Below are 72,089 nucleotides of genomic sequence, written 5' to 3'. Positions count from 1 at the left end.
TTATTGACATTTCTCCCAGTAATTTTGATTCCAGCTTGTGCTTCATCCAGCTCGCCATTTCTCATGCTGTACTCTGCATATAAGTTAAATAAGCAAGGTGACAATATACAGCCTTGACATAATCCTTTCCCAATTTGGAACCAGTGTATTGTTCTGTGTCTGATTCTAACAGTTGCTTCTTGACCTGCATACAGATTTCTCAGGAGACAGGTAAGGTGTCTGTTATTCCCATCTCTTTAAGAATTTTCCACAGTTTGTTGTAATCCACACAGTCAAAGGCTTTGGTGTAGTCACTGAAGCAGAAGAAGATGTTTTATTTTCTGGAATTCTCTTACTTTTTCTATGATCCAATGGATGTTGGCAATTTGATCTCTGGTTCCTCTGCCTTTTCTAAATCCAGCTTGAACATCTGGAAGTTCTCGGTTCACATACTGTTCAAGCCTTGCTTGGGGAATTTTGAGCATTACTTTGCTAGTGTGTGAGATGAGTGCAATTGTTCAGTAGTTTGAACATTCTTTGGCTTTGCCTTTCTTTGGGAATGAAATGAAAACTGACCTTTTCCATTCCTGTGGCCACTGCTGAGTTTTCCAAATTTGCTTGCATGTTGAGTGCAGCACTTTACAACATCATCTTTTAGGATTTGAAATAGCTCAGCTGGAATTCCATTGCTGCCCTCCAAATAGGTTCAACAGTACCATCTTTCTGGATTCCATACATATGTGTTAATATATGATATTTATTTTCTCTTTGACCTCACTGTTTATAATAGGCTCTCAGTTCATCCACCTCATTAGAACTGACTCAAATGTATTCCTTTCATGGCTGAGTAGTATTCCACTGTATATATGTACCACAGCTTCTTTATCCATTCATCTGTTGATGGACATGTGGGTTGCTTCCATGCCCTACCTATTGTAAATAGTGCTGCGATGAACTTTGATGTTCATGTGTCTTTTTCAATTTGCTTTTCTTAGGGCATATGCCTCGAAGTGGTATTGCTGGGTCATATGATAGTTTTATTTCTAGTTTTGTTTTTTTTTTTTTTTAAGGAATCTCCATGCTATCTTCCATAGTGGCTATATCAATTTATGTTCCCACCAACATTGCAAGAGAGTTCCCTTTTCTTTGGAGATCATTTTTAAGGTACATATGCATTGGCTACTGTGTTAATTACAAATGTCTCTCTTCATCTCCTTAATTAATTATAATGTCTCATTAATAAATGCCCCTATTCATTTTGGTTTAAAAAAAAATGGAAGCCACAATTTGAGTATCTCCCTATGCTAAAAACTCATAGCTATGTAACCAAAACTTAAAACTGTCCTGATTTCTCTAAAATGCTGACTCTGACCTTAAACAAAACTTAAGGTTTCTTTATGTTAATAAGACCTTGAATCTTCCTAGCCAATAAGCTACAAACAAGTAACTTTATGCATTGCTACCATCCTAAAAGGAATGTAAGTTTCTAGTAATGTAAACTCCTCTCCCCATGGGATTTTCCAAGCAATAATACTGGAGGAGGTTGCCATTTCCTACTCCAGGGATCTTCCTAACCCAAGGATCAAATATGCATCTCTTGCATCTCCTGCATTGGCAGGGGGATTCTTTACCACTGGAGCAACCTGGGACACCCTCAATTTTTTAGTAACCAAACAGAATAGAAAACAATCATTCATGCTCTATAAACTGCACTGTAACTACTGAAGCTGAGCTTCTTAAACTCTTTTAGTTTTGGAGTCTCTCTGTTCAGTTTGTTTCTCACTCAATTACATATTCATATAAAGTCCAGTTGTCTGAATTGTCTTTTCAAAAAAATATTTTGTCTGATATTCATACAGTGACCCAAACTGACTTATGTTTGTTATTTGCATAGTGTATCTTTTTCTATTATCTTGCTTTCAAATTACTTGTATTTTTGAATATGTGGCTCTTGTAGAGAATTTATATTTATATCTCAATTTTTATCTATTTGATAATCTCTTTTGGAGTTTTAGTCTATTTACTTTTTTGTTGGAGTATAATTGCTTTAAAACGTTGTATTAGTTTCTGCTGTACAGTGAAGTGATTCAGCTATATGTATCCATATATCCCCTCCCACTTTGACCTCCCTTTCACCCCCCTGCACACTCAACCCTCATCACAGAGACTGAGCTGAGCTCCCTATGCTATACAACTGCTTCCCACTTGCTATCTGTTTTACATATGGTAGTAAATGCAGGTCAATTCCATTCCTAATTCATCCCACCCTCCGCTTCCCCAACCTTCCTCCTTACCCCCACCCTGTGTCCATACATCCATTCTTTATCCCTGTGTTTTTATTCCTGTGTTTCTATTCTTGCCCTGCAAATAGGTTCATCTGTACCATATATACAAGTTGGTTCCTTTGACATGCCCCGCCCTCTTGTGTTCCAAACACTTCCTAACTTCCTGAAACTGTGAGATGGTCCAGGCTCATCTTGTATTTTCCCTACCTCAGCCCTTGAATTAGTCATTTCTCCAAAGAGCCCTGGTTTCTTTTATTGGAAAATGGCATTTATAAACTGTGTTATGCACATTTCTGAAGTTTCATTGTATTTCTAGACACTCTTAGTAGACAGAGCTAGGACATATATGTGGACTAACTCATGTATACAAACACATTGCTAAATCTAACTACCTATGTCTCTTTGTTTATTTACCTATGTATGTATGTATGTATTCACTTATACATACAAGAAAATACACATGGGTTCCACTGATATTGCAGGCTCTAACAGTATCACACATTCATTTTAACTTTTCCTGCTTGTTAGTAGATTCTTTAGCTGAGAATGAGAAATTAAGCCTGCATTATCCACAATATGTTTACTTATTTGTGTGACTGTAGAAACATAATTGTTCACCCATATCCTTTGAGAAACAGCTTTACCAAGTAAAGTACAAGATTTATGTACAGTTGCTTTTAAAAATTTAGCCTTACAGTATTCAATCACAGCACTGTTTTGCAAGGATATTTTGGTCAGCTCCTTTTCCCCACTCATTTCAGTGAGGCTGTATCATATATTTCCAGAGAGACTCATGTGCCACAGTCTACATTTCATCCTGTTTTCCTCTTGACATCCTAGTTGATTTTTTAAAATTTGCATGCATCAAAGATTATTCTTTGTGGTACATATGTCTGGAGTTTAATACATGAACACAGTCATGTATTCACTGCTACCACATCATACATAATGTTGCTTTGTAACATTTGTCTGCTAATCCTCACTGCTGGACAGTTTTTGTTGATGGCTTCATTTTCTGAACTTGTATCACACTTTTCTGTTTCTTTACATGTCAAGAATTTTTTTTGTTAAAAACTGGCAATTTTAGATCATATTTTGTAATGACACTGGAATCTGTTCAACTGAAGATTACTGTTTATTTACTATTGTTGCTATTGTTCAGTTGCTCTGTCATGTCTGACTCTTTGTGATGCCACGGACTGCAGCCCACCAGAGTTTCCTATCCTATGCTATCTCCTGGAGTTGGCTCAAACTCCTGTTCATTGAGTGGATGGTGCCTGCCATCAACCCTTCTCATCCTCTGTTGCCTCTGCCTCCTCCTCATCATCATTGAGTCACTCAGTCATGTCCATGACATGAGTGACTTTATGACCCCATGGACTATAGCATGCCAGGCTCCCCTGTACATCACCATCTTCTGGGACTTGCTCAGACTCATGTCCATGAGTTGGCGACGCCATAGAACCATCTCATCCTCTGTTGTCCCCTTCGTCTCCTGCCTTCAATCTTTCCCACCATCAAGGTCTTTTCTAATGAGTTGGCTCTTCACATCAAGTGGCCAAAATATTGGAACTTCAGCATCAGTCTTTCCAATGAATATTCAGGGCTGGTTTCCTTTAGGATTGGTTTGATCTCCTTGCTGTCCAAGGGACTCTCAAGAGTCTTCTCCAACACCGAAGTTCAAAAACATCAATTCTTCGGCACTCAGCCTTCTTTATGGTCCAACTCTCACATCCATGTATGACTACTGGAAAAACCATAGCTTTGACCATACAGACCTTTGTTGGCAAGGTGATGTCTCTGCTTGTTAATATGCTGTCTAGATTTGTCATAGCTTTTCTTCCAAGGAGCATGTGCCTTTTAATTTCATGGCTGCCGTCACAGTCCACAGTGATTTTGGAGCCCCAAAAGATGAAATCAGTCACTGTTTCTGTTTATTCCCCAACTATCTGCCATGCATTCATGGGCCTGGATGCCATGACCTTGGTTTTTGAATGTTGGGTTTAAAGCCAGCTTTTTCTTTCTGCTCTTTCACTTTCATAAAGAGGCTCTTTAGTTTCCTCTTTGCTTTCTTCCATTAGGGTGGTATCACCTACATATATGAGGTTGTTGACATTTCTCCCAGCAATCTTGATTCCAGCTTCTGCTTCAACCAGCCCGGCATTTCTCATGTATGCTGTATATTGTCACCATGCTTATTTAACTTATATGCAGAGTACATCATGAGAAACACTGGGCTGGATGAAACACAACCTGGGATCAAGATTGCCAGGAGAAATATCAATAAGCTCAGATATGCAGATGACACCACCCTTATGGCAGAAAGTGAAGAAGAACTAAAGAGCTCCTTGATGAAAGTGAAAGAGGAGAGTGAAAAAGTTGGCTTAAAGCTCAACATTCAGAAAACTAAGATCATGGCCTCCAGTCCCATCACTTCATGGCAAATAGATGGAGAAACAGTGGAAACAGTGGATGACTTTATTTTCTTGGGCTCCAAAATCACTGCAGATGGTGACTGCAGCCATGAAATTAAAAGACACTTACTCCTTGGAAGAAAAGTCATGACCAACCCAGATAGCATATTAAAAAGCAGAGACATTACTTTGCTAACAAAGGTCCGTCTAATCAAAGCTATGATTTTTCCAGTAGTCATGTATGGATGTGAAAGTTGGACTATAAAGAAAGCTGAGCGCCGAAGAATTGAATCTTTTGAACTGTGGTGATAGAGAAGACCTTTGAGAGTCCCTTGGACTACAAGGAGATCCAACCAGTCCATCCTAAAGAAAATCAGTCCTAAATTTTCATTGGAAGAACTGATGTTAAAGCTGAATCTCCAATACTTTGGCCATCTGTTGTGAAGAACTGACTCACAGAAAAAGACCCTGATGCTGGGAAAGATTGAAGGTGGGAGGAGAAGGGGACAACAGAGGATAAGATGGTTGTATGGCATCACCGACTCAATGGACATGAGTTTGAGTAAACTCCGGGAGTTGGTGATGGACAGGGAGGCCTGGCATGCTGCACTCAATGGGGACGCAAAGAGTCAGACATGACTGAACGATTGAACTGAACTGAACTCTGCATATAAGTTAAATAAGCAGGGTGATAATATAAAGCCTTGATGTACTCCTTTCCCAATTTGGAACCAGTCTGTTTTTCCATGTCCAGTTCTAACTGTTGCTTCTTCCCCTGCATACAGTTTTCTCAGGAGGCAGGTTAGGTGGTCTGGTATTCCCATCTCTTTCAGAATTTTCCACAATTTGTTGTGATCTACTCAGTCAAAGGCTTTAGCATAGTTAATGAAGCAGAACTAGGTATTTTTCTGGAATTCTCTTGGTTTTTCTATTATCCAAGGGATGTTGGCAATTTGATCTCTGGTTCCCCTGCCTTTTCTAAATCCAGCTTGTACATCTGGAAGTTCTCAGTTCATGTACTGTTGAAGCCTAGCTTAATGGATTTTGAGACTAACTTTGCTAGCATGTGAAATGAGCACAATTATGCAGTAATTTTAAATTTCTCTGGCACTGCCTTTCTTTGGGATTGGAATGAAACCTCATTTTTTTCCAGCCCTGTGGCCACTGCTGCATTTTCTAATTTTGCTGGTACATTGAGTGCAGCACTTTACAGTATCATCCTTTAGTATTTTAAATAGTTCAAATGGAATTCTATCACCTCCTCTAGGTTTGTTTGTAGAATGCTTTCTAAGGCCCACTTGACTTCACACTCCAGGATGTCTGGCTCTAGGCAAGTGACCACACCTTAGCAGTTATCCAGTTCATTAAGATCTTTTTGTGTGTGTGTGTGGATAAAAAATTGGGCAGAATTATTCCAAGATACAAATGTGTTCCTTTGCTTCTAAAGCCCTTACCCCTCCACATATTTTCAGTGGTTCGTCTAGTCTTGATTTTTCCCTTCTGACATCTTGAAGTCAGTAAGGCCTCCAATTTATATCACCCAATCTTTGTGTATGTGTGTGTGTTAGAGTACGTAATCTGTCAAAATCACAACAAACTCCCAAATCTGATCAGAAGGGGTTCTGTGTTTCAAGAGTAGTTCACACCCTCTAGATTTTGCCTGATTCTTTGACAGGCTTCCTGGGGTTGCCCACATATCTGTGGGTACAGTTTAAAGATCAGCCCAGAGATAATGGCAAAATTATACTTTCATTTTGGATCTCAGCCTGCTAATAGCTTTCTCCCTCTTTTCACCTTAAATTTCTAGCTGCTTTGCAGCTTTGAGTTCTGTAATCTGCTACTTCTTGCTAGTTACTGAGTTTTACCAGTGCCAGGGATTGAGAATTGGACAGAACTTCTAGGAAGACAAGACAGCCAGAGATTTGCTCAGTCGTGTCAAACTCTTTGCAACCCCACAGACTGTAGCTCGCCAGGCTCCTCTGTCCATGGAATTCTCCAGGCAAGAATACTGGAGTGGGTTGGCATTCCCTTCTCCAGGGGATAGTCCCAACTCAGGGATCAAACCTGGGTCTCCCACACTGCAGGCAAATTCTTTACCATCTGAGCCACCAGGGCTCATTTCCTTATGCAGTAGCAGTCTTTCATGTGTAAATACTTTGGGAGTTTCTACCTTCTTGTGCTCTTCCTTCAGTGTTTTCAAATAATCCTTTCAAATAACTTTTGGCCAGTTATTACAACTATTGTGAGGAATGACATGACTGTTTATCCTGCCTTTATTAGAATTTTCCTTTTTGAATCTTAAAATATTAAACAAAATATGCTATTGTATTTTCATACATACTTGCCTTTTTCTAATATGCCTTCACATACAAATTTAAGATTTTTATTCTAGTTCTGTGAAAAATCCCCTTGGTAATTTGAAAGGGATCACATTAAATCTGTGAGAGATTATAAGAAGAGGTGGAAACAATACACAGAAAAACTATACAAAAAAGATCTTTATGACCCAGATAACCAGGATGGTGTAGTCACTCACCTAGAGCCAGACATCCTGGACTGTGCAGTCAAGTGGGTCTTAGGAAGCATCACTACAAACAAAGCTAGTGGAGGAGATAGAATTCCAATTGCGGTATTTCAAATCCTAACAGATGGTGCTGTGAAAGTGCTGCACTCAACATGCCAGCAAATTTGGAAACCTCAGCAGTGGCCACAGGACTGGAAAAGGTCAGTTTTCATTCCTATCTCAAAGAAAGGCAATGTTAAAGAATGTTCAAACTACCACATAATTGCCCTCATCTCACACACTAGCAAAGTAATGCTCAAAATTCTCCAAGCCAGGCTTCAACAGTACATGAACCGTGAACTTCCAGATGTTCAATCTGGATTTAGAAAAGGCAGAGGAACCAGAGATCAAATTGCCAACATCTGTTGGATCATCAAAAAAGCACGAGAGTTCCAGAAACATCTACTTCTGCTTTATTGACTACGCCGAATCCTTTGACTGTGTGGATCACAACAAACTGTAGAAAATTCTTGAAGAGATGGGAATACCAGACCACCTGACCTGTCTCCTGAGAAATCTGTATGCAGGTCAAAAAGCAACAGTTAGAACTGGACATGGAACAACAGACTGGTTCCAATTCCGGAAAGGAGTACGTCAAGGCTGTATATTGTCACCCTGCTTATTTAACTTATATGCAGAGTACATCATGAGAAATGCTGGGGTGGAGGAAGCATAAGCTGGAATCAAGATTGCTGGGAGAAATATCAGTAGCCTCAGATATGCAGATGACACCACTCTTATGGCAGAAAGTGAAGAAGAACTAAAGAGCCTCCTAAAGAAAGTGAAAGAGGAGAGTGAAAAAGTTGGCTTAAAACTCAACATTCAGAAAATTAAGATCATGGCATCTGGTCCCATCACTTCATGGCAAATAGATGGGGAAAGAATGGAAACTGTGACAGACTTTATTTTGGGGAGCTCCAAAATCACTGCAAATGGTGACTGCAGCCATGAAATTAAAAGACGGTTGCTTCTTGGAAGAAAAGTTGTGACCAACTTAGACAGCATATTAAAAAGCAGAGACATTACTTTACTGACAGAGTCCATCTAGTCAAAGTTATGTTTTTTTCAGTAGTCATGTATGGATGTGAGATTTGGACTATAAGGAAAGCTGAGCGCTGAAGCATTGATGCTTTTGAACTGTGGTATTGGAGGACTCTTGAGAGTCCCTTGGACTACAAGGAGATCCAACCAGTCCCTCCTAAAGGAAATCAGTCCTGAATATTCATTGGAAGGACTGATGCTGAAGCTGAAACTCCGATACTTAGGCCATCTAATGTGAAACACTGACTCACTGGAAAAGACCCTGATGCTAGAAAAGATTGAGGGCAGAAGGAGAAGAAGACAACAGAGGATGAGATGGTTAGATAGCATCACCGGCTTGATGGACATGAGTTTTAGTAGGCTCTGGGAGTTGGTGATGGACAGAGAAGCCTGGCGTGCTGCAGTCCATGGGCTCAAAAAGAATCAGACACAGTTGAGCGAGTGAACTGAACTGCATTAAATTTGTAGATTACCTGGGGTAGTACAGTCATTTTGACAGTACTGATTCTTGCAATCCAAGAACATGATATATCTTTCTTCTGTTTGTGTCATCTTTGATTACTTTCATCAGTGTGATATAGTTTTCGAGTAAAAGTCTTTTGCCTTCTTAGGTAGGTATATTCTTAGGTATATAAAGTATAGGCAAATTCTTAAAAACAGGAAGCAGATTAATAGTAGCCAGGAACTGGGGCAATGGGGAAATGGAGATGGGCAAGCTCCTTAATGGACAGTGGTTTCCTTTTTGTGTGATAAAAATGTTCTGAAAGTATACAGTGGTTATAGTTGTATAACATTGTGAATTTGGTAAATGCCATTGAACTATACAACTTAAAATGGTTTAAATGGTTAAATGTTGTTACATGTATTTTGCCACAATTATAAAACTCAAAGCAAGGAAAAGTAGGTCTGATTTTCTGGTGTTCTTTAAATATTCTTTTCCTGAGCTCCTGTTTGCTTTTGTTGGTAGGATTAGTCCTATATCAGGTAACTGTGACATTGCTGAAAATGGAACATGACCAATGCCATTGGAATCTGTGTCAGTACCCTTTGTATATGCTTAGATTTCAAGTACTAGTTCTTTCTTTTGTTGAGACACATTTCTTGGTTTTTGGTAGATTCCTTCACTGGAGCTCTTATGACAGTTTTTAGTTATGAACAATATATTTCCTCATTGACTCCTTATGAGCACTTTTCATCCAGGTCCTAGTGTCTGACACAGTATCTAATATGGGGATTACCAATGATGCTGGCAGTTCTCTTGGGCAGAATCCATTTGAGGACAACCTAGTTTTGTTTTATTCCCAGAAGACCCATAACTGTTCCATGGTAAATATATACCTTTACCCCATCATTGGTGGAAGTGAAGCTCACTCTGATCACATTCTCCATGTCTCTCTTTCCTCTGCATCTAGGAGCTTGTCAAGTCAAAACTTGCATGCCATTAGTCTTTTTTCACAAATGACGTTTTCAGCATAACTTACACAACTTGGCGATAGGTGCTTTCCATTGCCAGGCCACTGTTACAAACATCTTAGGATTTTACAATACTTTGGCGTATTTTGGCCTACTGTCTTACTTAAGCATATCAGATTACTTGACCCCTATGCCATTGTTGTCCTAACTTTTAAATCTTTGCTGAAACTGAGTCCATAGGACAAGTCATTTGTAACAACTTGTTTTGTTGATAAAAAATGTCCCCTTGATATTTTTCTTGGCAAATACTGTTTTATTTTTGTTCTACATATAAGTTTACCTTTTGTTCAGCTTCTGTTGAATTTTCACAATCATCGTTCTGCTTAGCAAACTAAGGAACTTCCTTAAGATCTACCTTTCAGAAAGAATTGTAAACAACAGTTTTCCCTTATTTAATCCCCCACCCCTCGACAATTCTCTCTCTGTGCTTTTTTGTTTGTTTGTTTCTGTGAACTATATTGACCCTTGCATGATACAGACTCTGTGCTTAAGAACACACCTTGCAGCACTCACCACATGAAGCTTTAAAATATGATTTTAATTTTTTCCCCCATGAAGTGTTCTCATCTTACATTAATCGGAATTGTGCCCTGTCAGTCCCGTGCCAGCTGTACAGTCCTTCCAGTAGGATTTTCTGTTGAACCTTGTAGTTAAACCTGTACATCGTCTTTCCCACCTAAACATGTCTGAATGCTACCACAAATAAATTTTATAGCAGGACTTTGTGTGCTTTTATTTTATTAGAAAATAATAGCTTTTGGAGAAAGTGTAACTAGAGGGCTTTTCCTTTAGAAAAAATATTCCCATTTTCTCCGGTGATTGGCTATTTCTATTTTATAAATACTTATCTGATAAATAAGAAAAATTGATGCATGATTATGTATACTATATAATAACTGTAGCCTTTTCACAAACTGTTGCCATTTCAGGAGTGAAGTGTGTTTTTAATATTCAGAGTCTTTATCTCTCTTCTGTCCTAATATCACCTTATACCAAATTACTGTAAAAAGCTCCATAAGCACTGCTGTTTGCTTTTTGCTTTGGAGAATGAGTCAGGGTGAGAACTGACACTGTGATTTAATTCATGCTGCACAGAAAATTCACTACCAGAGCCAACATGGAGTGTTCTGTTATTCCCAGTAATTGCCATTTTCCAAGCTAGGCTGTGTTACCTGTGAAGTTTGAATATGAACAAAACATTGTGAGTACTTAGAAACTATTTTCTAACTCTACAAAAAGGAAGAGGTTTTTTTTTTTTTTTTTTAATTCAGTCTTTCTTATTTCCTTTGGGCCAAGTTATCATCAGTTCAGTTCAGTTCAGTTCAGTCGCTCAGTTGTGTCCAACTCTTTGCAACCCCATGAATCACAGCACGCCAGGCCTCCCTGTCCATCACCAACTCCTGGAGTCTACCCAAACCCATGTCCATCGAGTCGGTGATGCCATCCAGACATCTCATCCTCTGTCATCCCTTTCTCCTCCTGCCCCCAATCCTTCCCAGCATTGGGGTCTTTTCCAATGAGTCAACTCTTCGCATGAGGTGGCCAAAGTACTGGAGTTTCGGCTTCAGCATCAGTCCTTCCAATGAACACCCAGGACTGATCTCATTTAGGATGGACTGGTTGGATCTCCTTGCAGTCCAAGGGACTCTCAAGAGTCTTCTCCAACACCACAGTTCAAAAGCATCAATTCTTCATTATCATAGTCAACCTCATGATATACTTTGCTCTTCTGAAATGTGATTTCTATACTTCGTGCCTATTGAAAAAAATTTATTAACTTGGTTAAAAAAAAAGAAAATTCTGCTAAATGACTAATTTATATAATTATGCACACTGCTGCTGCTGCTAAGTCACTTCAGTTGTGTCCGACTCTGTGCGACCCCATAGACGGCAGTCCACCAGGCTCCGCCGTCCCTGGGATTCTCCACACTATTACAATGTATAATGTAATGAGTAGACAAAGCTATAACATTAAATATCCGATACTATATATTCCCATATTTATTAAAAATGATAAAATTTATGGAGGGTGATAGCAAATCTGTCTTTCACCACACAAACACTTAGGCCAAGTAAAAGAGAGGAAGAAAGCAGCAGCAATTTCACATGTTCAAGTAACTGAGACTGCCTTAAGCATTTTGCTGATCTTTAAATATACTGTCAGTCAAATAAATCTTTAAACTACATGACTAGACTCTATAATAAGCTTTTGTTTTATTTGAAGGTTTTTCTCAGACTCCTTCCACCACCTGTGAATAGTTATGTTACCTACCTACAACACATTTCAGAGAGAGAACACATTTCAGAGAATCATAGAGAATTGATATTGCTTAACCTGGAGGATTTGAGATCATCTTTTCTAATGATTCACATATGCCACTGCACCACCAGTATTATCTAAGGCTGTTTTTAATATATACATCCTTGGTAAAGGATTAATTTTGGCCAGGGTGGACAGAGGGGGTTAGGTGAGGACATTACTGCTTTAGTATAAACTATTTTGTTTTTTATTGAAGTTTCAAGTGTACAACATCATAATTCAATGTTCTTATTGATTATACTCCATTTAAAATTATTATAAACCAATGCCTATATATCCCCATGCTGTACAATTATCCCTGTTTCTTATTATTTTATACATAGTAGTCTGTACCTCTTAATCCCCTACATCTGTCTTGCCTCTCTCTCCTTCCCCCTCTCCACTGGTAACCACTAGTTTGTTCTCCACATCTGTGAATCTGTTTCTGTTTTTGTTATATACATTTGTTTAGTTTTTAGATTCCACAAATGAGTGATAAGAGAGTATTTGTCTTTCTCTGTCTTATTTCAGAAAGTACACCACCTTCTAGGTCCAACCACATTATTGTAAGTGGCAGAATTTCATTCTTTTTTATGCTGAGTAGTATTCCATTGCAGATATAGACCACATTTCTTTATCCTGTTGGTCGACACTTAGGCTGCTTCCATATCTTGGCTATTGTAAATAATGCTGCTATGAACATTGGGGTGCATGTATCTTTTTGAATTAGAGTTTTAGTTGTCTTCAGATACATACCCAGGAGTGGTATTGGTGGATCACATGGCAGCTGAATTTTTAAGGAACTTCCATAATATTTCCAAGTGGCTGCATTAATTTACATTCCCACCAAATGTATAGAAGGCTTCCATTTTCTCCACATCCTGGCTGACATTTGTTATTTGTAGACATTTTGATAAGAGCCATTATGATAGATATGAGGTGATAACTCACTGTGGTTTTGATCTGCATTTCTCTGATGGTTAGTAATGCTGAGCATCCTTGGAACAATGTCTATTTGGATCTTCTGCCCATTTTCTATCTGGGTTGTTTGTTTTTTGATATTGAGTTTTACAACTGTTTATTTACTTTGGATATCAATCCCTTATTTGCCATATCATTTGCTAATTTTTTCTCCCATTCTGTAGATTGTCTTATTCATTGTGTTGATGGTGTCCTTTGCTGAGCAAGAGCTTTTAAGTTTAATTAGGTCCCTTTTGTTTCTTTTGCCTTAGGAGATAGATTTTTTTTAAAAAAATATTGTTATGATTTATGTCAAAGAGTATTCTGCCTATATTCTCTTCTAGGAGTTTTATGATTTCAGGTCTCATATTTAAGCCTTTAATCCATGTTGAGTTTATTTTACTATATGGTATGAGAAAATGTTCTAATTTCATTCTTTTATAAGTAACTCTCTAGTTTTCCTGACACCACCAATTGAAGAGACTGTCTTTTCTCCATTTTATAGTCTTGCCTCCTTTGCTGTAGATTGACTATAGATGTGGGGGGTTATTTCTGGGCCCTCTATTTTATACATCTATATGTCTATTTTTCTGCAAATATCATGCTGTTTGATTACTGTAGCACTGTCGTATGGTATGAAGTCAGGGAGCATGATATCTCCAGTTTTGTTATTTTTTCTAAAGATTGCTTTGGCAAATCAGGGTCTTTTCTGTTCCATCTGGGGCTTCCCTGATGTCTCAGACAGTAAAAAAAAAAAAAATCTGCCTGCAATGCGGGAGACATGGGTTCAATCTCTGGGTAGTAAAGATCCCCTGGAGTAGGAAATGACAATTTCCTACTGGAATTTCCAATTCTCCAGTGTTCTTGCCTGGAGAATTCAATGGACAGAGGCTAGTCCATGGGGCTGCAAAGAGTTGGACATGACTAAGTAACTAACACTTTTGTTCAATATAAGTTTTAGGATTATTCATTCTAGCTCTGTAAAAAAATGACATGAGTAGTTTGATAAAGATTACATTAAATCTGTAGATTGCTTTGGATAGCATGGGCATTTTAGCAATATCAATTCTTTCAATCCATGTACAAGGGACATCTTTCCTTTTCTTTGCATCACCTTTAATTATTTTCATCACTGTTTCATAATTTTCAAAGTATGAGAATTTCACTTCCTTGGTTAAGTTTATTCCAGGGTATTTCATCTTTAATGAACTTTAATTTGGATTTTTCTTGCTTTATCTTCCCAATAGCTCATTTCTAATGTATAGAAAAGTGACAGATTTCTGGGTATCAAACTTGTATCCTGCAACATTATTCAGTTCATTTATTAATAGTTTTTTAGTGGAGACCTAGGTTTTTCTATATAAAGTATTATATCATCTGCAAATAGTGACAGGTTTACTTCTTCCCTTCCAATTTCAATGTGTTTTATTTATTTTTTCTTATCTGATTGGTGTGACTAAGACATCCAATACTGTGTTAAATAAAAGTGATGAGAGTGGGAATCCTTATTTTGTTTCTGAACTTAGAGAAAAGGCTTTCAGCTATTGACCATTGAGTATGACGTTAGCTGTGGGTTTGTCATAAATGGTTTTTATTGTATCGAGATATGTTCCCCTTATACTCACATTGGTGAGGGAGATTTTATCATAAATGGATGTTGAATTTTGTCAAATGCTTCTTCTGCAGCTATCGAGACAGTCATGTGATTTTTACCTTTCCTTTGTTAATATAGTTTTTTCACATTGATTGATTTGTGAATACTGAAGCATATGTCTTTCCTTGGAATAAATTCCAATTGATCATGGTATATGATCCTTTTTGTATATTGTTGTGTGTGGTTTGCAAATACTTTGCTGAGGATTATTGCATTTATATTCATCAGATGTTTGCCTGTAATTTTCTCTCTCTCTCTCTCTTTTTTTTTTTTTTTTTTTTTTTGTAGTGTCTTGATTTGGTTTTGGTGTCAGGGTAATTGTAGCTTTGTAGGATGAATTTGGAAGTGTTCGATTCTTTTCAATTTTTTGAATTTTGAGAATGGTAGGTATTAGCTCTTCTTTATACATTTGGTAGAATTCCTCTGTGAAGCTGTCCAGTTCTGGACCTTGGTTTGCTGGGAGTATTTTCTTACAAATTCAATTTCATGCTAGTGATTGATTTGTTCAGATTGTCTATTTCTTCCTGATTCAGTCTTAGAAGGGTGTATATTTCTAGAAGTTTGTGCATTTCTTCTAGAGTGTCTAATTAGTATAACTGTTTGTAGTATTCCCTTATGGAATTTTTGTATTTCTGTGATATTGGTTGTTATTTTGTTTCATTGGGTTCTCTCTCTCTCTCTTTTTTTTTTTCCTTGATGAGTCTGACAAAAATTTTGTAAATTTTATCTTTTCAGAAAATCAGCTCTTATTGCCATAGATCTTTTATATTGTTTGTTTTTGATCTTTATTTATATGTGTTCTGATCTTAATTATTTCCTTCCTCCCGCTGACTTTGGGCTTTGTTTGCTCTTATTTTTCTAATTCCTTTAGATGGAATGTTAGGTTGTTTATTTTAGATTTTCCTTGTTTCTTGATGTAGGCCTATATCAGTATAAACTTCCCTCTTAGGACTGCTATTGTTGCATCACATAAATTTTGGAATGGTGTGTTTCCATTTTTCTTGAGATATTTTATGATTTTATCTTTAATTTCTTCATTGACCTATTAGTGATTTAATAGCGTGTTGTTTGGTCTCCATGTGTTTGTGCTTTCCCTCAAACTCTTTGTTTTAGACGTGATAAAACAGACCTGGGGAGGGGAGGTTGTATAGCAAAGGTTATACTAGTGAATAGTAGTGATAACACTCCTGATTACAATTCTTGAACCTGTGTTTCCTAATTTTTTCATATCATGTTCTTCTCTGAAAAAAATTTAGAAAGTAAAACTATCATTCAGTAAAAATTGATATTTTGAAAATAAATAAAATACTATGAAAACTAATCCCTATGACTATAATTTTCAATAAAAATTGATATTAAAAATATTTATTTTCCCTTGAAAATATAATATAAATGGTCAGTTTAGGCTGTTTTCTTTCCACAAGATTCACTATCCTAGGTGATGTGGAAGGTTACTTTAGAGACAAATCCTGCTACTGCACATTTCTCTCTCCTGACAAAAAGTACAGAGGATGAATTAATTATACTCCTCAGTTTATGATACATATTCATCATAGGTCCAATCAAAGCCTTTTCATCTTTAATTTTGAATTAATCAACTTAAAAATGTGATTCCTTATAATTTTAAGTTTTGATTATATATTTATAAAGACCTCACCTGGTTCTATGTCACAAAAATATTCTTTAAGATATTTTCTCCATTAAATACACAGTTAACTTTGTTGCTCAGTCACTCAGTCATGTCAGACTCTGCAATTCCATGGACTGCAGCACACTAGGCTTCCTTATCCTTATCCTTCACCATCTCCTGGAGATTGCTCAGACCCATGTCCATCGAGTCTGTGATGCCATCCAACCATCTCATTTTTTGGTGTCCCCTTCTCCTCCTGCCTTCAATCTTCCCCAGCATCAGGGTCTTTTCCAATGTGTTGGCTCTTCACATCAGGTGGCCAAAGTACTGTAGCTTCAGCTTCAGCATCAGTCCTTCCAATGAATATTCAGGACTGACTTCCTTTAGGATTGACTGGTTTGATCTCCTTGCTGTCCAAGGGACTCTCAAGAATCTTTTCCAGCACTACAGTTTGAAAGCATCAATTCTTTGGTGCTCAGACTTCTTTATGGTCCTACTCTCCTATCCATATTGACTACTGGAAAAACCATAGCTTTAACTAAACACACCTTTGTCAGCAAAGTGATACATCTGCTTTTTAATACGCTGTCTAGGTTTGTCACAGCTTTCCTTCTAAGGAGCAAGTATTTTTTAATTTCATGGCTGCAGTCACTATCTGCAGTGATTTTGGAGCCCAGGAAGATAAAATCTGTCACTGTTTTCACTTTTTCCCCATTTACTTGCCATGAAGTTATGGGACTAGTTTCTGTGGTCTTAGTTTTTTGAATGTTGAGTTTTAAGCCAGCTTTTTCACTCTGCTTTTTCACCTTCATCAAGAGGCTCTTTACTTTTGCTTTGCTTTCTTCCTTTAGGGTGGTATCACCTACATATCTGAGGCTGATACTTCTCCCAGCAATCTTGATTTCAGCTTGTGCATCATCCAGCCCAGCATTTCACATGATGTATTCTGCATAGAAGTTAAATAAACAGGGTGACAATATACAGCCTTGACGTGCTCCTTTCCTGCTTTGGAACCGTGTTCAGTTCCAAACTGAATGAACATGAACATGTCTGTTCCATGTTCAGTTCTAACTGTTGCTTCCTGACCTGCATACAGATTTCTCAAGAGGTAGGTTAGGTGGTGTGGTATCCCCATCTCTTTCAGAATTTTCCACAGTTTGTTGTGATCCACACAAAGACTTGAGCATAGTCAATGAAGCAGAAGTAGATTTTTTTTTAAATTCCCTTGCTTTTTCTATGATCCAGCAGACATTGGCAATTTAATCTCTGATTCCTCCACCTTTTCTAAATCCAGCTTGTACATCTGGTAGTTTTTGGTTCATGTACTGCTGAAGCCTAGCTTGAAGGACCTTGTGCTAGCTAAAGACAAATAACATATTATATCACTTATTACTTATATGTGGGAACTAAAAATGTGACACAAATGAATTTATTTACAAAACAGAAACTGAGTCACAGAAAACAAACTTACAGTTACCAGGGTAAAGGTGAGAGGAAGATAAATTGGGAATTGGGGATTAAAATATACAACTATATATAAAATAGTTGGCTGACCAAAAGGTTCACTTGTTTTTTTTCCTATAAGATGGCTCTAGGTGTGCTTAGATGTTTTTAAGTTTATTTGAAACAACTATGTTACATTGTTTTGTGACTGCTGTCATATCAGCATGCATTTAAGAAAAAAAAATTCTCAAAAATTGGTGAATTTTTGTGCAGCCATTTTAATACTGATGATGGAAGAAAAAAGCAACCTTTTTTTGGATATTATGCTTTATTTCAAGAAAGGTAAAAATGCAACTGAAACACAAAAACAAAAAAAAATTGTTTAGTGTATGGAGAAAGTCCTGTGACTGACTGAACATGTCAAAAGTGGCATGTGAATATATGGCAAAAATCACCACAATATCACAAAGTAATTAGCCTCCAAATAAAATAATTTTTTAAAAGGGGGGAAATAAAATAAACCCAAAGATAGATCTCAATGTCAATCAACAACTAATAAAGATAATTTTACTTTATCTTTTTTTTTTCATTTATTTTTATTAGTTGGAGGGTAAGTACTTTACAATATTGTAGTGATTTTTGCCATACATTGACATGAATCAGCCATGGATTTACATGTGTTCCCCATACATATCCCCCCTCCTGCCTCCCTCCCCATCCCATCCCTCTGGGTCTTCCCAGTGCACCAGCCCTGAGCACTTGTCTCATGCCTCCAACCTAGGCTGGTGATCTGTTTCACCCTTGATAGTATACTTGTTTCAATGCTATTCTCTCAGAACATCCCACCCTCGTCTTCTTCCATAGAGTCCCAAAGTCTGTTCTGTACATCTGTGTCTCTTTTTCTGTTTTGCATATAGGGTTATCATTACCATCTTTTTAAATTCCATTTATATGCGTTAGTGTACTGTATTGGTCTTTATCTTTCCAGCTTACTTCACTCTGTGTAATGGGCTCCAGTTTCATCCTTCTCATTAGAACTGATTGAAATGAATTCTTTGTAATGGCTAAGCAATATTCCATTGTGTATATGTACCATTGCTTCCTTATCCACTCGTCTGCTGATGGGCATCTAGGTTGCTTCCATGTCCTGGCTATTATAAACAGTGCTGCGATGAACACTGGGGTGCACGTGTCTCTTTCAGATCTAGTTTCCTCAGTGTGTATGCCCAGGAGTGGGATTGCTGGGTCATATGGCAGTTCTATTTCCATGTTTTTAAGGAATCTCCACACTATTCTCCATAGTGGCTGTACTAGTTTGCATTCCCACCAACAGTGTAGGAGGGTTCCCGTTTCTCCACACCCTCTCCAGCATTTAATGCTTGTAGACTTTTGGATAGCAGCAATCCTTGCTGTTGTGTAATGGTACCTCATTGTGGTTTTGATTTGCATTTCTCTGATAATGAGTGATGTTGAGCATCTTTTCATGTGTTTGTTAGCCATCTGTATGTCTTCTTTGGAGAAATGTCTGTTTAGTTCTTTGGCCCATTTTTTCACTGGGTCATTTATTTTTCTGGAGTTGAGCTGCAGGATTTGCTTTTATATTTTTGAGATTGATTCTGTGTCTATTGCTTCATTTGCTATTATTTTCTCCCATTCTGAAGGCTGTTTTTTCACCTTGCTTATAGTTTCCTTTGTTGTGCAAAAGCTTTTTTAAGTTTAATTAGGTCCCATTTGTTTATTCTTGCTTTTATTGCCAATATTCTGGGAGGTGGGTCACAGAGGATCCTGCTGTGATTTATGTCAGAGAGTGTTTTGCCTGTGTTCTCCTCTAGGAGTTTTATAGTTTCTGGTCTTACATTTAGATCTTTAATCCATTGAGTTTATTTTTGTGGATGGTATTAGAAAGTGTTCTAGTTTCATTCTTTTACAAGTGGTTGACCAGTTTTCCCAGCACCACTTGTTAAAGAGATTGTCTTCTTTCCATTGTATATCCTTGCCTCCTTTGTCTAAGATAAGGTGTCCATAGTTTCATGGATTTATCTCTGGGCTTTCTATTTTGTTCCACTGATCTATATTTCTGTCTTTGTGCCAGTACCATACTGTCTGGATGACTGTGGCTTTGTAGTAGAGCCTGAAGTCAGGCACCATGATTCCTCCAGTTCCATTTTTCTTTCTCAAGATTGCTTTGGCTATTCAAGGTTTTTTGTATTTCCATACAGATTGTGAAATTATTTGTTCTAGTTCTGTGAAAAATACCGTTGGTAACTTGATAGGGATTGCATTGAATCTATAGATTGCTTTGGGTAGTATACTCATTTTCACTATATTGATTCCTCCAATCCATGAACACTGTATATTTCTCCATCTATTCGTGTCCTCTTTGATTTCTCTCATCAGTGTTTTATAGTTTTCTATGTATAGGTCTTTTGTTTCTTCAGGTATATATACTCCTAAGTATTTTATTCTTTTTGTTGCAATGGTGAATGGTATTGTTTCCTTAATTTCTCTTTCTGTTTTCTCATTGTTAGCATATAGGAATGCAAGGGATTTCTGTGTGTTAATTTTATATCCTGCAACATTACTGTATTCATTGAATAGCTGTAGTGATTTTCTGGTAGAATCTTTAGTGTTTTCTATGTAGAGGATCATGTTGTCTGCAAACAGTGAGAATTTTACTTCTTTTCCTTTCTGGATTCCTTTTATTTCTTTTTCTCCTCTGATTGCTCTGGCCAACACTTCCAAAAACTGTCTTGAATGGTAGTGGTGAGAACTGACAAACCGTTAGCCAGACTCATCAAGAAACAAAGGGAGAAGAACCAAATCAAAAAAATTAGAAATGAAAATGGAGAGATCACAACAGACAACTCTGAAATGCAAAGGATCATAAGAGACTACTACCAGCAGCTCTATGCCAATAACATGGACAACTTGGAAGAAATGGACAAATTCTTAGTAAACTACAACTTTCCAAAACTGAACCAGGAAGAAATAGAAGATCTTAACAAACCCATCACAACAACAGAAATTGAAACTTTAATCAGAAATCTTCCAGCTAACAAAAGCCCAGGACCAGATGGCTTCACAGCTAAATTCTACCAAAAATTTAGAGAAGAGCTAACACCTATTTTACTCAAAGTCTTCCAGAAAATTGCAGAAGAAGGCAAACTTCCAAACTCATTCTATGAGTCCACCATCACCCTAATACCAAAACCAGACAAGGATGCCACAATAAAGGAAAACTACAGGCAATATCACTGATGAACCTATATGCAAAAATCCTTAACAAAATTCTAGCAAACAGAATCCAACAACATATTTAAAAGGTCATACATCCTGACCAAGTGGGCTTTATCCCAGGAATGCAAAGGTTCTTTAATATCTGCAAATCAATCAATATAATACACCATATTAACAAATTGAAAGGTAAAAACCATGTGATTATCTCAGTAGATGCAGAAAAAGCCTTTGACAAAATTCAACATCCATTTATGATAAAAACTCTCCAGAAAGCAGGCATAGAAGGAACATATCTCAACATAATAAAAGCTATAAATGACAAACCCACAGCAAACATTATCCTCAATGGTGAAAAAATGAAAGCATTTCCCTTAAAGTCAGGAACAAGACAAGGGTGTCCACTCTCACCACTACTACTTTATCTTGTTAAAAAAAAAAAAAAAAAAAGGCGGCTTGTGAAGTTTTGTGCTGGAGATTTCTCATTGTACAGTGTCCAATGTTCAGGTAGATCTATTGGAGTTGATAGTGATCAAATCAAGACATTAATTTAGAACAGCCAGCCACATGGGATATAGCTGACATACTCAAAATACCCAAATCAAGCATTGAAAATCATTTGTACCAGTTTGGTTATGTTAATTGCTTTGAGGTTTGGGTTCCACAAAAGTAAAAAAAAAACCTTTACTGTATTTCTGCATGTGATTCCCTACTGAAATGTAATGAAAACGTTCCATTTTAAAAACAAATTGTGACAGATTATGAAAAGTGGATACTGTAAAATAATGTGCAACAGAAGAGATTGTGGGCAAGTATTGCTCCCAATTAGACCAACTGAAGCAATACTCAATGAAAAGCTTTTGGAATTAGTCAACAGAAAGTGAATAATCTTCCAGCAGTATAACACAAGACCATATGTTTCTTTGATGACCAGGCAAATACTGTTAAAATTTGGCTGGGAAGTTCTGATTGAACCACTATTTTCACTACATATTGCACCTTTGGATTTCCATTATTTTGGTCTTTAAAATTTTTTTCTGAATGGAAAAAAGTTTCAATTCATTGGAAGATGGTAAAAAGCACTTGGAACAGTTCTTTGTTAAAAACATAAAAAAAATTGGGAAGGAGGAATTCTGAAGTTGCCTGAAAGATGGCAGAAGGTAATGGAACAAAACAGTGAATACATTGTTCAACAAAGTTCTTGGTGAAAATGAAAAATGTCTTTTATTTTTACTTAAAAATCAAAGGAACTTTTGGGCCAACTCAATATCTAATCAACAAGGATCTATGACATAGCACAAGGAACTCTGCTCAATATTCTTTAATGACCTGAATGGGAACAGAATCTGAAAAAGAATAGAGATATGTATAACTGAATCATTTTTTTTTATTAATACAATATTTAAAATCAAATATAGTCCAATATAAAATAAAAATTAAAGAAAGTATATTTTAAGGATTATGCTGCTTTGCCTAGGCCCATATGATAAAATGATGTAACAAGAAAGAAATATTTTTATAGCTTACAACAAAGCAAATGTATACAAAATGTTTCCTGGATTAGTTAATTCACTAGTATATCAGCTTCAGTATATTATTTTCTCACAATTTTGTTTCTAAATTTACAGTATGGATGAAACTCACACAGTATTGTCCAAAGGCAGAGAGTTTCTCCATAATGAGTGGAAGAAAATCATTTGAGAAGCTCTCTTGGAGTCACTGCCCTATGTCTCATTGGCTAGTGTTGGATCACATGCTTATTCACAGAATGACCAACCATGGAATGACCATTATTATCTTAGACTAAGGAGACTTCAATCTCTGGGGCTGGGAGGGAGGAGGGTCATCTTATCTGAGCACAAAAATCAGAATTCTATCAGCAATAAAGAACGGAAGTGAGGATAAATTTGGAGCAGACAACGAATAGCGTCTGCTGTAATGTATGACTAAAAAGACACTTTGTTGTCTGACTCAAGCTTATTCTGGTATCCTCATCTTCTCTGCTCCCCCATCTATATTGTTATTCACTGTGTTCAACTCGAGTCTTTAGTCTTCCTGCTTCCTTTGCCTATGATATGGAGGAAAATTGTTGTATGTAATCAACATTGTCTGCCAAAACCCATTTCATGTCCGTTACTTTAGCATCCAAGTAAGTCAACTGAGTTAGGAATCAGAAACTCAACTATATTTTGATCTTCCTAAAGCTTTTCACTTTAATAATCTTGCTCATAATCTCTCACATGATCACCTATTTTGTATTTCATGATCACCTATTTTATATTGATCCATTATTTGGTGCGTCTCTGTGCCTTCTCATACAGTATCTTAGTTGGTTTTTATGCAAGATATGAGTTAGGCAGAGGATACCAGAGAGGTCAAGTGACTTATCCAGAGTCATCCAAATGACTCTTGGATCAAAAATTTCTACACACAATTGTGACTCCTTAGGCACTGCTCTATTAATTCTTTCAATTTATTTCATTCACTGTTAACTGTGAGCATACTCTCATTTCTTTGATTTGAGAAACACTGTACTAGATAATCAGAGAAGGCAATGACACCCCACTCCAGTACTCTTGCCTGGAAAATCCCATGCATGGAGGATCCTGGTGGGCTGCAGTCCATGGGGTCGCTACGAGTTGGACACGACTGAGCATCTTCACTTTTTTCACTTTCATGCATTGGAGGAGGAAATGGCAACCTACTCCAGTATTCTTGCCTGGAGAATCCCAGGGACGTGGGAGCCTTGTGGGCTGCCGTCTATGGGGTTGCACAGAGTCAGGCACGACTGAAGTGATTTAGCAGCAGCAGCAGTACTATATAATAGGCTTCCCCAGTGTCTCAGATGGTAAAGAATCTGCCTGAAATACAGGAGATCCAGGTTCGATCCCTGAGTCGGGAAAATCCTCTGTAGAAGGGAATGGCTACCCACTCCAGTAATCTTGCCTGGAGAATTCCATGGACAGGGGAACCTGGATATAATAACAGGGTATGATTTGGGCAAAAGAACAGAAAAAAAAATGTAAAAAGAGAATGAATTAACTTGCGAGGAAAATATATGCCAAAACATGTCCGAGTCTCAGTATTCAGGCAAAAGGAAATCAGAGCCCACAGTCCAGTTAAGCCACGTGTTTTCATAAGCCTCAGCACGAAACTTCAGAATGGCTCTGCACGTGCTCCAAAATATTGGCAAACGGAGCTCTTTTGAAACAGACAAACCAGGGTGCCCTGGAGTTAGGCTTCAGAGGCTCACTCATGCCCAGCCAGTTTGCAAGATAATGGCAGTAAGCCCAGATGGTCCGCATAGTATGTTGCCTATATTGTACCAGATGGCTGTGGCCCCTGACATTCAAATATCTTATTGAGACATCCATTTTCATTATAAGTTCCCCCACTAAAAAGCAAAAAGCAACCAAAAAGAAATCAATCCTCTTCTGAACTAAAATCAGATATTAAAATAACCATTATCTTTTATCATGAATTAGGTACTTTCGTTTATCTTATTATTGCTTGAGTTGTCACAATATGCTTGCAGAACCAGAAGTGAGGAGTTACTTTAATTCAAACACACCATCTGAAAGAAATTGATCATCTGTGTTTACATATGTGGGCTTAAATGTTCATGTCTAAATATCTGTACAGGTGTTTTTATTTTATACTTTCTATGTATAAAATGATTGTTGCTCTTTTATTTTTACATCTAAATGGAAATACGTCTAATAGGACACATAGGGTTATGGGTTACCCAGGTGGTGCTAGTGGTAAAGAACCTTCCTGCCAATGCAGGAGACATGACACACAGGTTCAATCTCTGGGTCAGGAAGATCCCATGGAGGAGGGCATGGCAACCCACTCCAGTTTTCTTGCCTGTAAGATCCCATGGACAGAGGAGCCTAGTGGGCTATAGTTCAAAGGGTCGCAGAGTCAGACATGACTAAAGCAAATTAGCACTCATACACATGAGGTTATAAGTGAATTAATCAGAAAGATGTGATCAATATTATGAGTCTTATGTTCAGTTTCTTATGTACTTAACAATGTACCCCTTAAGCCTTGCACCCAAATCCTACTTCCATCTTCAGATTTGTTGTCTAAATTATATTTAAGTCAAAATATAGTTTACTGTTGTCCTTTGCCATTGGATCAAATGCTTTGAATTCTTTATTTTTCTATTTCAGATAATTTATTTTTTTAATTTATTATTTGGAAATCAATAAGTTAAGGAGTAAAGTGCTTAAAATGAAATTATTCAATGGAACTGCATAGGCTATAAACAGACCTAAGGTTGGGTTTGATATTGAGCAACCCTAAGTTCTAGCTTGCTCATCAGTAAAGTGAAGATAATAATAGCTATTTAAAAGGTTCTAATGATTGAGCACTTATGAAACATAGTTCAGTTCAGCTGCTCAGTCGTGTCCGACTCTTTGTGACCCCATGAACCACAGCACGCCAGGCCTCCCTGTCCATCATCAACTCCCAGAGTTTACTCAAACTCATGTCCATTGAGTCGGTGATGCCATCCAACCATCTCATCCGCTGTCATTCCCTTCTCCTCCCACCCTCAATCTTTCCCAGCATCCAGGTCTTTTCAAATGAGTCAGTTCTTCACATCAGGTGGCCAAAGTATTGGAGTTTCAGCTTCAACATCAGTCTTTCCAATGAACACCCAGGACTGATCTCCTTTAGGATGGACTGGTTGGATCTCTTTGCAATCCAAGGGACTCTCAAGAGTCTTCTCCAATAGCACAGTTCAAAATCATCAGTTCTTTGGCGCTCAGCTTTCTTATGTTTATGAAACATAAGGGAATACTCTAAAACTCATCTCGTGAGGCCAGCATTACCCTGATAGTAAAATAAGACAAGGATACTACAAGAAAACAAAATTATAGGATAATAACCCTGAAGAACGTAGATGGAAATCCTCAACAAAATATTAGCAAACTGAATTCAACAGTGTATTAAAGGGAGAACATATCTTGATGAAGTGGGATTTTTCCCAAGGGTGAAAGGAGGGTTCAATATTTGCAAATCAATTAATGTAATATGCCACATTATCAAACTGAGAAATAAAAATCATATGATCATCTCAGATGGAAAAAAAAAAAAACTTTCAACAAAATTCAACACCCATTTATGAGAAAAACTCTCAACAACATGGGTATAGAGTGGACATGCATGTCTGCATGCTTAATCACTCAGTTGTGTCTGAGTCTTTGCGACTCCATGGGCTATAGCCCACCCATCTGTCCATGGGGATTCTCCAGGCAAGAGTACTGGAGTGGGTTGCCATGCCTTCCTCGAGGGTTAAGTGGATACACTTCAACATAATAAAAGCCATATACAATGTCCACAGCTAGCATCATACAGAACAGTGAAAAGCTGAAAACATTTTCTTTAAAATCAGAAAGAAGACAAGGACATCCACTCTCATCACTCCTATTCAACATAGTATTGGATCTTCCTATACAGATCAATTTGGCAAGAAAATAAGGAATAAAAGGTATCTGAATCAGAATGGAAGAAGTAAAATTATCTCTATTTGCAGATGGCATGATATTATATACAGAAAACCCTAAAGATACCACCAAAATACCATTCAAATAATAATTTCAGTCTAGTTGCAGAATATAAAATCAATATACAAAAAAATCTGTTTCATTTTATACATTAATGATCTATCAGAAAAAGAAGCTAAGAAAACAATCTCATTTACATTTACATCAAAAAGTAAAAAGAAAAAAAAATACCTAGGAACGTATTTAACCAAGGAGCTGAAAATCTATATGCTAAAAACTATAAAATATTGATGAAAGAAACTGAAGAAGGCATGAATAATTCCACGCTCACAGACTGGTGGAATTAATATCAAATTGTTCATATTCTAAAGCAATCTATATTCAATGAAACCCCTATTAAAATTCCAAAAGCAACTTTTACAGAAATAGATCAAGCAATCCTAAAATCTATATGGACCCACAAAAGACCCTAAATAGCCAAAGCAGTTTTGAAAAAGAACAAAGCTAGATGCATCACACTTCTTGATTTCAAACTATATTATAAAGCTATACTAATCAAAACAGTATGTGAAAGTGAAGTGAAAGTGTTAGTCACTCAGTCCTTCACAACTCTTTGTGACCTCAAGGATTGTAGCCCGCCAGGCTCTTCTCTCCATGGAATTCTCCAGGCAAGAATACTGGAGTGGGCTGCCATTTCCTGATCCAGGGGATCTTCCCAACCCAGGGATCAAACATGGCTCTACCACATGGCAGGCAGACTCTTTACCCACTGAGCCACCAGGGAAGCCCTATAGTATTGCATAAAAATGGTCACAAAGGGACTTCCCTGGTGGTTCAGTGGTTAGGATTCTGTGCTTCCACTGCAAGAAACACAGGTTTGATCCCTGACCAGAGAACTAGCATTCCACATGCTGTGCAGTACAGCCTAAAAAAAAAAAAAAACAGACACAAGGATCAGTGAAATAGCTCAGAAATAAACCCAGGCATATATGGTCAATTAATTTATGATAAAGCAGTCAAAAATATACAACAGAGAAAGGATAGTCTCTCTAGTAATTGATGCTGGGAAAACTGGAGAGCCACATGCAAAAGAATGAAACTGGATCCTTGTCTTACTGAATCCATCTGCAATACCACTGCTCGAAGTCTAGTCCAATCTACCATTTTCTCTCATCTGTCCTACTGCATTGCCTCCTAACTGATTCTCCCTGCCTTCACTCTTGCCCCCTCTCAATACATGGTCTGCAAGGTAGCTTAAAGAATGTTTTCAACATATAAAATTACATGTCATCCCCATTTTCTCTGCTCTAAGTGAAAAAAAGAAATAACCCCTCTTTACCAGAGCCTTAAAAACTTTGCATGATAATATTAGGTTCTTGCCTCCCTCTAAAACCATCTTTCATATCATACTTTCCTTCAATCTAGGGTCTCCTCTCTATTCATGGGTCAAAGCATGTCTTTCCTAACTCTGTACTTGCTGGTCCCTCAGCCTAGAATACACTTTCTTAAAGTGTAAAATGACTGTCCCATTCTCATCACTAAAGCCTCAGCTTAAGTTTCGCCTCTTTAGAGAGGATATTTTGTATGCTGTATGAAGCAATGATGAATGTTCTTGTCTCAGATCTCCAACAGCAGGGTGAAAAACTGATCAGTTTCTCTCCACGTTCCTCCACTCTGAAGTCATTGCCACCTTGGCACCAAGGTCACAGTTCATATGTGCTGCTCCCAGCCAATGCCTGGATGTAACAGGGATGCTAAGTCAGGCTCCTTCCTAGGAGGTACAGGACTCCTCTGACAGGTGACTTTGGCTTGAAGACTCCCCATCCGTCAAGACTTTAGTAGAAATTTGATTCTACAATTTTCTCTCCTTCTCTCTCTTCCTCACAGAAGTTAGAGCTACATAGGCATCACCATCAGGGTCTCTCAGCCTCCTCTGACTCACTCTACATTCTCTCTCACAGGTATTTTTCCCAATAAACGTCTTATACTTCTCAGCTCACATTAGTTTCTATTTCTCAGAGGAACAAGCCTAACATAACCATATCTAAATGGCCTTCTCAGTCACTATCTCATTTACTTGTTTATATTCTCCAGAGCCTTAATGTAACCTATAATTATTACTTGTATCTTCTATTGTTGTTGTCCTTCCTACTCCATTGTATGCTCCACGAAGACCTTATTTTCTTATTTACCCTGTGTCAGGGGCATAGCATGTGGCACTAATTAGGTATTCAATAGATAACTGTTGAATCAATTAATCTATTCATGAAATATTGAGTGGAAAAGAAAAGGACATAGACTAAGGTTTTAACAGTTGTCACTATAGTGAGAAGAGTAAAATTAGGGTGCAGTATTAAAATATAAATGTCAAGTTTTACTCTCAAATTTTTAGCAAAAGTACATTTTTCTCACTTAATTTGTACTTTTGAAGAAAGTAAACTAGGTAAGATAGGTAAAAATAAAAAGAAAATGTTAACTCATGAAACCATGCAAACTGAATTTCAAGTATAAATGAAAATAATCCATTTTCATTCAAGATTCTAATAATCTTTTTTAATGAGATTTTTAAATTTATTGTGAACATATATAAAATCCCTCTAATGACTTGAAAGTAAACTGCATACTTGCTTCACAAATCCATAATCTAAAAAAAAAAAAAAAAAAAGAGTAAAGAATAGAATATGGCAGGGAAGGAAGAAAAATGCTTTAAGGGTCATTGTATGATAAGATAGAAAGTAGTGCCTAGGCTTCTGTAACCCTCATTTATGGGCCTATGATACTAAGAAAAGCTCCCCCAAAGAATTAATGATAGATTTTAAGAAAGGCAAGTTGTCAAGAGAACACCAGGATGTTATTCTAAACATATGATGCTACAGAGCATGCAGTGAGATTATACAGCTTCAGCAACAGAACAAGGTAGGTAGGAAAAGGGTGTCTAACAAGTCAATGCTACCAGATGCCTACTCTGTGTCAAGTGTTGAGTTAGAAAATTTGGTTAGTGAGAAAAGCAAGTCAGAGCTCTTAAACTCATAGAACTTCATTTAATGGAGAAGTTTGGTATGAATGAAAATGCATACATATAAATACAGTAAGTTTGATATGTGTGCTCAATCATGTCTGACTCTTTGTGACCCCATGGACTGTAGCCCACCAAGCTCCTCTGTCCATGGAATTTTCCAGGTAAGAATATTGGAGTGGGTTGCCATTTCCTCCTCCAGGGGATCTTCCCAGCCCAGGGACTGAACAGGCATCTCTTGCACTGGCAGGCGGATTCTTTACCACTGTACCACTTAGGAAGCCAATAAGTTCTATACAGTATAATAAATGCAAGAGTAGTAATGGTAGAAAGGAAAAGTCTCACTTGAATTCCTTATGGAGGGATATTGGAGAGCAAAGTGGCAGGAGCTGAAGCTAGAGAAAGAGGCCAAGGCAAGATATGGAGGGACTTTGGATATCAGTCTAAGTAATTTGGATTTTTTATTAGAGGTCATTGGTCTCCTAAGTTTTGATTGTGCATCCCTAACACTTAAAGTAACTGAACATAGACATTCAATGAATGTAAATTTTTATATATTCATAAATTGATAAAAATGAATAGGCTGTGTACATTATAAAGCATATAGAATAGAAATTTTAAGATGAACCACAGTTAATATAAAAATAAATTGCACTATTTTCCCTAAAAGAGCATAGTCTTGATGACCGCTTTGGATAATGGGTGTTAAGGGGGACAGTAAAATGATCAGATTTTTATTTTAAAGATTACTGATGGCAATGTGGATAGATTGCAGCTACTAATAAAGGAACTTAAGGACAGGTTTTGTGCCTATTGTACTTTTGGTGATGAGTAATTGGAAATAACTTGATTTTTAGGGAAATAAAACACTGGGGGTAGATTTCAGAGATACTTTCTAGTAGAATAGGTATGGGGATTTGAATGATTGGATGTAGTTGGATAGGGTCAGTGCAAGGATGAATTGAAGACACTACCTAGTAATTTAAGATCCATCCCCAATTCCTTATTTTGATATCTGCTGCCAACAGATATCAAACAATAAAACAAGAAAAACAACATCAACAACAACAAAAACAACAAAATAAAGTTAAAAAGTGAGCAGAGTTGAAATTGCCATGGGGATGGATTTCATTTTGGATTTCTGAATTTGAAGTACAAATGTCATCAGTTCCGTCGCTCAGTTGTGTCCGACTCTTTGCGACCCCATGGACTGCAGCATGCCAGCCTTCCCTTCCATCACCAACTCCTGGAGCTTATTCAAATTCATGTCCATCAAGTCAGTGATGTCATCCAACTATCTTACCCAACTTATTTTAACTGTCATCCCCTTCTCCTCCTGCCTTCAATCTTTCCCAGCATCAGGGTTTTTTTTTTCAATGAGTCAGTTCTTAACACCAGGTGGACAAATGTCACACACAGGTGGAAATGCATGACAGGCAGTCAGGCTCGCAGAAATGAAGTTTAAAGCAAAAATGTGGATAAGAGACTTGCTGATATTTGAAATCATGGAGATAAATATCACAGGCTTTCTAGAGTATCCTCTGAAATTGCTCTTATCATCATTCATAGTTAAATTCAAAATCCACATTTGACCAGGTGTTCTTTTTTTTTTTTTTTGACCAGGTGTTCTTAATGCTGTACTTAAAATCAGCTAGGGAACCTTTTAAAAAACACTACTATAGGGGGCGGTCCTAAGATGGCAGAGGAATAGGATAGGGAGACCACTTTCTCCCCCACAAATTCATCAAAAGAACATTTGAATGCTGAGCAAATTCCACAAAACAACTTCTGAATGCCAGCAGAGGACATCAGGCACCCAGGAAGGCAGCGCATTGTCTTTGAAAGGAGAAAAGAAAAAATATAAAAGATGAAAAAAGAGACAAAAGAGGTAGGGATGGAGATCCGTCCCGGGAAGGGAGTCTTAAAAAAGAGAGAAGTTTCCAAACACCACGAAACACTCTCACTGGCGAGTCTGTGGCAAGCCTTGGAACCTCAGAGGGCAACATGACCAGGAGGAAAAATAAATAAATAATTAAAACCCACAGATTATGTGCCTAATGGCAACTCCTAGCAGAGAAACTGCGCAGACGCTCGAATCCACCACTACCAAGCAGGGACTGGACAGGGAGGCGCGGGCTGCATTGCTGAGGGTAAGGACCAGGTATGCGTGCCCCTAGGGCAATCTGAGGGAACTAACTTGAGATAGAAACCCAGACTGTGGGATAGCTACCCCGCGAAATGCCCTGACCTAAGACACCTCCAGGCCCGCTTACAAAACAAAGGACTGAGCAGAGCTAGCCGGCTGCAGACCAGCCCATCCCCCGCTGGAGACAGGCAGGGGAGGGCAGCCAGAGCCAGAAGGGGGCAATCCCGGCCCCAGAGAGGCATCCTCTACCAAACTGCAAGCAGGCTTTGTTGCTAATCAAGACTTCTTGGGATTCTGAATGGTCGACATCCAATGGGAGGGTCGCAGCCAGAGATCAGCTCCCCAGAAGAGATAGACAGCACGCCTGAGAAGGTGCGCTAGTTGTACACCCAGAAAACCGAGCGGCAGGGACAGGAGAGGTGATAAGTTGCAGCCTTCAACTGGGGGCGACTGCGCTTGCCAAGCACCTGGTCACCTGAGCTGCTTGAACAGGGGAAAGGAATAAAACGCAGGCCCAACCAAGTCTGCACCTTTGTGGAATACCTGAGAACCTGAACCTGAGTGGCTTAGACCTGGGAAGCCCATGCAACCCAGGGCCCACCTCAGACAGTTCCCAGCAGAGCAACCTAGAGCCTGAACAGTTTAGACTGGGAAAGCACACACACAATGAGCAGGGGCAAACCCAGTGTGGCCGAGACACTGTGAGCACTCCATACACACGCCAGTGATATTTGTTTGCAATGTTCCTTCCTCCCCACAGCACGACTGAACAACTAAGCCTAAAAAAGTGACCACCACCGCTCCCTTGTGTCAGGGCAGAAATTAGACACTGAGGAGACCAGCAAAGAGAAGAACCAAAATAAACAGAAGGAACCACTTTGAAAGTGACAGGTGCAACAGATTAAAACCCTGCAGGTCGCACCGACTACATAGGAAGAGGCCTATAGTTATTGAGAAGTATAAGCCGGATCAAGGAACAATCTGAAAATGAACTGAACCCACACAGTCCACAACAACACTAGAGAAAATCCTAGATATATTTTTACTTTTATCATGTTTTAAATAAAAAAAATATTATTAAGTCGTCTATTACTCTTTTAATTTTCATCTTTATAACCTACTATTACCTTGAGAAAAAAGAGACTCTATTTTTAAAGCAAACTTCATATATATATATATATAATAATTTTTGTGACTTTGTTTTTTCCTTTAATATTGTAGCTTTGAGAATCTAATCTCTACTCTAGATTTTTAATCTATGCTTTTGGTATTTGTTATCAATTTTTTACTTTTAAGAACCCTATCTTCAGTACCCATTTTTACTTGGGAGCAAGATTATTGGATGGATTTCTCTCTCCACCTTTGGACTCTCCTTTATCTCCAACAGGTCTCCTCTATCTCCTCCCTCCCTCTTCTATTCTCTACCCAAATCTGTGAATCTCTTTGTCTGTTCCAGGCTGTGGAGAACACTTAGGGAACTGACTATGAGCTAGATCAGTCTCTCTCCATTTGATTCCCCCTTTTATCCTCCTGGCCATCTCTGTCTCCTTCCTCCCTCTTCTCTTCTCTGTGTAACTCTGTGAACATCTCTGAGGGATGCAGTCTGTGGAGAGCACATATGGAAGTGATTACTGGCTAGCTTGCTCTCTCCCCTTTTGATTCCCCCTCTTCTCCTCCTGGTCACCACTATCTCCCTCCTGCCTCTTCTCTTCTCCATGTAATTCTGTGTACCTCTTAGTGTACCTTAGTAAGCTCAAAAAAATTGACATCACTCCAAGCATCTTTTCTGACCATAATGCAGTAAGATTAGATCTCAATTACAGGACAAAAATTATTTAAAAATTCCAATATATGGAGGCTGAACAACACACTGCTTAATAACCAACAAATCACAGAAGAAATCAAAAGAAATCAAAATATGCATAGAAACCAATGAAAATGAAAACACAACAACCCAAAACCAATGGGACACTGTAAACTCAGTGCTAAAGGGAAGGTTAATAGCAACACAGGCTTACCTCAAGAAACAAGATAAAGTCAATTAATAACCTAACTCTACACCAAAAGCAACTAGAAAAGGAAAAAAATGAAGAACCCCAGGGTTAGTATAAGGAAAGGAATCTTAAAAATTAGGGCAGAAATAAATGCAAAAGAAACAAAAGAGACCATAGCAAAAATCAACAAAGCTAAAAGCTGGTTTTTTGAAAAGATAAACAAAATTGACAAATCGTTAACCAGACTCATTAAGAAACAAAGGGAGAAGAACTAAATCAACAAAATTAGAAATGAAAATGGAGAGATCACAAAAGACAACACTGAAATACAAAGGATCGTAAGAGACTACTACCAGCAGATAGGAAAAGGAGAAGTGAAACTCTTACTGTTTGCAGATGACATGATCCTCTACATACAAAACCCTAAAGACTCTACCAGAAAATTACTAGACCTAATCAGTGAATACACTAAAGTTGCAGGATATAAAATTAACACACAGAAATCCCTTGCATTCCTATACACTAACAATGAGAAAACAGAAAGAGAAATTAAGGAAACAATACCATTCACCACTGCAACAAAAAGAATAAAATACTTAGGAGTATATATACCTGAAGAAACAAAAGACCTATACATAGAAAACTATAAAACACTGATGAAAGAAATCAGAGAGGACGCAAATAGATGGAGAAATATACAGTGTTCATGGATTTGAAGAATCAATATAGTGAAAATGAGTATACTACCCAAACCAATCTATAGATTCAATGCAATCCCTATCAAGCTACCAACGGTATTCTTCACAGAACTAGAACAAAAAACTTCACAATCTGTATGGAAATACAAAAAACCTTGAATAGCCAAGGCAATCTTGAGAAAGAAGAATGGAACTGGAGGAATCAACCTGTCTGACTTCAGGCTCTACTACAAAGCCACAGTCATCCAGACAGTATGGTACTGGCACAAAGACAGAAATATAGATCAGTGGAACAAAAAAGAAAGCCCAGAGATAAACCCACGTACTTATGGACACCTTATCTTCGACAAAGTAGGCAAGAATATACAATGGGAAAAAGACAACCTCTTTAACAAGTGGTGCTGGGAAACCTGGTCAACCATTTGGAAAAGAATGAAACTAGAACACTTTCTAACACCATACACAAAAATAAACTCAAAATGGATTAAAGATCTAAATGTAAGACCAGAAAATATAAAACTCCTAGAGGAGAACATAGGCAAAACACTCTCCGACATAAATCACAGCAAGATCCTCTATGACCCACCTCCCAGAATATTGGAAATAAAAGCAAGAATAAACAAATGGGACCTAACTAAGCTTAAAAGCTTTTCACAACAAAGGAAACTATAAGCAAGGTGAAAAGACAGCCTTCAGAATGGGAGAAAATAATAGCAAATGAAGAAACAGACAAAGGATTAGTCTCAAAAATATACAAGCAACACGTGCAGCTCAATTCCAGAAAAATAAATGACCCAATCAAAAAATGGGCCAAAGATCTAAACAGACATTTCTCCAAAGAAGACATACAGATGGCTAACAAACACATGAAAAGATGCTCAACATCACTCATTATCAGAGAAATGCAAATCAAAACCACAATGAGATACCATTACACACCAGTCAGAATGGCTGCTATCCAAAAATCTACAAGCAATAAATGCTGGTGAGGGTGTGGATAAAAGGGAACCCTCTTACACTGTTGGTGGGAATGCATACTAGTACAGCCACTATGGAGAAGAATGTGGCGATTCCTTAAAAAACTTGAAATAGAACTGCCATATGACCCAACAATCCCACTTCTGGGCATACACACTGAGGAAACCAGACATGAAAGAGACACGTGTACCCCAATGTTCATCGCAGCACTGTTTATAATAGCCAGGACATGGAAGCAACCTAGATGCCCATCAGCAGACGAATGGATAAGAAAGCTGTGGCTCATATACACAATGGGATATTACTCAGCCATTAAAAAGAATACATTTGATCACTTCTATAAGATGGATGAAACTGGAGCCCATTATACAGAATGATGTAAGCCAGAAAGAAAAACACCAATACAGTATACTAATGCATATATATGGAATTTAGAAAGATGGTAATGATAACCCTGTATGTGAGACAGCAAAAGAGACACAAATATATGGAACAGTCTTTTGGACTTTGTGGGAGAGGGAGAGGGTGGGATGGTTTGGGAGAATGGCATTGAGACTTGTATACTATCATGTGTGAAACAAATCGCCAGTTCAGGTCTGATGCATGGTGCAGGGAGCTCTGGGTTGGAGCACTGGGATGACCCAGAGGGATGGGATGGAGAAGGAGGTGGAAGGGGGTTTCAGCATGGGGAACACATGTATACCTGTGGTGGATTCATGTCAATGTATGGCAAAACCACTAAAATATTGTAAAGTAATTAGCCTCCAATTAAAATAAATCAATTTATATTTTTAAAAAATAAAGTAAACAAAAAACACTACTGTATAACAATCAATTCAGAATCTCAATGAGTGGAACTTGAATACTGTTACCTCTTTTTAATATCCCAGGCAATGTTTGTAGTTTTTAGTGTAGAGGTATTACACATCTTTTATTAATTTTATCCCCAGTACTTACACTTTTAATGTTTTTATTATACATATGCTTTACATTTTTTCTTTCAGTTTTTGAGGCTATTATGTAAAATTACAGTCAATTTTGCATTAGTTCTATTTTAATTGTATTGTTATCATTTCCTTAGGATTTGCACATAAATAATTTTGTATTTCTTTGATAAGCAGCTTGTTCATAATGCATTAGCCTTACTATATACTGCTAAATTTGATAATATTTCATTGAGTTTACAGCTTTGTACATAAGGGATATTGATCTACAATTTTCTTCACTTATTAAGGGGTCATATGGTTTTTTAATCCAGATTATGGTGATCTCGTAAAATGAATTACAGTTATCTCTTCTTTATGGGAGATTTTTAATAAAACTGATTTCAATTTTTACTTAAATATTTGATGGAAGTAAAGAGTAAAGCCTTCTGGATGGAATTGTTTCATTGTAAAATGTTTAAAAACTTTTAATTCAATTTCTTTATAGGATATAAGGGGATGGTAATATATTTTTATAAATTCTTTTCAGTTTTGAAGAGAAACTGAAGAAAATTTCTTAGACTGTGTTTTTATGGGCATATGGTACTTGGCCCCATTCTCATATATTCAGCCCAAAAGGATATTAAAATTTTGTTACCTATGGCATAGCAGGTAGTGTGAGCTACATATTCACATTAGTTCCCTTTGCCCCTCAAGTCCCATAGAGGTGATGAGGAGTAAGCCCAGGTGAACATGGCATACCCTGACTTCCTAGAAACATGAGCAATTCATGAAAAGTTATTTCCAAATGTCTCCATATGTATTATTGTTGTTATATTTTCTCTCATTGTTTATCTTCCACATTCTTGCCTCATTGTTATATCTTAAAAATCTTTTCAAGTCACTATTGTTCATTTTCTGTTTTGTTGATAATTTCTTCTATTTGTATCATTGTATTCTTCTACTAACTTTGAGTCTTGATATTTTCCTCTCAAATTTTTAAGGTGGAAACATACACCACTACTTTTAAATAACACTTAGGTTCTAATATAAGCTTGTAAAGATGAAATTCTCTTATTATTATTTTAGCTGCATCTCACAAATTTTGATATGCTCTGTTTTCATTACCGTGTCATTATTATTCAGTTCTAAGTAGTTTTTAATTTCCTCTGGGGTTTTATATTTGACTCTTCCATTATTTATAAATCTATTCCTTAATTTGTAAATATTTACTGATTTTCTAGATAATTATTTTTTTTAATTACATTGTTGCCAGATAATATATCCTCTCTGATAAAGATCATTTGCTGAACATCTCATGTGTACTAACAAAGAATATATTTCTTCAGTTATTGAGCATATTTTGTATAAATGTCATTTAGAACATGTTTGTTGGTAGTATTGTTCAAGTAAACTATATAATTACTCTTTGGCTATATGTTTGGTTATATGTTCTGTCAATTACTGAGACAGGTTGTGGAATTTTCCAAGTATGATTGTGGATTTTTCTGTTTCTTGTTTTACTTCACACTATTTATTTACTTATTTATTTATTTTATTGCATCTGAAGCTCTGCTATTAGGTGTCTATACATTTATGTTTGTTATGACTCTGATTATTTGACACTTTATCACTAGTAACATTCCTTGTCTTGAATTATGCTTTATTTAATATTATTATAGCCATACATGTTTTCTTATGCTTAGTGTCTACATGCTTTATCACTTTCCATTTTTACTTTCAGTCTTTCTGTATAACATTTATGGTTTTATAAACAGCATAGAGTTGGTTCCTGCTTTTTTATCTAGCATGACAGTCACTACTTGCTAACTAGATTGTTTCATTCATTTATATTTACTATATTTATTGGTATGTTTGGTTAAAACCTACTTGTTGGTATATATCTCATCTGTTATCTTTCTCCTTCCTTTACTACCTTCTTTTGGATTAGTTAAATATCTATAATATTTAGTTTTACTTCTCCTGTTGAGGTCTTTTAGCTCTCACATATTTTTTTAATATTCTAAGAATTATAATACATGTCTTTAATTCATCTTAATCTCTCTTCATAACAGCATGATAATTTTTAAACTGTATAATTTCATTTATCCATCCCCATTCCCTTAGGCTATTTTTAATGTATTTTAGTCTATATATGTTATATACCCCACAATATATTATTATATTATTTTTTTAAATTTTCAATGTTAATATTCTAGTAAGTAATTAACATATATATGCATATATAGTTATGTATGCAAGTTTCTTTCTTAGGAAGCAGAGTCTTAGATGGAGATTCCCATACAGGAAATATTTTGGGGACTTTCTTTGGAATAACTGTAGAAGAGAAGGAAGCAGGGATTTGGGAGAGTAGTTGAAATGTAAAGCAATCTCAACAAAAGCATTAGCCTATCCTATGGGTAGCTGTGAAGCTGGGATGAACCTTCAAACTTGTCCCATAATGCAGATAGGGAACCAAGATTTTAAATTCCCATATTGGTATCAGTAACTGAATACAGGCTAGCTGAAAGAAGCTGTAACACTTGGAGAGTGTTAGCTATCTCTAATAGGGCAGTTTTTGAAGAGGGCTGAAAACTGAAGGTGATCAGTCAAGGGTACTATAAATAACTTGAGTAATATGTTCTTTAATTCTTAACCTGAAAAGGACCTTGATAATATGTCACATCAGTTCAGTTCAGCTAAGTCGCTCAGTCGTGTCTGACTCTTTGTGACCCTATGGAATGCAGCACGCCAGGCTTCCCTGACCAACTCCCGGAGCTTGCTCAAACTCATATCCATTGAGTTGGTGATGCCATCCAAACATCTAATCCTCTGTCATCCCCTTCTCCTCCCGCCTTCAATCTTTCCCAGCATCAGGGTCTTTTCTGAGTTCGTCCATTGTTTGCATCAGGTGGCCAAAATATTGGAACTTCAGCTTCAGCATCAGTCCTTCCAATGAATGTTGAGGACTGATTTCCTTTAGGATGAACTGGATGGATCTCCTTGCAACTCTCAAGAGTCTTCTCCAACACAGTGCTCAGTTTTCTTTATAGTCCAACTCTCACATCCATACATGACTACTGGAAAAACCATAGCTTTGACTAGATGGACCTTTGCTAGCAAAGTAATGTCTCTGCTTTTTAATATGCTGTCTAGGTTGGTAATAGCATTTCTTTGAAGGAGCAAGTGTCTTTTAATTTCATGACTGCAGTCACCAACATCTGCAGTGATTTTGGAGCCCAAAAATAAAGTCTCTCACTGTTTCCATTGTTTCCCCATCTGTTTGCCATGAAGTAATGGGACAAGATGCCATGATCTTAGTTTTCTGAATGTTGAGTTTTAAGACAACTTTTTCACTCTCCTCTTTCACTTTCAAGTGGCTCTTTAGTTCTTTTTCACTTTCTGCCATAAGGGTGGTGTCATATGCATATCTGAGGTTAATGATATTTCTACCAGCAATCTTGATTCCAGCTTGTGCTTCATCCAGCCAACATTTCACATGATGTACTCTGCATATAAGTTAAATAAGCAGGGTGACAATATACAGCCTTGATGTACTCCTTTCCCGATTTGGAAACAGTCTGTTGTTCCATGTCCAGTTCTAACTGTTGCTTCTTGACCTGCATACAGATTTCTCAAGAGGCAGGTCAGGTGGTTCAGTATTCCAGTCTCCTCATACAACCATTTTGCCTTTTTCTGTTTCTTTTTCTTGGGGATGATCTATATCACTGCCTCCTGTACAATGTCAAGAACCTCCGTTCATAGCTCTTCAGGCACTCTGTCTGTCAGATCTAAACCCTTGAATCTATTTGTCACTTCCACTTTATAATCGTAAGGGATTTGATTTAGGTCATACCTGAATGGTCTAGTGATTTTCCCTACTTTCTTCAATATATTATTAAAGAATGTAAATGATATATTTTTATTCATTTATTTCTTCATTTATTTTTATTAGTTGGAGGCTAATTACATTACAATATTGTAGTGGATTTTACCATACATTGACATGAATCAGCCATGGATTTACATGTGTTCCCCATCCTGAACCCCGTTCCCACCTCCCTCTCTGTCCCATCCCTCTGGGTCATCCCTGTGCACCAGCCCTGAGAACTTGTCTCATGCATCCAACCTGGACTGGTGTTCTGTTTCACACTTGATAATATTCATGTTTCGATGCTGTTCTCTCAGATCATCCTACCCTCGCCTTCTCCCATAGAGTCCAAAAGTCTGTTCTATACATCTGTGTCTCTTTTTCTGTCTTGCATATAGGGTTATCTTTACCATCTTTCTAAATTCCATATATATGTGCTAGTATACTGTATTGGTGTTTATCTTTCAGGCTTACTTCACTCTGCATAATGGGCTCCAGTTTCATCTATTTTATTTAAACTGATTCAAATGTATTCTTTTTAATGGCTGAGTAATATCCCATTGTGTATATGTACCACAGCTTTCTTATCCATTCATCTGCTGATGGGCATCTAGGTTGCTTCCTTGTCCTGGCTATTATAAACAGTGCTGTGATGAACACTGGGGTACATGTGTCTCTTTTATGTCTGGTTTCCTCGGTGTGTATGCCCAGGAGTGGGATTGCTGGGTCATATGGCAGTTCTATTTCCAGCTTTTATAGGAATCTCCACACTGTTCTCCATAGCGGCTGTACTAGTTTGCATTCCCACCAACAGTGTAAGAGGGTTCCCTTTTCGCCACACCGTCTCCAACATTTATTGCTTGTAGACTTTTTGGATAGCAGCCATTCTGGTTGCCGTGTAATGGTACCTCGTTGTGGTTTTGATGTGCATTTCTCTGATAATGAGTGATGTTGAGAATCTTTTCATGTGTTTGTTAGCCATCTGTATGTCTTCTTTGGAGAAATGTCTGTTTAGATCTTTGGCCCATTTATTGATTGGGTCATTTATTTTTCTGGAGTTGAGCTGCAGGAGTTGCTTGTATATTTTTGAGATTAATCCTTTGTTTCTTCATTTGCTATTATTTTCTCCCATTCTGAAGGCTGTCTTTTCACCTTGCTTATAGTTTCCTTTGTTGTGAAAAGCTTAACTTTAGTTAGGTCCCATTTGTTTATTCTTGCTTTTATTTCCAATATTCTGGGAGGTGGGTCATAGAGGATCTTGCTGTGATTTATGTCGGAGAGTGTATTGCCTATGTTCTCCTCTAGGAGTTTTATAGTTTCTGGTATTACATTTAGATCTTTAATCCAATTTGAGTTTATTTCTGTGTATGGTGTTATGTGTATGTGTATGTGTTATGTGTATGTGTATCGTGTTAGAAAGTGTTCTAGTTTCATTCTTTTACAAGTGGTTGACCAGTTTTCCCAACACCACTTGTTAAAGAGGTTGTCTTTTTTCCATTGTATATTCTTGCCTCCTTTGTCGAAGATAAGGTGTCTATATGTACATGGGTTTATCTCTGGGCTTCCTATTTTGTTCCACTTATCTATATTTCTGTCTTTGTGCCAGTACCATACTGTCTGGATGACTGTGGCTTTGTAGTAGAGCCTGAAGTCAGGCAGGGTGATTCCTCCAGTTCCATTCTTCTTTCTCAAGATTGCTTTGGCTCTTCGAGTTTTTTTGTATTTCCATACAAATTGTGAAGTTATTTGTTCTAGTTCCGTGAAGAATGCCGTTCGTAGCTTTATAGGGATTGCTTTGAATCTATAGATTACTTTGGTTAGTATACTCATTTTCACAAAATTGATTCTTCCAATCCGTGAACATGGTATATTTCTCCATTTATTTGTGTCCTCTTTGTTTCTTTCACCAGTGTTTTATAGTTTTCTACGTATAGGTCTTTTGTTTCTTTAGGTAGATATACTTCTAAGTATTTTATTATTTTTGTTGCAGTGGTGAATGGAATTGTTTCCTTAATTTATCTTTCTGTTCTCTCATTGTTAGTGTATAGGAATGCAAGGGATTTCTGTTTGTTAATTTTATATCCTGCAAATTTACTATATTCACTGATTAGGTCTAGTAATTTTCTGGTAGAGTCTTTAGGGTTTTCAATGTAGAGGATCATGTTATCTGCACACAGTGAGAGTTTTACTTCTTCTTTTCCTATCTGGATTCCTTTTATTTCTTTTTCTGCTCTGATTGCTGTGGCCAAAACTTTCAAAACTATGTTGAATAGTAGTGATGAGAGTGGGCCCCCTTGTCCTGTTCCTGATTTGAGGGGAAATGCTTTCAATTTTTGACCATTGAGGATAATGTTTGCTGTGGGTTTTTCATATATAGCTTTTTTTATGTTTAGGTATGTTCCTTCTATTCTTGCTTTCTGGAGGGTTTTTTTTCATAAATGGATATTGAATTTTGTCAAAAGCTTTGTCTGCATCTATTGAGATAATCTTATGGTTTTTATCTTTCAATTGGTTAATGTGGTGTATTATATTGATTGATTTGTGCATGTTAAAGAATCCTTGCATTCCTGGGATAACGCCCACTTGGTCATGATGTATGATCTTTTTAATATGTTGTTGGATTCTCTTTGCTAGAATTTTGTTAAGGATTTTTGCATCTATGTTCATCAGTGATATTGGCCTGTAGTTTTCTTTTTTTATGACATCTTTGTCTAGTTTTGGAATTAGGGTGATGGTGGCCTCATAGAATGAGCTTGGAAGTTTACCTTCCTCTGAAGTTTTCTGGAAGAGTTTGAGTAAGATAGGTGTTAGCTCTTCTCTAAATTTTTGGTGGAATTCAGCTGTGAAGCCTTCTGGTCCTCGGCTTTCGTTTGCTGGAAGATTTCTGATTACAGTTTCGATTTCCTTGCTTGTGATGTGTCTGTTAAGATCTTCTATTTCTTCCTGGTTCAGTTTTGGAAAGTTATACTTTTCTAAGAATTTGTCCGTTTCTTCCAAGCTGTCCATTTTATTGGCTTAGAGCTGTTGGTATTAGTCTCTTATGATCCTTTGTATTTCAGTGTTATCTGTTGTGTGATCTCTCCATTTTCATTTCTAATTTTGTTGATTTGGTTCTTCTCCCTTTGTTTCTTAATGAGTCTGGCTAACGGTTTGTCAATTTTGTTTATCTTTTGAAAAAAACCAGCTTTTAGCTTTGTTGATTTTTGCTATGGCCTCTTTTGTTTCTTTTGCATTTATTTCTGCTTTAATTATTAAGATTCCTTTCCTTATACTAACCCTGGGGTTCCTCATTTCTGCCTATTCTAGTTGCCTTACGTGTAGAGTTAGGTTATTTATTCGACTTATTCTTGTTTCTTGAGGTAAGCCTGTATTGCTATTAACCTTCCCCTTAGCAACTGCTTTTACAGTGTCCCACGGGTTTTGGGTTGTTGTGTTTTCATTTTCATTCGTTTCTATGCATATTTTCATTTCTTTTTTTGATTTCGTCTATGATTTGTTGATTATTCAGAAGCGTTTTATTTAGCCTCCATATGTTGGAATTTTTAATAGTTTTTTTTTTTTTTTTCCTGTAATTGAGATCTAATCTTACTGCATTGTGGTCAGAAAAGGTGACTGGAATGGTTTCAATTTTTTTGAATTTACCAAGGCTAGATTTATGGCCCAGGATGAGATCTATTCTGGAGAAGGATCCGTGCGCAACTGAGAAAAAGTTGAAATTGATTGTTTTGGGGTGAAATATCCTATAAATATCAATTAGGTCTTGCTGGTCCATTGTTTCATTTAAAGTTTGTGTTTCTTTGTTAATTTTCTGTTTAGTTGATCTATCCATAGGTGTGAGTGGGGTATTAAAGTCTCCCACTATTATTGTGTTATTGCTAATTTCCCCTTTCATACTCGTTAGCATTTGCCTTACATATTGCAGTGCTCCTATGTTGGGTGCATATATATTTATAATTGTTATATCTTCTTCTTGGATTGATTCTTTGATCATTAGTTAGTGTCCTTCTTTGTCTCTTTTCACAGCCTTATTTTAAAGTCTATTTTATCTGATATGAGTATTGTGACTCCTGCTTTCTTTTGGTCCACATTTGCGTGAAATATTTGTTTCCAGCCCTTCACTTTCAGTCTGTATGTGCCCCTTATTTTGAGGTGGGTCTCTTGTAGACAGCACATATAGGGGTCTTGTTTTTGTATCCATTCAGCCAGGCTTTGGCTTTTGGTTGGGGCATTCAACCCATTTACATTTAAGGTAATTATTGATAGTTATGGTCCCATTGCCATTTACTTTGTTGTTTTAGGTTCACATTTATACATCCTTTCTGTGTTTCCTGTCTAGAGGAGATCCTTTAGCATTTCTTGAAGAGCTGGTTTTGTGGTGCTGAACTCTCTCAGCTTTTGCTTGTCTGTAAAGCTTTTGAATTCTCCTTCATATCTGAATGAGATCCTTGCTGGTTACAGTAATCTGGATTGTAGGCTATTCTCTTTCATTACTTTAAGTATGTCCTGCCATTCCCTTCTGGCCTGAAGAGTTTCTATTGATAGATCAATGTTATGGGAATCCCTTTGTGTGTTATTTGTTGCTTTTAATATTTGTTCTTTGTGTTTGATCTTTGTTGATTTGATTAATATGTGTCTTGGGGTGTTCCCCCTTGGGTTTATCCTGTTTGGGACTCTCTGGGTTTCTTGGACTTGGGTGGCTATTTCATTCCCCATTTTACGGATGTTTTCAGCTATTATCTCCTCGAGTATTTTCTCATGGCCTTTCTTTTTGTCTTCTTCTTCTAGGACTCCTATGATTCGAATGTTGGGGCGTTTCACATTGTCCCAGAGGTCCCTGAGGTTGTCCTCATTTCTTTTGATTCTTTTTTCTTTTTTCCTCTCTGCTTCATTTATTTCCACCATTTTATTTTCTGCCTCCTATCTTCTGCCTCCGTTATTCTACTGTTGGTTCCCTCCAGAGTGTTTTTGATCTCATTTATTGCATTATTCATTTTTAATTGACTCTTTTTTTATTTCTTCTAGGCCTTTGGTAAACCTTTCTTGCATCTTCTCGATCCTTGTTTCCAGGCTATTTATCTGTAACTCCATTTTGTTTTCAAGATTTTGGATCATTTTTATTATCATTATTCTAAATTCTTTTTCAGGTGGATTCCCTATCTCCTCCTCTTTTGTTTGGCTTGGTGGGCATTTTTCATGTTCCTTTACCTGTTGGGTATTTCTCTGCCTTTTCATCTTGTTTAGATTGCTTTTTGGGGTGTCCTTTCTGTAATCTGGTGGTCTCTGTTTCCTTTTTAATTGTGGAGGTTTCTCCCAGTGGGTGGGGTTGGACGATTGTCTTGTCAAGGTTTCCTGGTTAGGGAAGCTTGCGTTGATGTTCTGGTGGGTGGATCTGGATTTCTTCTCCCTGGAGTGCAATGGAGTGTCCAGTAGTGAGTTTTCAGATGGGTCTATGTGTTTGGTGTGACTTTGGGCAGCCTGTATATTGATGCTCAGGGCTATGTTCCTGAGTTGCTGGAGAATTTGTGTGGTATGCCTTGCTCTGGAACTTATTGGCTCTTGGGTGGTGATTGGTTTCAGTGGAGGTATGGAGGCTTTTGGATGATCTCTTATTACTTAACTTTCCCTGTAGTAAGGAGTTCTCTGGTGTTTTCAGATTTGGGGCTTAAGTCTCCTGCCTCTGCATTTCAGTCTTATTCTTCCTGAAGCCTCAAGACTTCTTCAACTATGCAGCACTGATAATAAAACTTCTAGGTTAATGGTGAAAAGATTCTCCACAGCGAGGGACACCCAGAGAGGTTCACAGAGTTACATGAAGAAGAGGAGAGGGAGTAATGAGATAGAGATGAGCAGGAGGAGAAAAGGGGGACTCAAGAAGAGAGAGACAGATCTACACAGTACTCTGTTCCCTAAGTGTTCTCCGTAGCCCAGAACACCCACAGAGATTCACAGAATTGGATTGAGAAGAGAAGGGGGAAGGAGGAAATAGAGGTGATCTGGGGGAGAAAAAGGAGAGTCAAAAGGGGGGGAGAGTAAGCATCACAATCCTGAGTAAAAATCGTACTGAATATTGGATTCTTAAATGTCCAAAATTGATATGAAATACTGAAAAACAAAGATTAAAAATCTAGAGTAGAGGTTAGACTCTAAAAATACAATATTAAAAACAAAAAATTTAGGAAATGTATATGAAGTTTGCTTTAAAAATAGGGTCTTTGTTTTGCAAGGTTATAGTGGGTTATGAAAATGAAAATTAAGGAGTAATAGAGGACTTTAAAAAAAGTAAAAGAAAAAAATTTTTAAAGGCAAAAAATTTTGTTTAATTAAAAAAATAATAACAGTAAAAATATATCTAGGAATTTCTCTGGAGCTGTTGCGGGTAGTGTGGGTTCAGTTCAGTTTCAGATAGCTCCTTGTTCCAGCTTACACTTCTCGATATCTATAGGCCCCTTCCAGTGTAGTCAGTGTTAACTACAGGGATTTTAATCTGTTGCACCTGTCACTTCTAAAGCAATCCCCTTTGTTTATTTGGCTTCTGTTTGCAGGTCTCTTCAGTGTCTAATTTCTCCCCTGACACAAGTGGGTGGAGGTGGTCTCTTGTTTATGTTCGCTTGTTCAGTCGTGCTGTGGGGAGGGAGGGGCACCACAGACAGATATCACCGGTGTGTGTGGGGAGTGTTCGCAGTGTCTTGGCCACACTGGGTTTGCCCCCACTCACGGTGTGTGTCCTTTTCCCGTCTACACAGCTCAGGCTCCAGGTTGCTCTACAGGGAGCGGGCCCTGAGTTGCATGCACTTCCCAGGCCTACGCAGCTCAGGGTCAGGTTTTCGGGTACTCCACAAAGACACAGACTCAGTTGGGCCTGCGTTTTGTGCCTTCCCTGCCTAAGCAGCATAGGCAGCCAGGAGCTTGACTAGCGCACTCTCCCCGGGTGCAGTGCACCTTATCCCCTCCATGGTCCCAGCCTCAGTTTCTGCAGGTGCTGGTCGGGTGTGCCTTGTGTCTCTTCTGGGCAGCTGGTCTCTAGCTGCGACCCTCCTGGCAGATATCAACCATCCAGAATCTCAGGAAGTCTTTGGTTAGAAACTATGAGCCTGTTTGCAGCTTAGTAGGGGATGCTGTCTCTGGGGCAGCGTTTGCCCCTTTCCCCTCCCCCCTGCCTCCTGCCTCCAGCGGGGGATGGGCCAGTCTGCAGCCAGCTAGCTCTTCTCTGGAATTGCTCAGTCCTTCCTTTGTTCTGCTGCGAACAGGCCAGCAGTATCTTCAGTTAGTGCTTTTCCCAGGTTAATTTTCTCTCTCTCTCTCTTGCTATCCTACAGTTCAAGTTGCTGTCTCACGTTAGCTCCCTCTGATTGCCCTCAGGGCATTCATGCCTGGTCCTCACCCTTAGCAATGACGCCCACTCCTCTCTGTTCAGCCCTCACTTGCTGGTGGCAGATGTCGGCGTCTGGGGGTACTTTTCTGCTGGGAGTTGCTTTTAGGCATGTAATCTGTGGGTTTTATTTATTTTTCCTCCCAGATAAGTTGCCCTCCAAGATTCAAAAGCTTTCCCCCAGACCGACCAGTGAGAGGGTTTCCTGGTGTTTGGAAACTTCCTCTATTAGGACTCCCTTCCCGGGACAGGTCTCCATCCCTAACTCTTTTGTCTCTCTTTTTATCTTTTATATTTTGTCCTACCTCCTTTCAAAGACAATGGGCTGCTTTTCTGGGCGCCTGATGTCCTCTGCTAGCAATCAGAAGTTGTTTTGTGGAGTTTGCTCAGCGTTCAAATGCTCTTTCAATGAATTTGTAGGGGAGAAAGTGGTCTCCCCGTCCTATTCCTCTGCCATCTTAGCTCCTCCCCCCCCAAAGAATGTAAATGATATATTTTTAAATGAATGAAACGTTATGTAAGAAAATAAGGAGGACTACTAGAGTTTACTCCTTTCGAAGTATGACTGCTAAAAAAGGAAAGAAATAAGTTTTTTAAAGAATAAAAATAGTTTAAAGAGATGTTCTTCCTGCTGTATTTTGATTTGTTTTTAAAAGTAGAATAGTCTGGAGCACACTTACATATTAAGGTGCAGGGACTATGAACAGAAAGGTGTTGAAGATGCAGAAGAGGGAAGATAAAATAGTACTTTCTCATCTAACCAGTGTGCTTCGGTTAGAGTCTAACAATTGGCTGTTAGACACTCTTTCATTTCATCTTTTTTGGTTGAAAATTCTCTTTAAATTCCCAAGTTCACCTTCATGTCCTCATAAATGTATTCTACTAGAAGTTTCCAACATATCTGAATCATAATAGGCATGTGGAAAGTGAGATTTGTGATCACATATTTTAAACAATTTTTACAATGCTTTTTCAGAAAGGTTTGCTTCAGTATGCTCTATGAAAAACTACTCAGTCTTCCATGAATTTTTTTTATCACAAAGTTCCCTAAATCTGCCAAACGTTAGATCATCTTAGGACAGCAGTCTTCAACCATTTTGGCACCAGGGACAGGGTTCATGGAAGACAGTTTTTCCATAGACTGGGGGGTTGGAGGGGGTAGTTTCAGGATGATTCAAGTGCATTGCATTTATTGTGCAATTTATTTCTATTATTATTACATTAGCTTCACCTCAGATCATCAGGCAGTAGATCCCAGAGGTTAGGGACTCCTGTTTTATCATGTAACACACATGGAAAACAGCATTCAAATCACTAGGTTGTCAGTTTTTGCATCAATTTGCCAGAAACTAAAATGTCAATAATATATAATAATGAATACTTATTTTTCACATTTGCATGTCAACTAATCTAGGCTGGCTTGATGGTGATAATTGGGTAGATCATTTTCCATGTGTTCTCCACCTTGCTCTGGAACAAGTGACCTAATTGGAGTATGGTTTTCCCATGGCAATGACATAAGCAAAAGAGGACACAACCAATTTTGTGAACCCAATTCAAACATCTGTTTTGTGTTGTTATAGCTGCTCACATCCCATTGTCCAAAATAACTCATATGGCTAAGTCCAAAGTTAGCGGGCTGGGAAATATATGCACCATTTTGTGGAGGAACTGTAAGATTACATGGAAGAGGATGAGGCTACAGGGTGTGAGGAAAAATTGAGGCTAGTAATTCAATCTACCAGAGTTCTTGAGATTATCATTTTGAAAGAGGCTGAATGTAGGAATCAGGACACCTGAGTTTACAGTGTTTCTAAATTAAGGTTCTATTGATATTTTATATTGTCCAACCTTCTCCAGATGTTATCAGATTTTAGTATTGCTGACTTTCACCTAAGTAAGGCCAATAAGCACCCCAATAAAATTTTCCAAATACTCTCTGGGGAATCAGCAACATCCCTAGTTGAGACACAGTATGATGAAAGTGAAAGAGGAGAATGAAAAAGTTGGCTTTAAGCTCAACATTCAGGAAACTAAGATCATGGCATCTGGCCCCATCACTTCATGGCAAATAGATGGGGAAACAGTGGAAGCAGTGTCATACTTTATTTTTCTGGGCTCCAAAATCACTGCAGATGGTGATTGCAGCCATGAAATTAAAAGACGCTTACTCCTTGGAAGGAAAGTTATGACCAACCTAGATAGCATATTAAAAAGCAGACATTACTTTGCCAACAAAGGTCCGTCTAGTCAAGGCTATGGTTTTCCCAATGATCATGTATGGATGTGAGAGTTGGACTGTGAAGAAAGCTGAGCACCGAAAAATTGATGCTTTTGAACAGTGGTGTTGGAGAAGACTCTTGAGAGTCCCTTGGACTGCAAGGAGATCCAACCAGTCCATCTGAAAGGAGATCAGTCCTGAGCGTTCATTGGAAGGACTGATATTGAAGCTGAAACTCCAATACTTTGGCCACCTCATGCGAAGTGTTGACTCATTGGAAAAGACCCTGATGCTGGGAGGGATTAGGGGCAGGAGGAGAAGGGGATGACAGAGGATGAGATGGCTGGTTGGCATCACCAACTCGATGGACATGAGTTTGAGTAAACTGCAGGAGTTCATGATGGACAGGGAGGCCTGGCGTGCTGTGCTTCATGGGGTCGCAAAAAGTCGGACACGACTGAGCGACTGAACTAAACTGACTGATAGGACCGGTGCCCTGAAGGCAACATGCGCTCCTCCTGGGTGTTCTCTTCACAGCCCAGGGCCGGACGCTCTCCCTGCCTCACTCTTTGCTTCTCTACATCCAACATTCTAGTAGAATGCTTAGATTATACTTTTTAATAATTATATAAGCTTTGACACAAAACCCCTCATCTTTTCTCAGCTATAAGAAAGCAGTGAGAATTAACAAACTTAAATTTTGCTTCAGTGTTAACATTTGATGAATTAAAATATAGAATGAAAAAACAGAGAAATACAAATGATAGAGGCAACTATAATTTGTCTGAAAAACAGAATATACTCTGCAGGCCATATCCCAAATCACCCTGGGAGTATATGGTTTCCTTCTCATACTTTAAGATGACAGTAACAAGCTTAAGAATGCCAGAGGAAAACAATTACAATGGTCACTTAGGACTGAAAAACATGTCACATTAATAACTTTTGATCCAACTGAGAACATTTAGTTCCAAAATAAAGGATGAATTTATGAAAAGAGAGCTGGAAAATGAGGATAAAAGCCCAATAACAGTTTCATTTGTTCATTAAACATCATTTTTGAGTACCTGACATGTGTGGGATGTGATGTCGGGCCTCTTGAAATTTGTCATATAAAATAGACTCAATATCTATTGCCAAAGTGGCAAAGCTAGAGGTGTGGGGGGCTGGGGGGAGACAGATAAACAACTTTCAGTTCAACCTAAGACAGAGGGGCATAAATAATAGGTAGTCTGAAAAAGAAATATGTGATTTCAGGAGTCACTGAAGATCCCATCATTGGAGATATTCAATTATTCAGAGAGTAAAAATTAATCTTAATTATCTTTGAATGCCTGGTAACTTAGCACATGCTGGTCACAGGGTAGGTCAATAAGAGTTTGTTGGATAAACAAATACATCAAGTAGGTGACAAAATAAATGTTTCTTTCTAAAGTTATCCAACTCAAAGATTTTGTGACTTTAAGAGAAGTGGAACCCACAGAGTCACAGATCCTTGCTTTTTCTTACCTCAAAATTTTCCTTATAAAGTATGTTAAGAGGACGTATATCTTCAAACAAAGGTTGAGGACAATATGGGGGAAAAAACAAAGTTATCCAAGGGTAGCCAGATGGGTATGTGGAAGGGGATATAAATAGGCTGGGCTTTGCAAGGTATGTTTGGAAGGGGGCTGAGTGTATTCATACAATTCACCATTCTCTTTTGCCTACCATCTGTAGTGCTTTGGGAAGCATTAAGTTTTCTAGAGAAATTATCCTAATTTTCCATTTCCTTCATTACTTTTGAATTAATACAGCAGATTGTTTCTTATCATTACTTTTAGTCAAACAGATAAAACAAAATATCAAAAGAAAACAAGTTAATTACAGGCTAAAGTTAGTAAGATTTTAATCAATATTTTTCCTACTAAAAATGTAAGAAAAGATGTTATTAATTGGAAGCAAACAGTTGCCAGACATAAGAAAATGAGTGGGAACCCATGTTTGAGTCACCCAAAGAAAACCTCAAAGTTAGAACGGCCCTTGATACCACTTGATTATTCAAATATATCTTGTATTTCCATAACACATAAAATTTAGTGCCAAACAGGAAATGAAGTTTAAAATACAATCTCTTGTCAAATTAACCATTGTTGCCATCTGAGGTTAGGGCTGAGTCAGAATTATATTAAACTTAAAACATAACTCATGGAAAAAAAAGGAAATAAAATGACAACTCATGGATGTTCAGTCATCTCAATTTATGTACATTTATTTAGGATGTACCAAAACACTAGAAATATGCTCACGCTGCAGGCAATGAAAAGGTGGATGGAACTTATTTCTTATTTATGGCTATGATGAAATAACAGAGACTGGATTTATCTTCCCACTGATAATTACTACAGAACTGGACAAAATATATGAAATAACTATTTTTACACACTGGACAACAGACAGCACAGTGAAAATAAATGAGGTTACTCCTACAATCACAGTGACTTTCTGCCTGAAGGCACATTCCACACCACACAACAGACAAGGGATCACATCCAGAACAGAGTGGATCTGTGAATAGAAGGGACAAAGATTAGGGAAGCTGAGTGTGCTAGAACATATAGGATAGGGTTCTGAGAAGACAGAGCTAACCAGCAAAAGAACTCCAGAATTTTACTTAATAAAAACAGCCTTCAAAAATTAAAGCAACATCAACATGCAAATAAATGAAAAATGAGAGACTATTTCACCAGCAGACCTACACTAAAGAAATACTAAATACTAAAATACTTTTATCAAACTAGAGCAATACTATGTTGTTGCTGTTAAGTTGCTAAATTGTGTCCTGCTCTTTCATACTATACGGATTGTAGCCCTCCAGACTCTTCTGTCCATGAGATTTCCCAGGCAAGAATACTGGAGTGGGTTGCCATTCCCTTCTCCAGGAAATCTTCTCAACCCATGAATCAAACCTATGTCTCCCGCATTGCAGGTGGATTCTTTACTACTGAGCCACCAGGGGAGCCCAAAGAAAAATTATACTTGATAGGAAATCAAATCAAAAGAAAGAATAATGAGAGATAAAAATGTAATGTGCAGGTAAATATAAAAAACTTATTTTGGCTTTTCTTAATATACATAAAAAATCTTGTTGACTACTTAAAGCAAATATAATAAGGTATTCTGGGCAAGCACAGAAAAAAATATGTAATGGCAATAACAAAAATGACAAGAGGGCTTAAAAATACTGCTATAAGATATTAGACTGTATGGAAAGTGGTATAATACTAAGTTAAAGAAGATTGTAAGTATACATGTTTCGATGCTGTTCTCTCAGATCATCCTACCCTCGCCTTCTCCCATAGAGTCCAAAAGTCTGTTCTATACATCTGTGTCTCTTTTTCTGTCTTGCATATAGGGTTATCATTACCATCTTTCTAAATTCCATATATATGCATTAGTATACTGTATTGGTGTTTATCTTTCTGTAAATGATATATAATGCAATTAATAAAATAAGTGCTACTCTGCAACATATCAATGAAAATGGCAGAATGAGGACATCTGAAAATCAACAATAGCACTGGCAAAAAAAGGTCAGAATCAACATTTCCAGGATGCTGAAAATTAACTGGAGGCTTGTAGTAATCCAGGGAGTATTTATTCTAGAAAATAAGCCAACTCTCAGTAACAACTGTGAACTCTGTGGCTTTTTAACTGTTTAATTCCAATTCCCTTCTCCCACCTTCACCTGGGTCCCAGTAGCTTTGAAAATCAATGGATGTTGGTGAAAGTGAGAGAGGTGAATAGGAATTGAACAACACACAATCATGGTGAAAAGCAGCAGTCTGGCAGCCACTTTTAAATCCTCATTTCCAAAAAACTTATCATTATTTCCCTTGTCTGATGACTCCCTAGAAGATCCCACTTTCAAGCCAAGCCTGTCTTTATTTGACCTGACCTGAAAGTGAAAAGCTTTTCCCTGGAGTGTTTGTCAGAAACATTTAGAGGGGGCTTCCCTGGTAGCTCAGTGGTGAAGAATCCACCTGTCAATGCGGGAGACACAGGTTTGATCCCTAATCCAGGATGATTGCACATGCCGTGGAGCAACTAAGACCGGGCGCCGCAACTATTGAGTCTGTGCTCTAGGGTCCACAAGCTGCAAGTACTGAGCCCACGTGCCACAACTACTGAAGTCCGTGTGCCCTAGAGCCTGTGCTCCACAACAAGAGAAGCAACTGCAATGAGAAGCCCATACACTGCAACTAGAGAGTAGCCCTCACTTGCCACAACTAGAGAAAAGCCTACACAACAAAAAAGACTCAGAGAAACCAAAAAAGAAAAAAAAAAAAAAAAAAAAAACACTTAGATAAAGTTGTTTAAAATCAGAGCTGCCTAGGGTGGTGCATATCTACTGGGGCAAAAGTGGGTAGCCCAAAACCTTAAAAAAAAAACCTGGGAAGTGAAATGACATGCAGTCTTTGGAAAGCTCTGACATATTACTGGTAATCTATAAGATGACGTGAATGCACAGGGTATGTGCATGCCCACAGCAAGACACATGCTCAAGAAATACCCAACAAGACCCTAAGCAATCATTACAATCCTAGCTACAAATCTTTGCTACAATTAGCTATCTTAGCAAAGTAATGGAACAAAGCTTTCTATATTAATGAGACTGACTTGGTACTAATTTTAAGTAAAATATTATATTATTGATTTTAATACTCTGGACCAGCATGAAGAAACTGACCCCCAAAAGTATATTAAAGAAATGGCAAGATAATGAAAAAAGTACATTTGAAACTATCTATTTAAAATCACATATTAGATGATTCCATTTATAGGAAATGTCCAGAATAGACAAATCTATAGAGATATGAAATAATCCACTGTATCTAGGGCTGAAGGGATTGGGTAAATGGGGAGTTGACTGCTAATGTGTTTGGGATTTTGGGGGGGGGGGATAATGAAAATGTTCTGAAAGTAGATAGTGGCAATTTGTATGCAACTTTGTAAATATACTAAAACCACTGAGTTACATAATTTTAAAAGGTCAATTTCATCACTTTCATTAGCTGCCCAATCATTTCCAAATCTCTGCAACCCTGTGGACTGTAGCCTGCTAGGCTCCTCTGTTCATGGAATTCTCTAGGCAAGAATACTGGAGTGGGTTGCCATTCCCTTCTCCAGTGGATCTTCCCAATGCAGAAATCGATCCTGGGTCTCCTGCACTGTGGGCATATTCTTTACTAAATTATATCATTTTAAAATGCATTATAAAAGTCTGTAATACTAACTAGATAGCCAATAAATAGAATAAATGGAGCTCTAAATCCTCTAACCAAGAGGAAAAAAAAAGGCAGGAAAATTGAAAACAGGTACCAAGAACAAATGGAAAAAATTAGAAAATAAAGCATAAGAAAACATTGTTCACAGCATCGAAACATGTATATTATCAAGTGTGAAACAGATCACCAGTCCAGGTTGGGTTCATAAGATAAGTGCTCAGGGCTGGTGCACTGGGATGACCCAGAGGGATGGGATGGGGAGGGAGGTGGGAGGGGAGTTCAGGATGGGGAACACATGTAAATGGCATACATTCATATCAATGTATGGCAAAAGCCACTACAATATTGTGGAGTGATTGGCCTACAACTACTAAAAATAAATGGGAAAAAAAGAAAACATTGTTCAACCAGTAAAACCAAAGATCTAATTGGCTTTATTAGGTGATTTGTGAATCAGATGCATCCCACCTAGCAACTAGAAGGATGCTCTGAGGGGTTGTACAAAACAGAAGGTTTTTATAGAAAGAAAGATGAAGTAAGGAACCTATTAGCAAAAGGAAAATAAGATTATTTTTAGGCCAAGACATCTTTTTTGAGGGGCAAAGGGAAAGGTAGGAGTTTTATCATGCAGATTGCCTCTTCCTCTGAGTGGATATAGAGGGTTCATGTTTCAGGTGACCTCATTGGTGCTGACCAAAAAATTCAGGACTGGTTGATTAAGATTACATTTCTGTTCTGTACATCTGGTCTCTTTTTCTGTTTTGCATATAGGGTTATCGTTATCATCTTTCTAAATTCCATATATATGTGTTAGTATACTTTTTGGTCTTTATCTTTTTGGCTTACTTCACTCTGTATAATGGGCTCCAGTTTCATCCATCTCATTAGAACTGATTCAAATGAATTCTTTTTAATGGCTGGGTAATATTCCATGGTGTATATGTACCACAGCTTCCTTATCCATTCGTCTGCTGGTGCACTGGGAAGACCCAGAGGAATCGGGTGGAGAGGGAGGTGGGAGGGGGGGTGGGGATGGGGAATATATGTAAATCCATGGCTGATTCATGTCAATGTATGGCAAAAACCACTACAATATTGTAAAGTAATTAGCCTCCAACTAATAAAAATAAATTTAAAAAAAAAAAAAAAAAGATTACATTTCTGGTGAAGGTCAAAACTGCAATTAGGTTAGTTGTTTAATCTACATTTGCTATAATAGGCTTTAGCACAAGTTGTGCCATTTTGGGCCTGTGGTTTTCTCTTTAACATTCCTCAATCCAAGATGAGAGTGCTACATATAGAAAAGTCAAGGGATGGGTCAGAATCGAATCTGTGATGTAGTCATAAAACAATGTGGTTTTGAGAGTGGCACTGAATCATAGAGATATTGTCTAATCTGGAAGATGAGATTCTAGTTGTTGTTTGTTTGTTTGTTTGTTTTTTTCAATTGCACTTGAGATGAAAGTATTCAACATAAATGAGGTTATTTGGCTTTAAAATAAGCTATGGAAAGGATTAGTAAGAAGCAAGAAGTTTTAAATACATTCATAGTCTAAATGTGTGCTTCCACTTTCATGGAAAGGTGGGAAACATGAAATAATTAAAAGACAGAAAGTTATGAAATGACGGGAGATCATATTTGAAATATTAGAATGTTACAAACAAGACAAACTAAAGACTTACTGAGCCCCACCATCAGAATAAGGCCCAGTTTCTCCCTCAGTCAGTCTCTCCCATCAGGAAGCTTCGATAAGCATCTTATCCTTCTCCAACAAAGGGCAGACAGACTGAAAACCACAAGCACAGAAAACTAACCAATCTGATCACATGGACCACAGCCTTGTCTCACTCAATGAAACTATGAGCCATGCCGTGTAGGTCCACCCTAGACAGACGGGTCACGGTGGAGAGTTTTGATAAAACATGGTCCACTGGAGAAGGGAATGGCAAACCATTTCAGTATTCTTGCCTTGAGAACCCCATTAACAGTATGAAAGGACAAAAAAAAAAAAAAAACCACTGAAACATGAACTCCCCATGTCAGTAGGTGCCCAGTATGCTACTAGAGATCAATGGAGAAATAACTCCAGAAAGAATGAAGAGAGAGAGCCAAAGCAAAAACAACACCCAGTTGTGGATGTGACTGGTGATGGAATTCAAGTCTGATGCTATAAAGAGCAATATTGTATAGGAACCTGGAATGTTAGTTCCATGAATCAAGACAAATTGGAAGTGGTCAAACAGGAGATGGCAATAGTGAACATCAACATTTTAGAAATCAGCAAACTAAAATGGACTGAAATGGATGAATTCAACTCAGATAAACATTATATCTATTACTGTGGGCAAAAATCCCCTAGAAGAAATGGAGTAGCCATCATAGGAAACAAAAGAGTCCAAATGCAGTATTTGGATGCAATCTCAAAAACAATAGAATGATCTCTGTTCATTTCCAAGACAACCATTCAATATCACAGTAATCCAAGTCTGTGGCCCGACATTAATGATGAAAAAGCTGAAACTGAACGGTTCTATGAAGACCTACAAGACCTTCTAGAACTAACACCAAAAACAGATGTCGGTTTCATTATAAGGGACTGGAATGCAAAAGTCAAGAAATACCTGAAGTAACAGTCAAATTTGGCCATGGAGTGCAGAATGAGGCAGGGCAAAGGGTAACAGAGTTTTGCCAAGAGAACACACTGGTCATAGGAAACACCCTGTTCCAACAACAAAAGAGAAGACTCTACACATGGACATCACCAGATGGTCAAAACTGAAATTAGATTGATTATATCCTTTGCAGTCAAAAATGGAAAAGCTCTAAACAGTCAGCAAAAACAAGACCAGGAGCTGGCTGTGGCTCTGATCCTGAACTCCTTATTGCCAAATTCAGGTGAAATTCCTTGTTTTGGGGTGAAATGTTCTATAGATATCAATTAGGTTTAATTGGTTCATTGTATCATTTAAAGTTTGTGTTCCCTTGCTAATTTTCTGTTTAGTTGATCTAACCATTGGTGTGAGTGGGGTATTAAAGTCTCCCACTAATATTTTGTTACTGTTAATTTCCCCTTTCATACTTGTTAGCATTTGCCTTACATATTGCAGTGCTCCTGTATTGGGTGCATATATATTTATAATTGTTATATATTCTTCTTGGATTGATCCTTTGATCATTATGTAGTGTCCTTCTTTGTCTCTTTTCACAACCTTTATTTCAAAGTCTGTTTTATCTGATATGAGTATTGCTACTCTTGCTTTCTTTTGGAGTGAAATATCTTTCTCCAGCCCTTCGCTTTCAGTCTGTATGTGTCCCTTGTTTTGAAATGGGTCTCTTGTAGACAGAATACATAGGGGTCTTGATTTTGTATCTATTCAGCCATTCTTTATCTTTTGGTTGGGGCACTCAACCCATTTCCATTTAAGGTAATTATTGATAAGTATGATCCCATTGCCATTTACTTTGTTGTTTTGGGTTTGAGTTTATACACCGTTTCTGTGTTTCCTGTCTAGAGAAGATCCTTTAGCATTTGTTGGAGAGCTGGTTTGGTGGTGCTGAATTCTCTTAGCTTTTGTTTGTTTGTAAAGCTTTTGATTTCTCCTTCATGTTTGGATGGGATCCTTGCTGGATACAGTAATCTGGGTTGTAGGTTTTCCTCTTTCATCCCTTTAAATATGTCCTGCCATTCCCTTCTGGCCTGAAGAGTTTCTATTGAAAGATCAGCTGTTATCCTTGTGGGAATCCCCTTGTGTGTTATTTGTTGTTTTTCCCTTGCTTCTTTTAATATTTGTTCTTTGTGTTTGATCTTTTTTTTCCCCTTTATTTATTTATTTTTTCAGTGGGTTTTGTCATACATTGATATGAATCAGCCATAGATTTACACGTATTCCCAATCCCAATCCCCCCTCCCACCTCCCTCTTCACCCGATTCCTCTCGGTCTTCCCAGTGCACCAGGCCCGAGCACTTGTCTCATGCATCCCACCTGGGCTGGTGATCTGTTTCACGATAGATAATATACATGCTGTTCTTTCAAAACATCCCACCCTCACCTTCTCCCACAGAGTTCAAAAGTCTGTTCTGTACTTCTGTGTCTCTTTTTCTGTTTTGCATATAAAGTTATCATTACCATCGCTCTAAATTCCATATATATGTGTTAGTATGCTGTAATGTTCTTTATCTTTCTGGCTTACTTCACTCTGTGTAATGGGCTCCAGTTTCATCCATCTCATTAGAACTGGTTCAAATGAATTCTTTTTAACGGCTGAGTAATATTCCATGGTGTATATGTACCACAGCTTCCTTATCCATTCATCTGCTGATGGGCATCTAGGTTGCTTCCATGTCCTGGCTATTATAAACAGTGCTGCGATGAACATTGGGGTGCACGTGTCTCTTTCAGATCTGGTTTCCTCGGTGTGTATGCCCAGAAATGGGATTGCTGGGTCATATGGCAGTTCTATTTCCAGTTTTTTAAGAAATCTCCACACTGTTTTCCATAGCGGCTGTACTAGTTTGCATTCCCACCAACAGTGTAAGAGGGTTCCCTTTTCTCCACACCCTCTCCAGCATTTATTGCTTGTAGACTTTCGGATAGCAGCCATTCTGACTGGTGTGTAATGGTACCTCATTGTGGTTTTGATTTGCATTTCTCTGATAATGAGTGATGTTGAGCATCTTTTCATGTGTTTGTTAGCCATCTGTATCTCTTCTTTGGAGAAATGTCTGTTTAGTTCTTTGGCCCATTTTTTGATTGGATCATTTATTTTTCTGGAGTTGAGCTGCAGGAGTTGCTTGTATATTTTTGAGACTAATCCTTTGTCTGTTTCTTCATTTGCTATTATTTTCTCCCAATCTGAGGGCTGTCTTTTCACCTTACTTATAGTTTCCTTTGTTGTGAAAAAGCTTTTAAGTTTCATTAGGTCCCATTTGTTTAGTTTTGCTTTTATTTCCAATATTCTGGGAGGTGGGTCATAGAGGATCTTGCTGTGGTTTATGTCGGAGCGTGTTTTGCCTATATTCTCCTCTAGGAGTTTTATAATTTCTGGTCTTACATTTAGATCTTTAATCCATTTTGAGTTTATTTTTGTGTATGGTGTTAGAAAGTGTTCTAGTTTCATTCTTTTACAAGTGGTTGACCAGCTTTCCCAGCACCACTTGTTAAAGAGGTTGTCTTTTTTCCATTGTATATCCTTGCCTCCTTTGTCAAAGATAAGGTGTCCATAAGTTCGTGGATTTATCTCTGGTCTTTCTATTCTGTTCCATTGATCTATATTTCTGTCTTTGTGCCAGTACCATACTGTCTTGATGACTGTGGCTTTGTAGTAGAGCCTGAAGTCAGGCAGGTTGATTCCTCCAGTTCCATTCTTCTTTCTCAAGATTGCCTTGGCTATTCAAGGTTTTTTGTATTTCCATACAAATTGTGAAATTATTTGTTCTAGTTCTGTGAAAAATACCGTTGGTAGCTTGATAAGGATAGCATTGAATCTATAGATTGCTTTGGGTAGAATAGCCATTTTGACAATATTGATTCTTCCAATCCATGAGCATGGTATGTTTCTCCATCTGTTTGTGTCCTCTTTGATTTCTTTCATCAGTGTTTTATAGTTTTCTATGTATAGGTCTTTTGTTTCTTTAGGTAGATATACTCCTAAGTATCTTATTCTTTTTGTTGCAATGGTGAATGGTATTGTTTCCTTAATTTCTCTTTCTGTTTTTTCATTGTTAGTATATAGGAATGCAAGGGATTTTTGTGTGTTAATTTTATATCCTGCAACTTTACTATATTCATTGATTAGCTCTAGTAATTTTCTGGAAGAGTCTTTAGGGTTTTCTATGTAGAGGATCATGTCATCTGCAAACAGCGAGAGTTTAACTTCTTCTTTTCCTATCTGGATTCCTTTTACTTCTTTTTCTGCTCTGATTGCTGTGGCCAAAACTTCCAACACTATGTTGAATAGTAGTGGTGAGAGTGGGCACCCTTGTCTTGTTCCTGATTTCAGGGGAAATGCTTTCAATTTTTCACCATTGAGGGTGATACTTGCTGTGGGTTTGTCATATATAGCTTTTATTATGTTGAGGTAGGTTCCTTCTATTCCTGCTTTCTGGTTATGTTGCCCCCTGAGATTCCAAGACTCTCCACAGTCCTGCCGGTGAGAGGATTTCCTGGTGTTTGGAAACTTCTCCTCTTTTACAACTTCCTCCCTGGGATAGATCTCCATCCCTAACTCTTTTGTCTCTCTTCTTATCTTTTGTATTTTGTCCTACCGCCTTTTGAAGACAATGGGCTGCCTTTCTGAGTGCCTGGTGTCCTCTGCCAGCATTCATAAGTTATTTCGTGGAATTTGCTCAGTGTTCAAATGATCTTTCGATGAATTTGTGGGGGCGAAAGTGATCTCCTTTCCTATTCCTCCGCTATCTTAGGACCACCCCCTATAATGGAATTTCTATCAATGATTCATCTCTTTTTATGTTGTCCCATTATAATAAGATCTGTGTTTGTTATCTCTCCTAATATAGAGGTATCATTCTCTTTCATACATCAGATGTTTGTTAAGCACCTACTATGTGTCAGAGCTTTGCAGTCACTGGACATACTGCAGTTAAAAACAAAAGTCCTCATGAATTTATATTTTATTCCCAAGTTAGGTAGAGATGTACAATAAGCAAAGAAGTCAAACATATCATATATTCACTAAGAACTATGGAGAAAAAAGCAGGCAGAGAGAGAAAGAACTCAGTTAACTAAACATAGATGGAATCAGAATGAACACTACTTGTTCTATGTTTTGCAGTTTTATCATTAATATAGGAAATCTGAGACTGTGGGGAATTTATATTGAAAAAGTCATGTGCATAATTATATCTTGTCATTAATCAATGCATTGTTTAAAGTAGACATGCTGAGTTTTTAGCCACATCCTCAAAATATACATAGTGTATACATACACTATTCTTTTTTAAAATTGAAGTATAGCTGACTTACAGTGTTGTTTCTTTGTGTTTTGTTTGTTTGTTTTCAACTTTGTATATTCAATCTTAACCATGTTATTAATGGCAGAATTTTTTTTTTTCCCTGATGGATATCTCTTTGCAGAATCTTAGTAAATTTGAGATTAGAAACAACGACTTTACTGAGATATGTGTGGTCTTACTTCTTTTGCACATTTCTTATTGGATGCTTTAAATTATAGAAAAATAGCACAGTATTTTTTTTAAAAAATGACAATGTATCTTATTCAGGATTAACTCTGCAACTGCATGAAAGAAGCCCATTTTCCCACTGTTTGTTTTGCATGCCAATAAGCTCATATCATTAATCATTTCTGTGGAATGTATCGTTACAATTCATAACTGAATGGAACCTATGAATTTGGTAATCTTCTAGTAGAAAATCACAGACTCCAACCCAGATCTACTCAATTAGCAGTCTGCACGTTAACAACATCTCCAAGTGATTCATTTGCAAATTCAGTCTGAAAAACACTAATACATTGCAATATTCTAGAAAGAAAAAGACTAAAATAATATAATGGAGAGATTAGGCCATGGGCAGATTAACTGCATTTTTGACTATCATTGGCTCTGATCATCTGTCTCAAAAAGGAGAAAAAAAAAGCTAAACTGAGATGTAAACAAGAATACCATCCCCTACAAGTGATAACTTGTAATCAATGATAGGATGCACCACCATTTTCTTAAGTAGACCTACACTTGTTAAACATTAGAATATCCATGGTAGGACTTCCCTGGTGGTCTAGAACCTGTGCTTCTGCTGCAGGGGGCATGAGTTTGATCCCTGGTCAGGGAGCTAAGACACAGCATGTCACAGTTCAGTTCATTTCAGTTGCTCAGTCGTGTCTGACTCTTTACAACTGCATGGACTGTATCACGCCAGACTTCCCTGTCCATCACCAACTCCTAGAGCTCGCTCAAACTCATGTCCATCGAGTTGGTGATGACATCCAACCATCTCATCCTCTGTCATTCCCTTCTCCTCCCGCCTTCAATCTTTTCCAGCATCAGGGTGTTTTCCAGTGAGTCCATTTTTTTGCATCTTGTGGTCAAACTATTTGAGCTTCAGCTTCAGCATCAGTCCTTCCAATGAATATTCAGGAGTGATTTCCTTTAGGACAAACTAATTTGATCTCCGTGCAGTCCAAGGGTCTCTCAAGAGTCTTCTCCAACACCACAGTTCAAAACCATCAATTCTTTGGTGCTCAGCTTTCTTTATAGTTCAGTTCTCACACCCACACATGTCTACTGGAAAAACCATAGATTGGACTAGATGGACCTTTGTTGGTAAAGTAATGTCTCTGCTTTTCAACATGCTGTCTAAGTTGGTCATAACTTTTCTTACAAGGAGCAAGCGTCTTTTTATTTACTGGCTTCAGTCACCATCTGCAGTGATTTTGGAGCCCAAAAAGTAAAGTCTCTCACTGTTTCCCCATCTACTTGGCATGAAGTGATGGGACTGGATGCCATGATCTTAGTTTTCTGAATGTTGAGTTTTAAGCCAAATTTTTCACTCTCCTCTTTCACTTTCATTAAGGGGTTCTTTAGTTCTTGGATTTCTGCCATAAGCTTGGTGTCATCTGTGTATCTGAGGTTATTAATATTTCTTCCAGCAATCTTGATTCCAGCTTGTGCTTCATCCAGCCCAGCATTTCACATTCTGTAATCTGCACATAAGTTAAAGAAGCAGGGTGACAATATACAGCACTGACGTACTCCTTTCCCAATTTGGAACCAGTCATTTGTTCCATGTCCAGTTCTAACTGTTGCTTCTTGACCTGCATACAGATTCCTCAGGAGGCAGGTCAGGTGGTCTGGTATTCTCATCTCTTGAATAATTTTCCACAGTTTGTTGTGATCCACATAGTCAAAGGATTTGGCATAATCAATAAAGCATAAGTAGATGATTTTTGGAACTCTTTTGCTTTTTTGATTATGCAACGGATGTTGGCAATTTGATCTCTGGTTCCTCTGCCTTTTCTAAATCCAGCTTGAGCATCTGGAATTTCATAGTTCACATACTGTTCAAGCCTGGCTTGGACAATTTTGAGCATTACCTTGCTAGTGTGTGAGATAAGTGCAGTTGTGCAGTAGTTTGAACATTCTTTGGCATTGCCTTTCTTTGGGATTGCCTTTCTTTGGGATTGGAATGAAAACTGATCTGTTCCAGTCCTGTTGCCACTGCTGAGTTTTCCAAATTTGCTGGCATATTGAGTACAGCACTTTAATGGCATCATCTGTTAGGATTTGAGATATCTCAACTGGAGTTCCATCACTTCCACTATCTTTGTTGGTAGTGATGTTTCCTGGGGCCCACTTGACTTTACATTCCAGGATGTGTGGCTCTTGGTGAGAGATCACACCATCGTGGTTATCTGGGTCATGAAGATCCTTTTGTATAGTTTTTCTGTGTATTCTTTCTACCTTTTCTGAGTATCTTCTGCTTCTGTTAGGTCCATATATTTCTACATCTTTGTTTATTTTGACTGTGCTGGGTCTTTGTTGTTGCATTTCAGAGTCTTCTGTTGACTATGAGGGATATTCCATTTCTTCTAAAGGATTATTGCTCACAGTAGTAGATATAATGGTCATCTGAATTAAATTCACACATTCCAGTCCATTTTAGTTCACTGATTCCTAAAATGCCGATGTTCAGTCTTGCCATCTCCTGTTTGACCAGTTCCAATTTATCTTGATTCATGGATCTAATGTTCCAGGTACCTATGCAATTAGTATTCTTTACAGCATCAGATTTTACTTCCATCACCTGTCACATCCACAACTGGGCATTGTTTTTGCTTTGGTTCCATCTCTTCTTTCTTTCTGGAGTTATCTCTCCACTCTTCTCCAGTAGCATACTGGGTACCTACCAACCTGGCTAGTTCATCTTTCAGTTTCATATTTTCTGCCTGTTAATGGAGTTCTCAAGGCAAGAATACTGAAGTGGTTTGCCATTCCCTTCTCCAGTGGACCACGTTTAGTCAAAACTCTCCACAATGACCCATTCGTCTTGGGAAGCCCTACAGGACATGGATCATAGTTTCATTGAGTTAGACAAAGCTGTGGTCCATGTGATCAGTTTTATTAGTTTTCTGTGATTGTGTTTTTCATTCTGTCTGCCCACTGAGGGATAAAGATAAGAGGCTTATGGAAGCTTCCTCATAGGAGAGACTGAAACTGTGGAGGAAACTTGGTCTTCTTCTGATGGGTGGGCCATGCTTAGTTCAGTTCACTTCTGTTGTTCAGTCCTGTCCGATTTTTTGTGACTCCATGGACTACAGCACGCTAGGCCTCCCTGTCCATCATCAACTCCCAGAGTTTACTCAAACTCATGTCCATTGAGTCAGTGATGCCATCCAACCATCTCATCCTCTGTCATCCCCTACTCCTACCACCTTCAGTCTTTCCCAGCATCAGGGTCTTTCCAAATGAGCTCTTCACATGAGATGGCCAAAATATTGGAGTTTCAGCTTCAGCATCCGTCCTTCCAATGAATATCCAGGATTGATTTTATGATGGACTGGTTGGATCTTCTTGCAATCCAAGGGTATCTCAAGAGTCTTTTCCAATACCACAGTTCAAAAGCATCAATTCTTCACTGCTTAGCTTTCTTTATAGTCCAGTTCTCACATCCATACAAGACTACTGGAAAACCATAGCCTTGTCTAGATGGACCTTTGTTGGCAAAGTAATGTCTCTGCTTTTAATATGCTATCTAGGTTGGTCATAACCTTTCTTCCAAGGAGTAAGCGTCTTCTAATATCATGGCTACAGTCACCATCTGCAGTGATTTTGGAGACCCCCAAAATAAAGTCTGTCACTGTTTCCAATGTTTCTCCATCTATTTACCATGAAGTGATAGGACCTGATGCCATGATGTTAGTTTTCTGAATGTTGAGCTTTAAGCCAACTTTTTCACTTTCCTCTTTCACTTTCATCAAGGGGCTCTTTAGTTCTTCACTTTCTGCCATACTGTGGTGTCATCTGCATATCTGAGGTTATTGATATTTCTCCCAGCAATCTTGATTCTGGCTTGTGCTTCATCCAGCCCAGTATTACCCATGATGTTCTCTGCATGTAAGTTAAGTAAGCAGGGTGACAATATACAGTCTTGATATACTTCTTTCCCAATTTGGAACCAGTCTGCTGTTTCATGTCCTGTTCTACTGTTGCTTCTTGACCTGCATACAGATCTCTCAAGAGGCAGGTCAGGTGGTCTGGTATTCTCATCTCTTTCAGAATTTTCACAGTTTGTTGTGATCCACACAGTCAAAGGCTTTGGCATAGTCAATAAAGCAGAAATAATGTTTTCCTGAAACTCTCTTGCTCTTTTGATGACCCAACGGATGTTGGCAATTTGATCTTTAGTTCCTCTACCTTTACTAAATCCAGCTTGAACATCAGGAAGTTCACGGTTCACGTATTGCTGAAGACTGGCTTGGACAATTTTGAGCATTACTTTGCTAGCATGTGAGATGAATGCAATTGTGCAGTAGTTTGAGCATTCTTTGGCATTGCCTTTCTTTGGGATTGGAATGAAAATTGACCTCTTCCAGTCCTCTGGCCATTGCTGTGTTTTCCAAATTTGCTGACATATTGAGTGCAGCATTTTCACAGCATCATCTCTTAGGGTTTGAAATAGCTCAACTGGAATCTCATCGCCTCCACTAGCACTGTTGGTAGAGATGCTTCCTAAGGACTACTTGACTTTGCCTTCCAGGATGTCTGACTCTAGGTGAGCAATCACACCATCGTGATTATCTGAGTAGTGAAGATCTTTTCTGTACAGTTCTTCTGTGTATTCTTGCCACCTCTTCTTAATATCTTCTGCTTCTGTTAGGTCCAAAAATTTTCTGTCCTTTATTGAACACATCTTTGCATGAAATGTTCCCCTGGTATCTCTAATTTTCTTGAAGCCATGTCTAGTTTTTCCCTTTCTATTTTTTTCCTCTATTTCTTTTCATTGATCACTGAGGAAGGCTTTCTTATCTCTCTTTGCTGTTCTTTGGAACTCTGCATTCAGATGGGTGTATCTTTCCTTTTCTCCATTGTCTTTCATTTCTCTTCTTTTCACAGTTATTTGTAAGGCCTCCTCAGACAACCATCTTGCTTTTTTGCATTTCTTTTTCCTGAGGATGGTCTTGATCCCTGCCTCCTGTACAATGTCACAAACCTCCGTCCATAGTTCTTGAGGTACTCTGTCTTTCAGATCTAATCCCTTGAATCTATATCTCACTTCCACTGTATAATCGTAAGGGATTTGATTTAGGCCAGACCTGAATAGTCTAGTGGTTTTCCCTACTTTCTTCAATTTAAGTCTGAATTTGGCATTAAAGAGTTCAGGATCTGAGCCCCAGTCAGCTCATGGTCTTGTTTTTGCTGACTATATAGAGCTTTTCCATTTTTGGCTGCAAAGAATATAATCAATTTTATTTCGGTATTGACCATCTGGTGATAGCTATGGGTAGAATCTTCACTTGTGTTGTTGGAAGAGGGTGTTTACTATGACCAGTGCATTCTCTTGGCAGAACTCTGTTAGCCTTTGCACTGCTTCAGTCTGTACCCCACGGCCAAATTTGCCTATTACTCAGGTATTTTTTCACTTCCTACTTTTGCATTCCAGTCCCCTATAATGAAAAGGACATATTTTTTGGGTGTTAGTTCTAGAAGGTCTTGTAGGTCTTCATAGAACTTTTCAACTTCACCTTCTTCAGCATTAATTGTCAGGGCATAGACTTGGATTACTGTGATATTGAATGGTTTGTCTTGGAAGTGAACAGAGGTCATTCTATTGTTTTTGTGATTGCATCCAAGTACTACATTTCAGACTCTTTTGTTGGCTATGATAGCCACTCCATTTCTCCTAAGAAGTCTTGCCCACAGTAGTAGATATAATGGTCATCTGAGTTAAATTCACCCATTCCAGTCCATTTTAGTTTGTTGATTCCTAAAATGTCGATGTTCACTCTTGCCATCTCCTGTTTCACCACTTCCAATTTGCTTTGATTCATGGAACTAACATTCCAGGTTCCTATGCAATATTGCTCTTTCCAGCATCGGACTTGATTTCCATCACTAGTCTCATCCACAACTGGGTGTTGTTTTTGCTTTGGCTCTCTCTCTTCATTCTTTCTGGAGTTATTTCTCCACCAATCTCTAGAAGCATACTGGGCAACTACTGACATGGGGAGTTCATCTTTCAGTGTCCTGTCTTTTTGCCTTTTCATACTATTAATGGGGTTCTCAAGGCAAGAATATTGAAGTGGTTTGCCATTCCCTTCTCCAGTGGACCACGTTTTGTCAAAATTCTCCACTATGACCTGTCCATCTAGGGTGGCCCTACACGGCATGGCTCATAGTTTCGTTGATTTGGACAAGGCTGTGGTCATGTGATCAGATTGGTTAGTTTTCCCTGCTTGTGGTTTTCAGTGTCTCCCCTCTGTTGGAGAAGGATAAGATGTTTATGGAAGCTTCCTGATGGGAGAGACTGACTGAGCGGGAAACTGGGTCTTGTTCTTATGGGTGGGGCCATACTCAGTAAATCTTTAATCCAATTTTCTGTTGATGGGTGGGGCTGTTTTTCCTCCCTGTTATTTACCTGGGGCTAAACTATGGTGGAGGTAATGAAGATAATGGTGACCTCCTTCAAAAGGTTCCAGGCCAGCACTGCTGCACTCAGGGTCCCCAATTCTGCAGCATGCCTCCACCGGAGACTCATGGAGACTCACAGGCAAGTCTGGGTCAGTCTCTTGTGGGGTCACTTCTCCTTTCTCCTGGGTCCTGGTGTGCACAAGTTTCTGTGTGTGCCCTCTAGGAGTCTGTTTCCCAGTCCTGTATAAGTTCTTGTGGCTCTATGGTGGGGTTAATGGCAACAACCTCCAAGAGGGCTTATGCTATACCCAGGTCTGCTGCACCCAGAACCCCTGCTGCAGGCCACTGCTGACTAGTACCTCAGCAGGATACACTCAAACACAGTTCTGTCTCAGTCTCTGTGGGGTCTCTGGGTCCTGCTTAGTAAATCTTTAATCCAATTTTCTGTTGATGGGTGGGGCTGTGTTCCCTCCTTGTTTTTTGACCTAAGACCAAACTATGGTAGAGGTAATGAAGATAATGGTGACTTTCAAAAGATCCCATGCATTCACTGCTACACTCAGTGCCCTGGACCCTGCAGCAGGCCACCGCCAACCCACGCCTCTGCCAGAGACTCCTTTAGACTCACAGGCAAGTCTGGATCAGTCTCATGTAGGGTCACTGCTCCTTTCTCCTGGGTCCTAGTGTGCGTATGATTTTGTTTGTGCCCTCCAAGAGTCTGTTTCCCCAGTCCTGTCTAATTTCTGGCAGGTCTGTGGTGGGATTGATGGCCGCCTCCACCACATGGTGTAGCCAAATAGTAATTACAAAATTAAAAATTATAAATGAAGAGCAAGCTACAAAATAGAGAAAAAAAACTATCAATGAAGTCATTAATTGATATAATATATTTGACACATTTCTCAAGTCAGTACTTTCTAAAATTGTTCTTAGTGTATTGAGTGATGCGGGGGAAGAAGGAGAAATGGCAAGGGGAGAGGGCAAGGCTAGACAGGGAAATGGTAGGTAACCCCATCCTTGGAGGCTGAGTGGGTCTTTGGGATTTAACAATTTAAAATACTGGAGTGGGTGGCCATTTCCTTCTCCAGGAGCTCTTGCCAACCCAGGGATCAAACCCACATCTCCTGCATTGCTGGAAAAGATGAGGAACAACAGGGACTCTCATTTGTTGTTAGTGGGAATGCAAAATGGTATGTCACTTTAGAAGCAATTTCTTACCTAGCTAAACATTGTCATACCATATGATCTAACAATTATGCTCCTAGATAGCCAACCAAATGATTTGAAAGCTAATGCCTACACAAAAACATGCACATGAATTTTATAAGAGCTTAACACATTCTCTCTCTCTCTCACACACACACACATATTGGAAGCAACCAAAGTGCCCTTTAATAGATGAATGGATAAACTACAGTACATCAACATGACAGAATACTATTCAAGAATAAAAAGAAATGTGCTATCAAATCACAAAAAGAAATGGATGAAACCTGAATAAAAGTTATAAAGTAAAATGAGCTAGTCTGGAAAAGATTACACACTGCATGATGTCAATTATAGGACATTCTAGAAAAGGTAAAACTGTAGAGTGAATAAAAAATATCAGAAGCTTTTTTCTTTTGCTCCAGAATAGTTTTATTACTTCAGATACAGTTTGTCAACACTCAACTATGTCTCTTCAGCTTCGACACACGAATCTACTTGATCCGGGTCTTCCTTGCCCCATACCTCATATATTGTAATGTTATTTTGTGTGTCTGCAGGAACCTCAAGATTGGGACATTTGGTAACAAGATTTGGTAACACAGGTTACCACGGTAAGTTTCAGATTCCACACCCTGGACACAAAGTTCACAAGGTCCCTCTCAAGCCAGGTTAAGGTACCAAACATATAGTCTTTGTCGGGGGAAGCCTTTTTCTTTTTCTTTCCTGGAGAGCCAAATGAATAGCCTCAATGGACACAAAGAGTGTGCACCTTACTCTTGTCACTGTCTCCTGGAAACTTCAGTATCTTGAAGAGCAGGAGGAGGAGAAAAAGCCAGTACGACTTGCCCCCAAGCCAGCCTTGGGCATGCTCTGGTTGATTCTGGCTAATTCAAAAGTGCCTTCCACTGGACATCTTCCCTGGGAGATCTACAGCCTCATCTCTCAGAGCATAAAACACATAGGCACACAAAAATGAGACACATGTAGGCAAGAAAAAGAACCATATTACAGACTGCATGGTGAGTTGACATGAAGTGGCTCATGTTGTGCTGGTCTGTCCTCACACTTGGAGACTGAGGACCAGGCAGGGCTAGGTCCTTGGTGATGTCTCAGAGGGCCCTGCCCTGGCCAGAACCCATGTGGCCATTGTGATGACTTCAGAGCAGAGGATAAGGAGGCCTGCTGGGGTCAACTGGGAGTAGGGCTTAAAGGGCAATTGCAACATTTCCAGTGGTTAATGGAAAAAGTCACATTCAAGTAAATTAAATTGTTGCCATTCAGTGGCTCAGTCATGTCCAGCTCTTTATGACCTGATGGACAGCAGCATGGTAGGCTTCCCTATCCTTCACCATCTCCCAGAGTTTGCTCAAACCCATGGCCATAGAGTCAGTGATGCCATCCAACCATCTCATCCTCTGTTTCCCCCTTCTCCTCCTGCACTCAGTCTTTCCCAGCATCAGGGTCTTTTCCAGTGAGTCAGTTCTTGGCCTCAGGTGGCCAAACTACTGGAGCTTCAGCATCATTCCTTCCAATGAATATTCAGGACTGATTTCCTTTAGGATGGGCTGGTTGGGTCTCCTTGCTCTCCAAGGGACTCTTGAAAGTTTTCTCCAACACCACAGTTCAATAGCATCAATTCTTCAGTGCTCAGCTTTCTTTATGGTCCAACTCTCACATCCATACATGACTACTGGAAAAACCATAGTTTTGACTATATGGTGTTGGTCCTTTATTGGACCAGAACCTGGTGGTCCGGAGTCAACAATGAGAGAGTGAAAGAAGGAAAGAGGCTAATATTCCCTGGGTTATGGCAGCTGGCCTTCATGCTCCAGGGAATCAGCCAGAAATAGAGAGAAAGAGAGAGAGAGAGACAGACAGACAGACAGACAGACAGACACGGGGATCCAAGCTCTGATGGAGCAAAGGTGTTTTAATCAACGTGGTGTGGGCATATATACTGTCTTACAAGGTAGTTATTCTCAGCAAAGATAAAGATCAACATTCCAGACTTACAAAATATAAGGCTATCCTAAAGAGAAAGAGTTGTAAACATTCACTTTTATCTTATGGTTCATAAGAAGGAAGAGGGTACTTATCACCGTATTGAAAAACTAATGAAGGAGATGCCTGGATTCCTCAGCCCCGGGAAAGGCTTCCCCTGGAATTAATAAGGAACAGAGAATTCCTGACAGATCCAAAACAGCACACAGGAAGCCTCCTGTTAAACGCTTCCTGACAATATGGGACCTTTGTTGGCAAAGCACTTTTTCTGCTTTTTAATATGCTGTCTATTTTTGTCATA

Source organism: Dama dama, chromosome X (assembly GCF_033118175.1).
Source record: "Dama dama isolate Ldn47 chromosome X, ASM3311817v1, whole genome shotgun sequence".
Taxonomy (NCBI): domain Eukaryota; kingdom Metazoa; phylum Chordata; class Mammalia; order Artiodactyla; family Cervidae; genus Dama; species Dama dama.
Note: the sequence above shows the minus strand (reverse complement) of the source record.